Source organism: Gossypium hirsutum, chromosome D12, assembly GCF_007990345.1.
Source record: "Gossypium hirsutum isolate 1008001.06 chromosome D12, Gossypium_hirsutum_v2.1, whole genome shotgun sequence".
In the NCBI taxonomy this organism is placed as follows: Eukaryota; Viridiplantae; Streptophyta; class Magnoliopsida; order Malvales; family Malvaceae; genus Gossypium; species Gossypium hirsutum.
In genome coordinates this window covers 57215437-57287525 of record NC_053448.1, presented here as the reverse complement: position 1 = coordinate 57287525, position 72089 = coordinate 57215437, and the positions used below count along the sequence as shown (strand labels likewise).

Below are 72089 nucleotides of genomic sequence, written 5' to 3'. Positions count from 1 at the left end.
AAATATTTTTTCATATTAAATAAAAGTATTATGTGTAAAATTTTATATGAAAAATAAATTAACTATTATAAATAATTAAAACAAATTTTCCTTTTATTTTTTTTTGGTTAATGGAAATATAATAATTTATATATAAATTGACTTTTTATTTATAACGACTGATAAATTTTCATTTGACCAATTATTTTAGTAAAATTAAATATTTTATCTATAAATGTGAAAAATGTTATAAATTTATAATAATTAAAAGGATATTTAAGAGGACAGAGTAATTTGCAAAGTCTCCTCCTTAAGCTATTCTTTCAAACCTATACAACGCAAGTGGATCCAGGGTAGCTTAATTAAACCAAATATTATTCTCAAGTCCTTGCTTATGTGCCCAATATTAATACTAATAACAATGAATGTACGATATAGTCTTGTTTAAGATAATCATATTTTTCATAAATCCTTCAACTTTACAACGTTTTATCAATTATAATAATAAACTATTTCTTTTAATTATTATTTATGAATTTATATTTGATAATTTTATACATCGTTAATGAATATAATAATGATATATCATCCGCTTAACTTTATCTTTGATGATGTGGCAATATCTCATTTAACGGTGGTACTGTAAAATAGTAAATTTGCCCACCTTTTTCATGACATCTAATTTGATGGAATGCTTGTCTTTCACTTGTTTGACGAAGTTTCTTTCATTATTATTGCTCTATTAAGACTTTTAATAGAATTAAGTAAATCCTACTTTTTAATAGGTCATTTAGTAGTATTGTTTTGACATTTAGGTTCCTACATCTTAAACTAATTTTTTTAGTTTTTGTTGAGGGGTTAAAACTTTTTTGAGAGAAATCTTCGATGTGTCGTCTGTCAAGTAGTTGATATTACTCTCAATAATCGAAGGTATTGTCTTGGTGTCAGGATCTTGTCACCTAATTTGACGAAAAGCGCTGTGAATTCACAGAGTGGAGCAACTTGATTGGTGGAGCTTAAACATTATATATCAATCTTTGAGAGGTCACTATTTTTTCCAATTTTATTTCTTAAATTTGTGAGTTTTACTTCAAATTTTGGGTAGAAAATCTTAAGTAGCAAATCCAGGGGGCTGACACTGGGTAGGGGCTCTGACCCCCTAAAATGAAAAAACATTCTATTTAGGTTCCTTTATAGTTTATAAAATTTTAAATTAATAATGATAAAAGTGCACTTTGACCCCCAAAAATGATAAAATTTTGATTTAATTCTTTAAAATTTATGAAGTTATAGACTATTAAAATGATAAAATTACATTTTTACTATTAAAAAAATATAATTTAATTATACCCAAAAAAATTTATTAGCTTCACCCCGATCGTAAAGCTACCACTAATTGATACCTATTGAAACATAATTTAATGGGGCAATATTTTTCAATTCATTTAGTAGCAACTAAATAGAATTTAATGAATCATAAAATGTTTTTGTAGAGCTTATATAAAATTTTGTATTTATATATAAGAAAAATATTTGGTATGTTGTCGTGCACTGAGATGAAAATGGAGGGAATTCTCTTCCATCAATTCAGACATTTGGATAAATTCCAATGAGTAAGTTCATATATCGAGAAAGGATTATATGAACATAGCGTCATGTCATTTTATATATTTTTAATTATTTAATAATATTTTATGTTATTAATACATAATTTTAGTAATTTTTTACTTAGAATCTAAACTCAAAATCTAAACTTCAAATTTGAAACTTGAAACTCTAAACCAAAAGATCAAGTTATTTGGATTTCGAGTTCTAAGTTTTGAATTCAAGTTAAAAAAAATTATCAAAATTATTTATCAATAATATGAAAAAATTATTAAAATATCATTAAATAATTGAAAAAAAAGTTGTCAATATATTTTTTTTCAACTATAAAACATAAATTTAAAAAAGAAAAGTGCGTACTGGTCACCCTGGTTGAAATTTAGGTAGTTAATAGTGATGATTATTATTATTTTTCAATAAATTTGTGCTAACATTTTTTCATATAGTCTCTACAATTATATTTCACCCTGAGAAATATGTATTTCAGTAAAAAAAAAATCTTTTTGAAAAATATTTTATAAAATTAATTTGTGTATTTTATAAATTTATAACATAAATATATTATTTAAATCTTAAAAAAATTTAAAGTTAACAAAAAATATTATAAAAATAATTAACATGTTATAATATATTTGTTTATAAAAAGTTATGGCCAAGTATGGACATATTTTATTTATATGTACATGTTATATATTATAAAATAATACATTTATTCATAAAAGAAATATTATAATTTTTTTATTATAGTTTATTTATAAAAAATATTTTTCTAAAGTTATGAAAGAATATATTATTTATAAGAAGTGTTATGAAAATAACTTCTTTGTAAATATTATATTATAAAGTCAATGCTAATTACGCGAATAAAAAGATTTAGTTTAATCTTTATAAGATAGGGGATTAGAACTTAAACACCATGGACTTCATCATTTTAATCAAACCACCGTTTAATAATTTATTTTTATATATTTTTTGGTGAGTGTGGCATGATTTAGTTTAATAATTTATTTTATTAATTCTTTTTATAGCTCTCATGCTGAAAAATATATTAATTAAGAAAAATTATCATTTTAAGTCTTATAAAGAAAATATTACTTGAAAATTTTGAAAAGGAATCTTCAAACTTTGATTTAAAATTTCTTTAAAGAAATTGTATTTGAAAAAGAACATGCAACTTTGATTTTTTAGAAATCGAAATGATTTGCAACTTAGTATATTAATTTAAGTCAAAAGATATGATTGGAATTCCATTCAGCTACAAATTCTTGATAAAAAAAAATTTAATTTCAGGTTGGAAAATAAAAGCATTAGATGGAATCAATTACGCATGTGCACAAAAACTATGTTGTTGCTTCAAGATGTTAGGAGTTCTCATTTCAAAGATTATCTAATACAAATTTGTACATTTCTTACAAAAATATTTTTTAACGCACTCCGCCATTCAATTAGATGTTTATGTATGATCTGACTCTCTTCACTTTGCATCTTTATCTTTTTGGGATTGTCTAACTCATGACGCTTTTCTTAGCTCACCACCCAGCTCAATTCGTCACGCCCTTCTCGACTCGCTATCTCCCTACTCCCCTGTATTCAGCTTATCAACCTAATTTTTTGGGAAGTATCACTCATGACATGTGTTACTCTTAAAGAGGGTAATATGTCATCGTGTATGACACTTAATTGTCTCTAATAGTCATATTAGAGAACCGAATATTATAAATATGAAAGATGGACTACAAAATAAAGAAGATTGAACAAGATCCTGAACACAAGTAATTGATTAATAATATTTATTAAATTAGTAGAAGTAGTAACTTTGAAACGTAAAACAAAACATTGAAAAGAATGTAGGAGACTGAAACATTGCGGTGAATAAACCGCACGTGCTGCCGACGTTGTGACCAGGTACGATGCAGTAAAGGTTATTTTATTTTTTGCCCGAATTTTTATTCAGTCAATGTCATGTATTGACCAACCAACCTTCGGTCAATTTCAAAGGTTCTACTTCTTTCTTTAATGACGTAGTTGGTTGTTGCTTAAAACGACCAAGGATCCTTATTTTTAAAAAGTTTTTTCTTAAACATAAAAAATTAATGCAAAGGCAAAAAAAAAAAAAAAGTATATGTTTGATTTTTTGGTATAACTTGATGTTAAATATGACTCCTATTTTTAGTCAAATTTGAGAAATAATCTTTTAGTTAAACTCTGTTTATTTGTTTCAGTTAAACACTGATTAGTTTAGATTATTTTATTATTATTTGACATATGAATTTAGCCTATAAATAGGCTCTTTTACGACCTTAGTAAACACATCCATTAGATATTAGAACTCATAATACATTTACATAATTTTGTGTTTACGTTTTGAGAGTTCTTTATTTTCGGGTTTTTGGGGTTTTGTTTTATCGCAATTTTTTGTACTCTTCGTTTTTTTGCCATTATAGTAAAATTATCTTTACCCGTGATTTTTTATCCTCTTTGGAGGGGTTTTTCCACGTTAAATTTGTGTGTTCAATTTCTTAATTTATTCCGCTATTTTTGTTACTTGTTGCTTAATCGGGTCGATCCCTAACACTTGAAATTTTTGGTATGCTTTTTTTTTTCTTCCAGCACAACAAAATTTTCGATAAAAAAAATTCAGGTACAAGGTATAAGTGAGCTGTGAGTGTTCATTAGAATATAATCGTTAGCCGTGAGTATAGTAGTGATAATATGGAAGTGACAAGGCTGTTAGGGGACCTCGATGATATGCATTGATCTAATATGTTGCACCACATTCGGTTGATGTTATGGTGGCAATAGAATGGGTAGATACAATACAGTCCTAAGGAGAATACTCAAATGGTGAATTATATCGTAAAATTCTCTTAAAATAAAAAAAAAATCAATACTAATTAAATTAACACCCAATCAATAATTCTAAGCTAATCTATTATTATTTCTATATCAGTCCGTCAATATAAAATTTTTAACTTGATCTATCCATTAAAATTTCAAGTGAAGAAAGAGTGGTTATGATTGTAGGTAGACAACGTCACAAGCCTTAAAAGAAGCCAAGTGAGTTTGTCACTGTACTAAAATTTCAATGCTTGAGAAATACTTTAATGAAAATTCAATGAATTGAATAAATTTAATACTTATTTTAGTAGACCATCATTCCATACAAAGGAATTTTTAGTGGTTTAGGTATAAACTATGATATATTTTATTATTTTAACAAAAATAAACAATAATAAAATCTTACAATCTATTTTTACTCTATTCAATGAATTGCTTAAGGAGTGAATGATTCTTTTTTCATTTATGCGTGAAGAACGTGTATAGTGGAGTTTATTATGTTGTTCCTTTAGATAGTACAAAATTTTTGCGTTCAAGTGGATCCTAATGGTCACTAAAAGAAGTGTTTACATTGAAAAGCGAGTGAATAGATGACGATTGGTCAACTGAATATAGCTCGATGGATGGAGAGTAAAGATCCGCTCTCAAATGTTTAGCTGGCACTTCTAAAAATGCCGCGTGTTGAATTCAGATAGTGATATAATATTCATAAAATTTCAAACTTCAAACTAATTAAATTAAAAAAAATCTTATTTACTTAAGCAAATTTCAACACATAACCATAGATTAGTTTCAATTCAACTAAAATCCATGGTCAAAACAAAGAATGTAGGTGGATTTATACAGCAATAATACAAATAAATTATTATTTAATTAATCCTTTGGGAAATCATTAAGCAGCCAATGTCCAAATTAAAGTATCCAAATTGGAAAGGCAAAGTTAAAATAAAACGAAAACTGAAATTTCAAAGTGCAATCCAGGTAGATTTTTCAAAAAGGCATCTTCATTAGAGGTATGTTAATTCATTTAATTAAGTAGGAACAAATATTAAAGAGATTGTTTTTTATTATTATTATTTTAATAATTTTATTATAGGTTTTGATCATATCTGTTTTTTTAATATAATGATTAGAACTATCCATATAAATATGTAAATTTGTCATAATAATTAGAATTATATTAATATAAATTTTGATACTTTAATGATTTTTATTATACGCCTTCGGTAATATTATTTTATAGTAAAATATATAACATATTTGAAAAAGCTCAACTTCCTTCCTGGAAGGAACCTGGAAGAAAAAATATAGAAAGAAAAGCAGAGGGACAATTGATTTTATGCGACACTTATCCAAACGTCACTATCACCATGTTATTTTATAAAAAAAATTATTTATTATTTTAGTACATTGTCTAGGGGCGATGTATCCGTTTTCCACAAGGAATAAAAAGTCTTACATTTTGTCTTTTCCCATTACTTATTCTTACTTTTCTTTTTGCTCCTCGTGTTGTATTATATTAACTAATTTTTTTAATCACAGGTTGATTGTGTATAAATTTTTGAAATGTAATCTATTTTTATGATGAATAAAATTTAAAAGGTGAAGCTGTTATACTCTATAGATATAAAATATATATTCAAAAAAAACCTGAAAAAAAAAACCTGACCGATGTGACGGCACTTTGGTCACGCCAATGGCACTGCGATTAGCCGTATCAGATATGTGTCTAATATCGCTTCGAATCAATCGAGCCATTGCGATGCCTGCAAGTTGAAAAAAAAGTTAGTAAAAAAATATTACTTCGGCCGTTTATTTGTATTTTTTTCTCCGCATTTTATCCCTTTAAAAAATATCATAATTTCTAATTTTATAATTTTACATTATTTCAGTGCATAATGTTTGAAATTTATTAATCTAGTGTGTTATTTAAATTAATTTGGTGCAAAAAAATAACCCTTACCCCTGCCCTTTGCTCGTATTATTTTCTCGATTTTTATTACTTTAAATAAAAATATATTATTATCGTATTTTATTATTTTAAATTATTTCAGTACATTTTCTTTGAAATATTTTGTATTAATTATTTCTGAATTTTAAAAAAGTTAGTAATGCACTCTTACTTCTGCCATTTGTTCGTATTTTTTTCTCCGCATTTTATTACTTTAAAAAATATCATAAACTTAGTCTTTTATAATTTTACATTAATTTATTAATTTATCGAAAATAATAAGATGCAAAAATAAATACTTGAATATAATATAAAAATATACAATTATTTTATTCTATAAAAAAAATACGTGATATAATATTATTTAATAATTCTGCACTACTCTAAGTATATATATATTTTTTTGTAAAAAGGCTAACTACTCAACAAATCTTCAATTTTTTAATGTAACAAGTTGCAAATAGTGATAAGTTAGGAAAAATATAAAAAAATTATTTAATTAGTAAATATAATTATTTCAAGCATTATTATAATTTTTAAAATATAGTATTGCTAATTGTAGCAATTAGTTACTGTAATTGTGAGATTAAAATTAATTGTGGGATATGTGTTTAAATTCAAAGACATGAGAATAAAAAAAATGTCCATTTAGGACATTAGGCTAAAATTTGAATATATTTAATATTTATGTCAAATAGTAATTTTACTAATCAAATGATACTTATTATTTAAAATTATTTATCAATGCTAAATTTTAAATATAACTTAAATTAATGAATGGATTGTGAAAAAGGAATTATTAGAATGTGAAAAATGTTGAACAACAAAAATGATTTTCACTAAAAATCCATTGTAAAAGTGAAAACGATAAAAATAATAATTTTTAACTTTAAACGAATTGATCTTGATAGCTTTTCAAATATTAAATATGGTACACTAGTTTAAATTTTTATAAATGTAACCTTTTTATCTTATTTATCATGTTTTTGGTATAGAAAAATAATTACCAAACATGTTTTCATTGTTGAAATAAATTTGGATTTGGATTTGTAAATGTGTTTTTTGATTTTTAATTTTTAATATAAAAAAGAAATTTTGTTTTTTGAAATTTTATATTAAAAAAAATAAAAAAACAAGAATGAAAATTAATATGGTAAGTACATGATTCATTATCCCCGGCAGTGAAATGTTAAAGGTCTTTTCTGAGTCAAGCTTAAAGCAAAGACCAAAGAAGAAAGTCATCCCATTAAAACAAAGATATTTTGGAAAAAAGGAAAGAAAAAATTAATTTGAAAATTAAATGAAAAGGAAAGGTAGAAAAAAGATACTGAATTTCTATTAAGTCCATTTCATTGTTATAATTCCAAAGAAACGAGGGACTGATTTATGTAACAGTTGTTAATTCCAAAGAAATTAGGGGCTAATGTGAGAAAAATTATTAAATTTGAGGGTCAATCTATATATTAAGTCAAATAAATACGATAAACATGACTATTTAACACAAAGATTTTGAATTTAATTATATCTAAACGATACTAATTATAAAATTTAAATTAAAAATAATATAAATTTGAGGGAACCCGACAAATCTGCTTGTGTCAACTGGTGACGTCATCCGCCTCAATTCGTAAGTTAACCACGTGCATTAAATGAACTTTCTGAGAAACTCATTCCCTAAAGCATGAAGGGCATGAAAAAGAAAAGAGAACCCCCCATCCCCACTATTATTATTATTTACTTGTCACCTAATAATTATTTTTTTTTTGAAAAATCCGCCACCCAAATTCATGTATCTAAATTCCCTATATAAACCCAAATTCCATTTGCCAAGCAAAGATTCAGATTTCTTAATTTTCTTTTTATTCTCTCTTAGAACAAAAAGCATCGCAATTTTCAGTTTTACCTGAAATTTCAGCTTACGAACTTGTTTTACCTGAAAATTTGAATTTTTAGCATCGGAAAAGCTTTCAATTTTCGTTATGGAAATGCACCCAAGTACGATTGATTCCGATTTAATGATGCTGGACTCAATTCGGAGACACTTACTCGGCGAATCATCCGACTTGCGATTCACTTCTTCAAATGACTGTGCCAACGTGGGCGCGGCTCCCCCTATGTTTTGCAGGAGCTCCAGCTTTAGCCGCTTGTACCCTTGTTTGACTGACACCTGGGGTGACCTCCCACTCAAAGAGAACGATTCTGAAGACATGCTTGTTTTCGGGTACCTTAGAGATGCTTTAACCGTCGGTTGGGCCCCGACTTTCCCGCCAATTAAACCGGAACCTCAAGAGATTCCGATGGATACAGCGGTGAAAGAGGTTCCTACGGTGGCGAATGCGGCGGTTCCCACGGTGGTTCCGGCTAAAGGGAAGCATTACAGAGGAGTAAGGCAAAGGCCGTGGGGAAAGTTCGCGGCTGAGATTAGGGATCCGGCTAAAAACGGGGCTCGAGTTTGGCTAGGCACTTTCGAGACAGCTGAGGATGCGGCTTTGGCTTATGATAAGGCAGCTTATAGGATGCGTGGCTCAAGGGCTTTGTTGAATTTCCCATTGAGGGTGAATTCCGGGGAACCCGACCCGGTTAGGATCACGTCAAAGAGGGCAACACCGGAGCCATCTACTTCTTCGTCCTCGGGTTCAGAGAACGGGTCACCAAAAAGGAGGAGAAAAGTAGGTAGCTCGGCTCCGGTTGTAGCTCAAGCCGGTTTAAATATGGATTTTGGAGCGTAAAGTATAGAAGTGGGAACTTGTACATGTGGCGAACAGCTATTAGTCAGTGAAATGCTGCTGAGGTGTTAATAGTGTAATGTAAGCAGAAGTAAGCTTATAGTTATGGACAACCTCCATCCCATAGGAATTTTGTAGAATCGGAAAAAAAAAAAGTTCTTTTTGTTCTTAAAAATACTATTAACAGCGTGGTTAAAGTAAGCCCATTCTAAAGAAAAATTATACTTCTCCAATGGAACTTGATTAACATATAAACCAATATATGATAAAGAAAATTATACCATCCATGCTAATTGGTCAGCATAGTTTCTACGATTAATAGAGCAGTGTATAGATTTGAGCAAATACTAAAGATTAAAAAAATTATAAAATAAAAGAGACTGTTAAAGGCCTTTTCGATCAAGGGGAGCAGTCCCTGATCCATCCAATTCCATGTTTAGAATATTCCTTGCCATACTAAGGTATGATAATTAAATATAAGGATAAATTACAAAAATAATTACTTTTATTTGTCTCAGATTACATTTTAGTTATTTATATTTTTAGTTATTTATGTTTGAAAGATTACGTTCTAGCCACTACAAAAAATCGTTTTGTTGCAAAATAATCACTCTACAATTAAACTCCTTAATGACAGTCCAAATGAATTTTAAAATCTAACTTGGATGTCCAGTTGCTGAGATGAAAATAAGTTTTTAATTAAATAAATTTAATTTATACTGCCACGTAGGACATTCAATTTGGCATTTAAAACCCATTTGAACTGCCACGTAGGACCGCCATTAGAGAGGTAACGGAACTTAACAGTAGAATGACCATTTTGTAACAAAACGATAACGTAAGCAACTAAAACGTAACATTTCAAACATAAGTGACTAAAATGTAATATGAGGCAAACAAAAGTGACTATTTTTATAATTTACTCTAAATATAAATATGACATTGGTAACGCTATCGGCTTGTTGAATCCGGAGTAATTAATTTGACAAACTATAACGTAGACTTGTATGAACTCGGTAATGATTAATGATGCTAAAAGGATCATTAGTTTAAAACAAACCAAGAGTCCAATTTCATTCAAAATTTGTACCATATGCCAAATAAATGCTTATAAATTGGATTTAAATATTTAATACCATTTTGATTTTTGACTCTTGTTGATATTTCAAACCATTCAATTCAAAAACATTAAACTACAAAATAGAACATGTTTGGTTTGGTTTTTGAAACATAAATTTTAGTAAGAACTCAAAAATGGCTGCTGCAAAGGAATATTTTGAACTTACATTAATTTATTGGATTAAAATAGACTCTCAATATATGATTCGGATTTCAGCTTTAGATTTTGAAATGAACTGAACCAACTCTGATTATGGAGTGAATCAATCTTATTAGATAGCTGGAGCAATTCAAGAGCCTTGAATAAAAAGAATGCAGTCACACTGATACAAAATATGATACTAGTACCCTTTCATTTTATCTTAAAACAGAGAAAGCCATTACTTTTCCTCTATATCTTGAAAAGCAAGGGTTTTGTTTGTTTGCTGATATATATATAAAGATGAAGGGCATATAGTGAGAGAGTCATATGATATGTTTAACTACGTCACAGTACATGAAGATTTTGGAATCTAATCAGTAATTGTTGATAGGAAATTGATGTTAATATGTACCTGCTGCCATTCCCATCTTATGAAGTGCAATGACATTGAAGTTGAGGGACTCTGGATTTTTCTGGATCATGCCCTTTATCACTTTTGCTGCATCCTGTTGTTGTACAAGGAAACAATGGCAGTTAGTCGTAATTGTTATGTTATTAGAGCATAATACGAATGTTTATCACTGAGAAATTAAGGGAAACATGTAGAAGAATGCTGAAAATTAACATTCACACTAAACTTAGAGAGGTGGCAAACTCTTCTGAAACACGAAAGGGACACGGAGTTGGGAGATGGATTGTGAACGATGAAGTTGATGCTTCAAACTATTAACTTATTCTACCAGTTGCAATTCCCTAACCCCAAAGTTGAAAGATATAGATGAGCTATGCACCTAGCTAAAATATTTAGCGTCATCATCTTTTTGACAGCTAAATATATGGTAAAAGGAAAATCACAAGAAAAATAAAGTTTTAACTGGCCAGTACAAACCTGCAATAAGCTACTTGGTGAGGAAGCCCCATGTGAAATTGGTGCCGACTTTCTTCCATCAAGCTCATATAGTTTCCCTACATCAACAAGGGAAAAAACATTTAAGACCAAGGCAGTGAAAACAACTACATTTAAGATATTTCAAAAGCACCCCTAATGACCAGAGCAATAGATTATAGAGATCATCTTTCCCTTTCATTTTTTGTTTTGTTATATTCCAAAAGGATGCAGAGAGAGAGAGAGAGAGAGAGAGAGAGAGAATGTACCATCAACACATGAGAAGCAGATAAAATGAGTATTCACATTGTCTGAAGCCTGACAAGAGAAATTGATAAGACAGAACAAGAGAAATGGGATTAGACCGGAAAAAAAAATTAACCCTCAGTTGTAAGTATTGCAAAGATTCATCAATAGAGTAGCTCAGCTTCGCTATGACATATTGCAGAATGAAACCTTGATGAGCCATATTGTACATAATTATATCCTACCCTAACTTCAAGATGTCCTGGTTTTCAATTAATGGACCATGTAGAAAAAAAGTTACTTATAATGGATTTACCTCTGTTTCTCCAGCTGTAGCTGCTACGGAGTGAGCAACTTCCATTTCTCTTTCTTTCTCAAGAAATGCCGCGCGCTTTAAACCATACAACAATTTGAAGTCAGCTATGAAAAATCTCAAAATATGCAGGCAAAAACACGTGCACACGTGTGCATGCAGACACAGAGACAGAGAGAAGAAGAAGAAGAAGAAGAAGAAGAAGAAGAAGAAGAAGAAGAACCTCCAATGGATCCATGCTGGCAGTAGACTTAAAAAACCTATCTAAATACGATCCCTCTTCTGAAAAAGACAAGAAAAAGAAAACAGTTAATGGATGCTTTTCACAAAACATGCTTAATAGCTACCTAATACCCTTTAGTTCAATGCTAAAAACTGCTTGGTTTGTCAAAGATCACAATGAAATTCAGTTCCTCACTTGAAACAGGAAAAGGGAAAGAACTAAGAAAAAGCCTACTCATCAATACAGTATATTTCTTAATTGTGACTCTCCCAATAACTGTTATTCCATCTCATGACAACAAGCAAGCTGAAATATGATAATTAAACCGAAACATTACATGTTAAAGATATCACACGTTACAGCATATGAGAGGTCTAACATGAATATAAAAAAAAAAGCATTACTCCTCAATAAATGATGAATATTAAGACCAAACTTACGAAGCTTGATTTCAGAAGTGACATTTCCAACGCCGTGAAGAAGCCCAATCGTTCCACAAGCATTTCCCACGGTTTGTTTCATGAAATAAACTTTGCAGCTAGCATCCTACACTCAAAACAAAAAAAAGAGAGAAAAAGTTTCGAACTGAATCAAAGTTAAAATTTTCATTTTCTAGTTACCATCAGAAACTACATCTATTAGTTACCATTGTCAATTCTAAACCTTGTACTTTGGTAATTTGATGAACTCCATCATAAATAGAGTAGTTAGTCTCATAAACCTAATAAATTCAAAAATATGAACACTATGCAGTATCCATCACAAATATACAAATATGCGGTTGACAAGGAGGATATATATAGAATGTACAAGTTCTTTGAACAAGTCGAGATCATAATCATATAGCAATCACATGGCGTAACTACACAAGTCTGCACAATTTAAATTGCAACCATTTTATGGATTAAACATTTCCGGTTAATCTGGCAACAGTGTAATGCAAAATGCAAAGGAAAAAAGATCTGAATTGCACTTACTCTTTTCTCATTATCCTGCCGCAGTCTCTCTTCTTCAGTCTGAAAACATTCAAACCATTGAAACATTACAACTTGTGTTGATTTGAGTTGTATCAATGAAGTTAATTTTCAAGATATGAGCCGACTAGGCGAGTGCCAATGCTGGAAAAGAATTAAAGTTTATAAGTTGCAAATACCTGAGAAGTTATTGGGAAAAGAAAAAGGACAGCAAGAACAGGCTGAGGAACCATTGCTAACAGTTCATCCTCCAAGCCGTATACATCGCAACACTCTGCTTCATTCTCTGGAAGACCCAGACCCCAAAGAAACTGCAGAATAATACCCATATTAACATTTCCAAGGAATTAAAAATATATATATTAATATCAGCAATAGACTGATTACAGTTTAATTTGCTTCAGGGGGGAAAATAGCAACTCTCTATTAGGATGGAACGAAATTTTCCATGAAAAAAGTTTGATGTTTTCTCTGTAACCAAACATTAAGAAAGTGGATTACAAAAAAAAAAAAAGTTGGAAAATGAAAAGCACCTGGTTCATGACATCGGGATTAGCCTCGAGAGGAAGCCACCTCTTAGCAGAAGAACTTCCTGCTGGAGTTGCCATTTTGCTTGCTTTTTTGTTTTGATATAAATGGGGAATTCAATATTTTCAATAAATAGGGTTTCGGATTGGAGTGTAAGGGAAAACTGAACAATGAATCGATTAAAAGTTTCAAGCTTGTGTTTTTCTTTTTAATTTTAAATCTGATGAAAACAGATTAATAATAAAAACATAAACTTTGTTTCATGGGCTCTTGATGGGCCCGTACAGTTAACTTTGAAAAAAATAAAACAAGAACAGCAAGATGTTTTTATGGTGCTTTTTTAGCCTATTCTGACACCAAACAGCTTAACCCCATTAATACCATCAACATATCGTTCACCAACAATGTACTTTTCTGGGACATTTCGATGTATATCTATCATGTAAAACATTCATTTTTGTCCTTCCTCATCTACATGGTAACATCCATAGAAGATGACAGTGTCTCCAGGGTTCAAGCTGTTCATTATAACGAAGTCTCTCCATCCTTTAGCGAATAAAAAAACCTTGATTCTACCCCAATATGAGTATCGGAAATTCCAGGGTCTGTAATATTTGTCATAGAAAGTTATATCAATGGAGTCTCTTCCCATTTGAACTCCAATCCCTGAACTGTTGTTACCAACTGGGGGCAAGAATTGCAATGCGTATTCGTTGGGGATTTGAAACAGGTCGGCGTTACTCACATCTATTTGTGTCAGCTCCTTATGGAATAACATTTCATATGAGAGACCCTTTGCGTTTGTTAAGCTGCCGGGTAGAGTTTTCTTTGCCAGAGATTGATGTACAAGGAAGGCGGTGAAATGAGATGAGTATGTTTTATCCTTGATCATGTTCAGGATCTCATCATCTGAGTACCAGCTCTGGAATGATTTCTCTTGAGGTGTGTAAATGTTGTAAGGTAAGTTGAGGGGAGCGTCGGTTTTCAGCAACTTGAGAGCTGCTCTATCATAAGCAATGGCTGCCTCCTCTTCTGTGTAATATGTTCCAAGCCAGTATGCTCTGTAATTGAAAGAAACCCTTGCACCCCATTTGTGACTTTCGAGTGGAAGCACTCCTTTGAATCTCGTGGACAACCTCCTGCTGCCGGTGTCGGTGCCGCTGCATCTGCCACTGATCTTCTGATATGGGGTAGTCTTGTTGTTTGGATTTGGACTTCCTTCCATTGCTACTCCACCTATAAAGACCTGTTTGAAATGAAAACACACCCAGAGACCATGGGGATTCTGCCTTTTATAAGGAGAAACCATTACTTCTCAAGAACAGCAACTTGTACAAAGCCCAACATGGAAAGGGCTGGTTATGGTAACTAGAGACTGGAAAATTCATCAAACATGACTATTGTTATGGTAGCTATCACTGACTTTCCTAACGTGAACTTCAGACATTAACAAGAATGGAAAGTAAAAAACTTGTTTGAGGCCATACTCTATTTATGGAATGAGACATTGTAATTGTTAATAAAAATGACACATTCCAGGGCTGTTGCTGAGCTGTCGTTGGCTTGTTTTCCTTTTCAGTATTGTCATTGATTCGGTTCATTCATGTATAATTATCACATTTCTCAACCAGATAATGAAGGACAAACATCACACATATATTATATAAGGTATATATATTGTTAATTGACGATGAACTGATTAGAAATTAAAATTTATGTACAAAAGTTGTATATCAATACTATGATTTTCAAATTATTTCGACGGTTCTAATAAAAGTAACCATTTATTGATTCTTTGCTTTTAATTATTGAAGCCCTAGTTGGTGATGAATGGTAATACTACAAGCATGATAGTTTTGTATTTAGCATTTACTATGAAAGCTAAAAACCTCAACGTTGGACCTATTGATCAAATGTCTTCACCCGATACCCACATTGTGCAATCGAAGTGGGTATGTTACAATCACTTTTTTTCCCTTTTTTATTTACAAGGAAATTACAATACTAGAATTGGAGAAAGATTTTAGATGCAGAGATTCTAACCCTAAACTTGCTATGCTCTCAGGAGTGACCACATGAACCTATTTTCAAATGAATAAAGCTTGGGTTTCGGAAAGTGGGGATTTAGATCTTCGAAACAAATACCATTAAGAACAAAGCCGCTTATGAAATTCAAACTACCATAGAAATGATTTTGGCATTCAAGGTTGATATAAATTATTATTTCTGTCATAAAGACTTCTCAAAGGTCCAAATTTAGAACAAAGTGAGAACTGTTATCAGTAAACAAACTTATGAAGAAGCCATTTTTTTAGTAACAGTCTGGGTCTTTCTTATTCCCCGGTATATATTGGCTTTCGCTTTTCAGCAAATGCTGCTAAGCCTTCCAAGCGATCCTTTGTATTCAAAGTCTGTTCGTAGCATTCTTCTTCTAAATCCAAAGCTGAAATCATCTCTCTGTCAATCCCCTCGTTTATAGCCCTTTTTGCCATCCTTATTGCTATCGGACCCTGCTAAGAATATGTTGCTTTGAACATTCAATAATTTGTATAGGGTAACATAGAGCTGAAGCCTTTGCATTTCTGATTAAACTTAAATTAAAATTTCATGGATGTTAAATGAACGAACTTAGAGAAAGAAAATACCACATGGACTTCCAAGCAAAGACAATTCTGAAGATGCATAAACATTACCTTCTGATTAATTTCCCGAGCAATTTCTAAAGCTTTGGAATGAGCTTCACCAGCAGGAACACAGTAATTAACAAGACCTGAAATATCACAGACCTTGTTTACTACTGGAGTTGGATAGCTATAAAACACAGGAAGGGAAAAAATAAGCTTATTGGTTTGCATACCCATGGACATTGCATCCCTGCCACCCATTCTTCGACCAGTAAAAATAATGTCCTTTGCTATTGATTTTCCAACCAACCTAGGAAGTCTTTGAGTCCCACCTGCACTGTTAAATATAGGGGCCAATGAGCTACCACCTTCAGATTTCAATTGAAAACCTGATCAAATACTGAAACGAGATTTAGTTCAAACCCGGGTATTATGGCAAGTCCTGTTTCTGGCAAACCCAATAATGCATTTTCCCCTAAGAAAATTTGTGAAGGAAAATTCATTAAAAAGATAATCTCGAGGGAAAAAAAACAGACAATGTAACCAGACACTCTAGAAGCAAATAAAGGTGATTACGAAATGATTTAAAATATAAGACTAACCACAGATCCTAAGATCACATGACAAAGCCATTTCAAGTCCTCCACCCAATGCAGCACCTTCGATAACAGCAATAGTAGGAATTTGAAGTTCCTGAACTAAATAAACAGTAGTCCATGTAAGCACTCAATCTAAAATAAGACCATTGCAACAGCATTAGTAAAGGAATCATGAAGTTGATAGTGAAGTGTATCTTTATGCAACAATGTTAAAAGACTGAAAACCGGACCCAGCTTTAGGATGAAAAATATTGGAACTGAGACATACACTTCCTCGCATCTCACTGTTTGAATATATATATATACACACACAAAAACATAATAATCATACCATTTGAATATCAATGTGTTAACAAGTCAATCAACCATCACAAAACATGTTAGAAACTAAGGAATAACCTCTATTAACGAGAAAGTGGATCGTAAGTAGTTGACAAAAGAGTGAACCTCAGCAGCAGTCATCTTCTTCCGTTCCTGCCAATCAAAGGCCGAGCAAACAACAAGAACAAATTATCTCACTTAACTCAAGCTTGACCGTTAATGATCAAATTATCGCATCCCCCAGCAGGAAATTCACTCTCATTACTGCTAATAACCACATTATCAATTAAGATGAAATCAAATTTTCACTTTACAAAAAAACCCTTTTTCTTTTTTTACTTTCAGAAGGCAAAGGAACAAAGAGTAATAAAAGAAACAAGTAAAAGAAAGCAAATTTCACCTTTAAATCAGCGCCAGCGCAGAAAACCTTGGGAACAGAGCTAGAGATCATAACTACACGAGCTGAGGAATCTCGATCGACAGCTTCGAAGGCATGGCGTAAGCCACTCAACATATCTTTCCCAATTGCATTTTTTGCTTCAGGCCGGTCCAAATTGACCTCAACGATTCCTGTCAATTACGTACTTAAAAAAATTAAGCTTTTGAGCTTAAACACGACACGGGATAAAGCTAAAATAAGAAAATAAAAAAAAGTCGTGAGATTTCTTTAAAGGAAAATTAAGTACCGGAATCATAGTCGGAGAGACGGTTGAGCTTGACAGATTCGGATAAAGAGGGTTCTAAAATCAGAGTCCTTAATGTTTGAAACCGAGAGTTATGCGAAGGGAAGTTTTGAGACAAGGTAGAAATTTTAGATCTTTTGGCGCAGTGATAGCCGAGCGATTTTGTCAGAGCGGTTAATGCAGCCATTTTTGGCCCCTTTTTCTGCTTTAATTCTTTATCGGAAGCAAAAAATAAATTTTGCGGCGTGGAGCGAGGAAGAGTGGGTGAGCTTGGAGTCTCGGCCGTTGCTTAGGGTCAAAATGGTCAATGAGAAGGTCGTGACGTCATGTCCTCATCGGACTTGAAACGCAACGCTTCACTAATGAATGCACAGCCTGGCAGTGTTGAAAAAGGCTGAGAAGGATGATGTGTGGTGCCCTAGCCCGTTAGAGCGCAATTTTGTTGGGCTAAGATTTGGGTTTAAGTTATAAAACTGGTAAAATGGCCCATCTTAAATGATGATAAAATTGGGTTCAATCCATCGTTCAGTTCACAGTTTCTGGTTTAGTACGGGTTGAAACTATTCTCATAAAATTTGGTTAAATTATCTGATTTAACCATTGGATCAATCAACTTCTGATTAAACTGATACCAGTTTGCTTCCTCTTAAAATATTTTCTCAATTATCGAAGCTGAACTCTGGGTGCACACGATGGTCTGGAACAAGCCTGGAAGCTAGGTACAAAGAAGGTTATTGTCGAAATTGATAGTGTTGCTGCTATTCATGTAGTGGAAGCTAGGTATGAATCAGAAAATGGTTTTTTAAGTAGTTAGCTGAAAATTTTTAATTTATTTTATAAAATGTTCGAATGATATAATTATTTCTATATTTAACAAAATAATAACTTCAACTTTTTCGTGTTTTTACCAATTGAGTTTATGTCACTTGATTTAAGACATCAAATTTAATCAGACATTTTATTAAAATATAAATAATTATATAAAGTAGTGATTAAATATATGAATTACCTTAACTTTTAAATTTGTCACCCATCCTTATATTTTTCTCTATTATAATTATCTTTTTGTGTCATATTTTTATTGGAACATTTTTATATTAATTAATTATGAAAAAAAATGTTTATATTAAATATATAATGAGAAAACCGTGTTTATATTAATATATGGAAAAATATTTAGTATATTGCCAATGGAGTTTTTAGACTCCACAATCAGAGTTAAGAAGTTGACAATTGTTTTATAAGAATATAATAAAATATTTTAAAAAATGATACAATAATTTTTTAAAATTATCCGTGGAATAAAAAAATATATTATCAGTATACCAAATATTAACCATTCATATATATATATTTATATTAATTACAAAATGAGAAAGAAAACGAAAAGACTAAAGATATCCATATAATTTTATAAATTCTAGACAAAACATTTGAAGGAACTTTTTAATAATAAAATTTGTCCTAGCTAGATTTTTATTAAAAGTTTTTTTTAGGAAATTTTCTTTATAATTATTTAAAAATATAAATATGTTTATCAAAAAAATTAAAGAAAATTTAAACTTATATGATTTCCTCTACCGTACTTAATTTTATTTTTGTAATATCATTAATTAATACCTTAAGTTAAAATGATGAAATAGACACCTCTTCATCTAACTTTTTAAATTATAATTGTACAAGACAAATTAACGAGGAAAGTTTAATTTGTACTTGGTAAATTTCCTGAATTTTTGAGTTATCTAGAATTTAGGAATTGCTTAATGTCTGCACTCGTCTCTGTGTTGAACATCTTAACATGTGTTAATCAAGTCTTCATTGACAAAAATGTTCCAATATATAAAATGGTTTTTAAAATATTCCGCAAGCGGCTAAGTCTAACTATTAATTCGCAGAAAAATATAAGTATACATGGTTTTGGAGTTATTCTCTATTTCGTTTCTTTGTCATCCGTTTTTATTTTTAAAGTGTTACAAGTACAACAAATATTAAGTTATTACAACATAACGAATAGTCTGAGTAATCACAGAGTAGAATCAAACTATTATAATACTAATCAATAAAGAACGGGAGCAATCTAGACTAAACTAACTGAACTAAATCTCGCAAATAACAATCGCACATAATGAGATTTAGTGACACGCATATATAATTACGCATGATGAACCTCAAACTTAGATACTCAAGACCCAAAGGCTTCTCTTCACCAAGGTGAATTTAATTTCTAGTTACAACCCTTTTGAAAAGAAATCGTGGATAAATTTATTAATGGCATCAAGTATAGGGAAAAGAAAGGAATTAATTGGGTTAGGGGTAAGGAAATAATAAGATGGTTGCATGTGAATGGAGAGCTGTCATTCAACTACATGAAACTTTCTTCTTCTTTATATTTTTTCTGTAATTTGGAGAAAGTTTGGTTCAAAAGTTCTCTATTTCTTAAATCTTTGGAAACTTAACTATATTTGTTGGTGAGCTTCAAGGAAAAAACAGGTCTAAAGGGCTTGAGAAGCCATCGTATGTATGTTACACTGGCATTAAATTAATTTTTCCAACATTATTAATTATAATGGATAAGAAGAAACTTTTGGATGTTTTAATGATAAGGGTTGTTTAATTATATAGTTGGGGTTTTAATTTCTACTAAAAATGAAATATATTTTATAGTTAGTCGTTTGCTTTTTTAAAGAGCACCTACAACGAACAGATTAACTACGGCTATTAACAATAAATACCCTGATTTTAATTAAAAAAATTAAATATTTATTTTACATTAATATTAAATATATATTTTTTAAGTTGTTTAAATTTAATTTGAGCCATTTGAATATATCAAATGTCAAAAAAAATGGATGTACTCTATCCTCTCGCAAATCTTTTAAATTAAATTAGGTCTGACGTGATCTTATCATTAAATATCATATGGGCACACAAATTCTCGTCACCCTTTTAATTTAACGGTAAATTATACAATAGATACCCTATTATTAGTAAATTTTATTTTTATCATTTAATTATAAAAAATTATAAAATAGTCAATAAATTATTCAATTCTATCTTGTTCTGTCAGGCTAACGATAGGAGCTTTTAAAATTAGCATAATAACAATTTTAACTCTCAACAATTTTAAATTATGTGAAATTAATTTTGATCCTAAAAAAAATAACCCTCAACATTTACACATTGTGTAATTTGTTTTTTTTCTCTTTTTGTAACATTGAGGGTTAATTTTAAAAGAATGAGAATATAAAAATTATTATTTTGAATTTTGGGTGTTTCCATTTTTGTATATTTTCAATCAAATTTAGCTAATAGTTTTTTTAGCTTTTAAAGTGAAAGGGTCACAAAGAAAAAAAAACTGCAAAAAAAAATAATTTACACAATATGTAAATGTTGAGGGTTAAATTTTATAGAGTAAAGACAAATTGATACAATGTATAAATGTTGAGGTTAAAGTTGCTATTATTCTAATTTTAAAAACTACAACAGTTAATAAGCATGTCACCAAAAAAGATAAAACTGAATAGTTTAATGGTCATTTTGTAACTTTTCATAGTTAAGTGATCAAATAGTTAGGTGACTATTTTGTAAATTTTAATAGTTGCATAACCAAAAAGAAATTTATTAGTAGTTAAGTGATTGTTTAGCAGAATGACACCTTACCACATTAACTAAACTTGTTAACGAGTAAGTGACTCGCTTAACCCACTTGGGGCAAGGATTGGGTAAGAAATTTTAAACCTTAAGCTTTTAGGGTTGGATAGTAATTCAAGTTAAATGGCTTAAAAATATTTTTATATAAAATTAATTATAAATTATAAATATAAAATTATATTTTTATTATTTTATTATTTATTGAACAATAAAGTTGGTCGTTTTGATTGGACCAAATCAAATGAGATTCAAGTTTAGGTGCGCTTTAGAAATAAGTTGTAACTTGACCTAACTTGACATATGAACAATAGAAAGTGTTGTAATCAGGTCAACGTTGTTAAATCGAAAAAGTATAAAGCTCAAAGTTTTGAAATTAAAATATTGAAACTAAATTTCAAAATTTTAAAGAATACATAAACTAATGGGGTTAGACATACCCAATGATTTTAGAAATGAATCAATAGTCGAATCGGCCAAGCCATTAGTTTGTCGGTCCAAACGATTTGATTAAAAATTATTAAAAAAATAAATCGCTAGTTCAATCCATTCATATAAGTTCCTGATATAACTATTTCAAAGCCATTATTTAGACCGATACTTTGACTGATTCCTAATCCAACGGGTTCAACCGGTCGTTCCGATTCGAACATAATTAGAGTGTTGGACTCAGCCCTAAAATATATCATATATATTTAAAAAAGGAATCTGAAAAAGAAAAGGAATATAAATGCTATTTAATATAATCTTTTCAACAATTCTATTAATTATGTTCAAATTTTATTATTATTTAATTTATAAAATTAGACAGTTTCTCTTTCTCATATGATATAACTTCTTTCATTTTTATTTTCTCGCCCTCGTTTAGGACCTTTATCTTTTTTTTATATATAAAATAAAACATTTTTCTTAAAAAATTAAAACAATCTTTTTAAAAGACTACCTCTATTTTTTAACCACTAATTTTTAGTCGCCAAATAACTCATTTTTATCTCTTTTTAAATATTTACATCTATATATTAAAGTAAGGTCACATGGAACACGCCCACCATGTTTCTGTCCCTTTTTTGTTTACATTTTATAAAAGTGGTTAAATTTTAGCTTTGGTCCTTTTAATATGTTTAAATTTGAGATTTAATCCTTATATTTTAATTCTAACATAATTTTATCTCTATATTTTTATTATGTTATTAATTAATTTAATATTTTTATAATGTAATTAACTAGTTTAAATAGTTGATATCGTTAACTTTTCAATTAAAATGTTATGTGATTATATATAATTTTAAAGTAGATTTATAAATCCAAAAAGTATAAGGATTGAAGTCTTGAAAATAAAAGTAAGAAGACTAAATTCTAAATGTGCAATGTATAGAGACTTAAAGTCATGGTTGTTTGAATCGATTGGGGACCAGTTGAATCAAGCTAAAAAATTGATTGAGCTAGTTTTTTTGTTTTAAAAATGTTTTTTTTTTCTTTTTTATTGATTTATTCAATTGAACCCATACAAACCAGTGGTCTAACCAGTTCGACCACCGGTCCAGTTATGAAAATCTTGCTTAGTGTATATTTTGATCTTTAAAATTTTACTCTATAATTTGATATAAACAAATAATCAACCTAACACGAAATGTGGTTAGACTTTTTTTTAATCGTTCACTTTCTCATATTTTTTCTTTATTTTCTCTATTAATTGTCTTATTTTATTATTCATAATATATGAGTAGTTGTAACAGCCTGATTTTCAATGATGTCGGAAACAATGGTTCAAGGCCACCAAGTCCGGCGAGTAAGCTCGTAAATTTTATTATTTAATATGTACGAGTCAAATATGGTTTTAAAAAATTTTGAATTAGTAATTTATGTCTTATAATGAATTATTAGATTCGAGTGATAAAACCCTAGTTCAAGTGGTTTTAGAAAATGAGGTATCGGGACCTCGTTTCTATAAACCGAGCCGTAAATATTTTTATAAATATTTACGAAGTGTCATTAATGTAGTATTAAAGTTTCGTTGAAAAATTTTAACGTTTCAATAGTTAATTAATTAAAAAGGACTAAACTGAAAAAGGTGCAAAACTTACTAATTATAATAAAGTGTCTAAATGGCTTGATTAATAAATAAAGAAGGACCTAAATAGAAATTATGCCTAAATGAATAGATGAGGCGGCATAACATGGAAAAATAATAAAATAAAGCCATTGTGGCAAAATTATAATTAAATTGAAATTAAAATAAAATAAAAGTGAAATTAGAAAGTTTTTAGGCAATTCTTTATTCTTCTCCCAATTTTCGGTTCAAAAACATACATGGGAGAGCTACTTGAGCTGGTTGTTCAATTTTGCTTCATGTGAGTTCAATTCTTACTCGTTTCTTGTAATTTTGATGTTTTTGAGATTGTTACAATTAGGTCCAACTAAATCTTACTCTAGTTTTTGATTTTGCTAAAGATTTTGAATGTTTCCATTGATGAATATATATTATTTTAGTTATTAAATGATGAATTTGAGCTACTGGTTGATATTTAAAAGTATTTTATTAAGTAATTTTGATGAATTTTTCGATTAGGGACTAATTTGCTAAAATAGTAAAAATACAAGGATTTTTTGTGAAATTATTGCAAAATTGGGCTTTATTGAATGCCATGAATATTCTTCTAGCATGGGTTTGCATTAAAAAAGGTTAATTTTCATGCTTTGGGCTCAGTGACTAAATTGAATAAAAGCAAAACTTTAGGGGTAATTTTGTAAAAATGTCAAAAAGACCAAATTGCATGAAATGAATTGTTTTATTATTTAAATTAATAAATTGAATGAAATATTAATTTAGTCAAGATCAGGTGGAAAATCGAGGGAAATGGAAAATTACCAAAATGCCCCTATATCTTGGTATTTCTGTAATTTAGACTGGTAAGTTCGTATGAACTATATTCTGTATAATTTTGATTAAAATGAATGTTATTTGGTGATGGATATTATATATGTGTGTTATATTGTTGGAATTTAATTATTATTGGAAATATATTATCGAATTTAATACTCAGTTTGGATTGAACGCGGGATTGAGTACAATCGTTCTGTGGCAAAGGATGAATTGACAGATAAGACCATAACTAGGTTATGGCTCTATGAATGTAACACCATGGTTGGACCATAACAGTGTTTATATGTAAAACCATAGCTGAGCTATGACATTCTGATGATAAGACCGTAACTGGGTTATGACACTATGAACGTAAGACCATGGTTGGACCATGACAGTGTTTATATGTAAGACCATAGTTGGGCTATGGCATTCTGATGATAAGATCATAATTGGGTTGTGGCACTAGAATGTAAAGGATGAATTGACGGCAAATTACCCAAGTAAACCGAGGTTCAGCATTTGTTGCGAACTTTCGTGTTTACTTTTTGTTTAGCACTAGAATATTGATACATGGAAATTATGTAAGTTGTGATGAGTAATAAACTCAAGTGTGATATGTTGATAAAATAAGTTTATCAATGTTGAATTTATAAGAAATATGTTCAAGTACGCTAACAAGTGTTGTTGTTGACGCTTAGACAAGTGCCAAGTTACTGGTTAAATGGTAATATGTTTATTATATGATGCGTTGAAAGGGTAAGTGCTCAAATGAAAATATACTTGTGCTCAAATGAAAGAGTGGTAAGTTTTTAGTTATGCAATTTCTTATAAAATGAGTTATCGTGTGATTAATTCGAAAAAGGTCTATGTTTAAATGCACTAGCTTGTATCTATGGTTGAATGATATGCTTATGGCTGGTGTGTTATGCATGTGGAATGAGTGTGGAAAGTAAAGAAACGCAAATGAAAATAAAGAACTTTTGGAAGAGTTAAAGTTGTTTAAAATCCTACTATGCTAGGAATATTATGTATAAGTCATATTGTAGATTTATTTACTTATTGAGTTGTTAAATATAACTTCATGAGTATTGTGGTAGCAACATTGGATTATTCTTGATAAGTATAAACTTTATATTTGAAAAGGAAGTATTATGATTAAAGTTTATACGAGCTTACTAAGCATTCATTGCTTATGTATTTGTTTTCTTCTACTTTTCAGATTATCAGAAGCTCGATTGGGTTGGAAGCTTGTCGGAGATATATCACATTATCCATTGGTTCTATCGGTATTTTCGAATGTTTTGGTTTTGGTTATAATGGCATGTATAGGTATTTTGTTTAATGATGGCTTATATGTAGTGTGTTGAGTTTAGCCACTTATTTTGACTTGTTTTGAATGTCTAATTAGGGTTTGTTGATATATGTAATGTTGATTGTAGATAGACACAAAATTAGGTGAGAAATATGGCTTGTAAAATGATCTATTTTCGTTCACACGGACAGAGACACAGGCATGTGTCCCCTACTTCTAAGAAGAATTTTTAAATTTTGGGAAAAATTCCCTGAATACCCGGTTTAGTCCCGATTCACTTCTAAGGTGAATATTGGGCCTCAAAGGTCCATTTAAGGGACAATATGAGTGTTATATAATTGATTCTTAATATGTGTAACGAAAGTTGGGAAATGTCCGCATTTAATTTGTAAAGTTCGGTAATGCTCCGTAACTCTATTTCGGTAACGGATGAGGGTTAGGGTGTTACAGTAATTAATTATTGCTATACCCTCACCCTATCACTCCTTATCAAATCTTATGAATAAAAAACACTTGGTAAAGCTCGACCTTGCGAAAATACCACATCACACAATGCATGTCCGCATGATCCCTAAAATATATACAAGGAAGAGTTCTTGTCGTGAACTCTCAATCTAGTCTCTTCAAGTTGATTTCAAATTAAAATGCCTCAAAGTTGACACTCACCACTCTACCTTTATACCTAGAAAATATATAGAGTGATTGATGATTATGACCCATGTCAAGCCAACCTTCTTTTGTAAATGCCTCTTTCAGCACTGTCGAAACCATTTTTTTGAAAAACAAAAATTTTAGGTTGTTGACTTTAAAAAATGAAAATTGGGAGTCGCCACCAATCTTTTATTGAAGTGTGATTGGATCACCTAAAAAAACGGCTTTGGTCTACGAGTTTTAGAAAAACAAATCCGGGAGTCGGTTACGTACGAGGAAGAATTAGCACCCTCGTAACGCCCAAAATTGGTACCTAGTTAATTAATTAGTGTCTTAATGTCAAAAATTTGAAAAATATAATCCTTAGCAAAAACTTAAAAACGTTACTTATTAAGATCCTTATCATTTCGGAGAAAGAAAATGTCACACACAATGCGTTAGGGCACAACATTCTAATTTCCTCAGAAATGAATTAGTCTAAAACTCGTGTAATAAAAATTTAAAAGAATATTCATTTGTTTAAGATTTAAGAAATCGCGGCCCAATACGTTACAATTCCTCAAAATCTCAAACTTGAAATATTTCCTTTATTATTATTTTTTCAAAAAATCTTTGTCTCGAGAAATCAATATGTCACATCCAATACGTTAGGATACAACATATTTAACTCCCCAACAACAAGCTTTTTATTTTATATATTTTTTATTAATGAGCAACCCGCGATCGTTGGATTTAACGAAGAAAATCGGAACCCAACACGTGAGGGCTCAATTTCCTTGAAAAATCCTAAATACGAGTGTTATCTCAATTTTGAAAATTTTAAAATCGAGTAAAAAAATGATGTGATGCTACATTAAATATAAAATGTAATAATAAATACAACAATGGCATAGAAATAAACGAAATTAATGTACATAAACAACGACATGTAAAATATCAAATGAATATAAATGAAAACATAAATCAATAAGCAAATGATGGAAATAAACAAAAAAAATATAAAGAGAAAAAGGTACAAAATATATATACATTTGAAATTATGAAGAATCAAAGACATAAAGATAATTTACTCATAAAATTTTGGGTTATAAAACTTATATATATATAAAATACATAATGCATTTATGAAAACAAGGAAAATATAAATATATACATATAAAATATATTCATGCATTTACAAAAAAATGAAATATACAAGTATAATATAAAAACGTGGAAAATATTTATGATAAGCTTTGAATGGAGTATAAATATATGTGTATATATTACAAAAATGTATAAACATATAAAAATCATAGAATATGGGCAAACGTATAAATATTATGAAATATAAATGTGTATATATATATGTATAAAAAACTATGAAAATAAAATAATAATAAAGTATATATGTATATAATATGTATATATATTAAAACGTTTAAAATATATATGTATATATATTAACATGCATATGCGCACATATATGTAGGTATAATAATATATAATATAATAATAATAATAATAATAACAAAATTAATGAAATAGACTAAAAACCTAAAATGAAAGATTAAGGATAAATTCAAAATCAACAGAATTATAAAAAAATGAAGGGCCCAATTAAAAGGCGCGAATAACTCATAGGACTCGAATGTGAAAACATCTCCATCCTTTGAAACACGTCACTTTATTAGGGCAAAATAAATAAATAAATAAAATTCGCAGTGGTATCACCTTCTCCCTTTTTTAAAATTGTAAATAAGTAAAAAATAATCGAAAAAAAAACAATAAGCCACGTCCTTTAAAAAACTGTCAATCGTTCTCCCTTTTTTTTCATTCTTTTTTTTACAATGAAGGGAGAGGCCTCTATTTATAGCCGAGCCCCCCAAATCCAACGGTACAGATCAATTACATCAACTGCGAAGATTAAAGGGTATCTACAAATTAAATCTCTATGATTACAAAATCATATCTTCTATGATTATATATCATATCTAAGATTGTATATCCTCAAAGATTATGTTTCCATATGTGAGTCTGGCTAAAATTAGGTATTACAAACACCAGGTCACATGAAAAGACTGAGGGAAAAAAAGACCACATATATAATCTATACATTACCAAGGCACCATCCCAACTCAAATAATTTGCCATTTCAAGTGATTCTCCACATCACTCACAGTGTGAACCATCATCATAATCACCTCAAATACCTTATATAATTTACTTGTTATAACAATTATTTTTATTTCTAAAATATTCATTATAAATATTTATAATTCCACTCACTTTCTGAGTGTCTATATATATAATATTTTCTTTAGTGCATGTTTTTCAGCCTCATCAATGGAGAACGTACGAGAATAGAAAAAGATACTGAAAAGCACTAAATACTTCTCGGTGATTTGCACCAACCATAGGAAATGATGGCGATGAAAAGATAAGCTCCTCAGTGCCTAGTGCCTACCATCTTTTCTTCTTCTTTCGAAATTAATTGGTTAATAATAATAATAATAATAATAAAAGAAGATTGAATTCACATCATAAATTAATTTATATAAATTTTAATTACTTAAAACTTTAAAGTAAAATTACAAAAACAAAATTAATGGAGGGGATTCTAATTTTAATAAATAAAAAGTTACTTTAATATTTTTAAATTATTTTTTAAAAAATAATTATTCCCTAGTGTTTTTCATGTATTTTATTTTTATCAATAATCGTGTACCCAACTTTTAAATAGGAAGATAATACACTTTAGCATACTCGAACTTACAACTTCTTATATTATCGATTTCAATTAAATTAAAATTCGATCCACATAAAAAAAACTCGTTTAAAATGTGTTCCAACGTGCATGTTGTAGGGTCAAAGCATATTCTTCACAATCGATTACTATACATTAAAACCTACGCTTTAACCTTTTTCAAAACATTCATCATTTCATAGATTATGTGCCAAAGACCTTTGCTATTTTTATCAATGATCCATCATGTCATCCATTTATGGTCCCCTCCCACCAATCAACCTAGTTATTTTCCATGTTTCCACTCGAAAAGTAAAATATGTTACCACCAAAACATTTCAAAATTGATCACTCGTCGTTTTCTATTTATATTTTTGGTACTGTGAAGGAACCTTCATAAATTGAAACGTTTTACAACATTGGTAATGAAAGTCACCAAGCCAGACCAACCAAAAGCCGACATGATTTGCCAAACTATAATATAATATTCGTCTACTATTGCCCAATCAGACGAACAAGAAAAGAATTTATTTAAGTTCATTAAGTCGTTGTACCATTTTCTGAAATTAACCTCTAATTAATTATTTTATATTACTGGTTCCATCTTTAAATATATGCCTCTAATTAAAGAGGATATGTAATTATTCCCAAAAGTAATCATAGCATGGACTGTTAATTTTCTTCAAGAATAGAGAAAATTTGAGATTGGTTTCGTGCAGAGGGCTTGAAGTTATGTAAGAAAAATTCTAACGTAAAAACAAGAGACCGGAATAGTTCAATTTCAAATAAATATCATAGACTCCTGCAATCATATTGGAATTTTAGGTCAATAGTAAAGCCTCCATAGGCTTAAAATATCACAATCGAGCTAATGTATTCAATTAGACCTCCTTAATTGTTTGAGTGAAAGGTTAAAGCATGGCATGCAGGTAGGTAGGTATGGGATTATTCCCATAATTCCATGGATTAAGTGAATTTAGAATATGTTCCATCATCCCAACCTACAGTACATCCACAAAAAAAAGGTTTTTTTATATATTAATAAAAAAAAAAGAGGGGGGGGGGGACGCTACTTCAAAAATAAACACGGTGTTCTAACTTAGTACTTCACACTTGTACACTATGATTTGTCAAGAAAGTCAACCCAACAACCAAATAAATAAAAATAAAAAAAATCATTCACCCAATTAAAAAAATCCAATTGTCCCCCAAAAAAAATTGAAAAGAATCCCAAACCTAACAACATCATCCATCAAAACAGAGGCACATAACAAATACATAAAAAGTTCATGCTGAAACTATAAATCCAAAGAAGCAAAAATAAAATAAAATTGAAAATCGAAAAGTTGAAATTCATAAATTTAGAGTCTAAAGTTTTAGCATCCAGAATCTATGATCTAAGGTCCGGAGTTCAGAGTCTCCAAAATTAAAAGTTTAGAATTTAAAATTTTATGATTTAAAGTTTAAGCTAAAAAATTAGTAAAATAATATATAAATGACATAAAAATATTAAAATAACATTAAATAATTAATAAAAGATATAAAATAATGGAACGTTTCCCCCTACCTTAAATATGATTTAAACAAGGACATATTACTTTGAAGGAACACGGTGTCGTAGCTACTACTGAGTACACTATGATTTGTGATTTGGAAATAAAGTCAAGTCAACTACCAATGTAATAAATAAATAAAATAAAATTCATTCACCCAATTAACAAGTTATAATCCAGGCCGTTTCAGTCAATTCATCCCCAAAAAGATAAAGCTAAGTTCCTGTCTTATTCATCGCAGAGTTTCCTTGAACCACGTTAGAGCTCAAGGGGCTAATCAGAAAGATGTCAAATCTTTCTAGTGCATATTAACCCTTAAAACCTTCTCATATTTTCAGTACTGCCATTGTCTCGCAATAAGGTACTTCATTTGAAACGTTGTTCTATAAATATTAGAATTCATCTCTTCTTTTCGATCCCACTCGGTCTTCGCTTTGCTGTTTCAACTTTTAAGCTCTCTCCCTCTTTGCTCTTTTAAGTTTTATCTTTCTTTGCTGCTCTTTTTTTCATGCAGATCGGCGTCGGCCACACTCTTCCCGCTCAAAACTTGCACGCCTTCCAAGCCAGACGGGCAAGTTTCAAGTGCCGGCAAACATCTCCTCTAAACCCTTTAACCAAACCCAATCCATGTTCTCAAAAGCCCCTTTCTTCAGCATGTTTTTCCACTGAGTCGACTCGGCAACACCTTTCCAACCTCGAAAAACTCCTCCAGAAGACAAACGAAGCCGAACCCGAACAAGTAATTACCAAACCGCCCATCAATGGTTCGATCGGAAACAAAGGTAAGGGTTTACTGGAAGGGCTGAATCTTTCGAGGATTTGGCCCGAAACGAAAGCCGCCGAAGAGATGTCGCCGCGTCATTTAAATAGGCTTCAACGACTTTTATCCAAGTCCAATATGGAGTATTCGCCGAGGAACAGCCTGGGTTCTCGTTGGAGAGAGTACCATGGCTGCAATGATTGGTCGGGGTTGCTTGACCCGCTCGATGAGAATCTAAGGCGGGAAGTGGTTAGATATGGGGAATTCGTTCAAGCTGCTTACCATGGCTTTCATTCGAACCCTGCTATGTCCACCAACCAGGCTCCCTTGCCGAGGCACGTTGCGTTACCCGATAGGTCTTACAAGTTGACCAAGAGCCTTTACGCCACCTCGTCTATCGGCTTGCCGGATTGGGTCGACGACGTGGCTCCGGATCTTGGGTGGATGACCCAACGGTCTAGTTGGATCGGGTACGTAGCGGTTTGTGACGACCGGAGGGAGATTCAACGGATGGGAAGGAGGGATATTGTGATTGCCTTACGCGGGACTGCAACGTGCATGGAATGGGCTGAAAATTTAAGAGCCCAATTGGTTCGGATCCCAGAATCGGATAACCCGACCCAAAAGGTTGAATGTGGATTCTTGAGCTTGCACAAAACACCCGGTACTCACGTCCCAAGCTTGGCTGAATCCGTGGTTGAAGAAGTGAAAAGGTTGATGGAGACTTACAAAGGTGAAAGCCTTAGCATTACAATCACGGGGCATAGCCTTGGTGCCGCACTCTCCCTTTTAGTCGCCGATGAAATAAGTTCATGCGCACCTCATGTGCCTCCCATCGCGGTTTTTTCTTTCGGTGGTCCTCGAGTCGGTAATAAAGGCTTTGTCAATCGGCTTAATGAAAAGAATGTTAAAGTATTACGAATTGTCAACAACCAAGACTTAATCACTAGAGTTCCTGGAATATTCATTGGTGAAGGATCAAATCAACAACAACAGGAGGATCTACAAAAAAAACAAAGAAATGATAGTTTTGGAAAAGTGTTCAATATGATTGACAATAACAATCCTTGGGCATACTCTCATATTGGAACAGAACTCAGGGTCGACACTAAAATGTCCCCTTATCTAAAACCAGATGCAGACATAGCATGTTGTCACGATTTAGAGGCATACCTACACTTGGTGGATGGATTCTTATCATCAAATTGTCCATTTAGATCAAACGCAAAGAGAAGCTTGGTGAAGTTGGTTAATGATCAAAGATCTAATATGAAACAGTTGTATACTCATAAGTCATTGAGTTTAAACCTTGAGAGAGATAGGCTTAGGGTCCCGATTCCTACTTGTTTGCCTAGCCCATCTAGATAGTCTAAGTATATATTAATAACAAAAAAAATGCACAAACAAATAATGTGTTACGAGATTCAATTTAAATGATAGTTTGTAATTCATTTTTAAAATTACAGACATCACTAATTATCACAGTAAATTATTAATAACTCTTTGTATGAAATACAAATTATTTTTTCGTATGTTGTATTTCATTGGTTATTATTATTTTTTAGATACCAAAGTTTAAGAGTGAAAAAAATATACAAATTTGCCATTTCTTAACTCCAACTAAGGCAAAATAAACTTAGAAATGGAGATAATTTGATTTAATTATTTTTTTATTAATGAATAACTTAGATTAGATTTTGCTATTAGTTCATGTACTTTAAGAAAGTTGTGGATTTAGTCGATATAGTTTAACTTGGTTATTTTAATCTCCATTCTTTTCGAATTATAAAATTTCAGCCTTCTCAAAATGATAATTGTTAAATTCATTAAGTTAATTTATGCTATTTCCAAAAATTTGATGCAACAAACACATTGTTATATGTGTAATGCCATGTCAGCTTGTTATTTTCACATACTACTCATGGAAAATCCAATTAATGGATTAACGAGTGACATTTCTGTCAAGATTGAAATTCTAAAATTCGAAAAGTATAGGGACTTAGAATGATCTAATCGGAGAATATGGACTAAATCTACAACTGTATGCATAGTAGCTTAGTACATGACTAGTAACTGGATTTTAACAAAACGTATTTAACTACTGCTATTTGGGTCCGAACTAAAATTTCAAATTTTGGAAAAGTACAATGACTAAAATTGATCAAATTAAAGTATAAAAACTAAATTCACAATTTTTATAAAATACAGGGACTAACAATAGAAATTAACCAATAATTTAAATCAATTCGGTGTTGAAATAGCGTGTTGTCTGAATCCGATGGTTGTTAGAATGTCAAATTAATTAAGAAGTCAATGCTCCTCATTAGAAATAAATTAATAAATTCTGAAAAGAAAGAAACTAATAAAGTCTTTGTTTTATTTATATTATAAAGTTTTAATTTATTGTGCCAAAGCATGCAAGTCAAATATTTTGACAATGCTGGATTAGGCTTAATATTTGTTTCTTTGAGTTTTATTTTTCAAAAATCTAAAATAATATAAATTAATTATGCTTTTTTTTTCAAGTTAGTATCTAAATTTTGATTCAGTAGAAAAAAAAGGAAAATATGTATATTCTTATTATATTGGTGTTATTTTTCGTGGAATAATAATTATATTCAAAATATTATATATTTATATGAAATTTGAGGGTGAAATACCCATATATGCTGATTTTTAACCAAAATTACTAGATTAAGTTTTTTTTTCGAAATTTACTAGAATAGGCCGATTTGGGAGAGAGTGTGCTAGACGCATTTTCAGTGGATTTTGTAGGAAAACGCTTCAAGTTGGACCTTGACGCGCTTTCCTGTCAAGTTAGCAAAGCACGTCCAGCTGAACAAAATTCTGGGTCCCAAACTCTCCCATTGTCAACTCCCCTCAAAATTGCCCCTCATCCCGAATTTGGTCAGATACCCCAGAATAATATTTTCAGAAATATGCACATTTTTTAGCATATTTACTCGTTCCTCTAGGGGTGAACAAAACTCGATTTTGATTTGAAAAAATCGAAAAAAAATTGAATTTCGAGTTAACTTGAATAAATAATTCGAGTTTCAAGTTTGAATCAAATTAAAATTTACAATTTGAATAATTTAAATAACAGATTAGTGTAAATACCCTTTTGGTCCCTGTCAATTTTGAAAATGAACAAATTGGTCCCTCTCAACAATTTTTTTAACACAAGGGTAATTTTAAAATTTTATATTTTTAAAAAATATAGAAAATATAAAAAAATTAAAATCTAAAAAAAATCTACAAAACCCCTAAAAAACCCTAAATCGGTCAATGAGAGAAAATAGAGAAAATGCGTTCAGCTGGACGCGCTTTGTTGATTGAGCAAGAAAGCATGTCCAGCTGGAAGCGTTTTCTTGCAAAATCCGCTGAAAACACATTCAACTGGACGCATTTTCACACACTCTCCAAAATCGGCCTATTTTAACAAATTTCAAAAAATCCGGTTTAATTCAGTAATTTTAATTTAAATCAGCATATACGAGTATTTCACCTGAATTTTGATATGTTTATAATTTTTTTTTGTATATAAATGTAACTTGTCATTAGTCATTATTCAGAAAAAAACAAACGAGGAAGCCGTTGTTTTCAACGATTCAGCTCAACTGCTAAAAAGATGTGTGTTAATGTAAACTATAATTTTTAATGCATTTAATCAAACTTAGTTTAACCACTAACGCTAATTAAACCATTACTAGTAGGTCAATCAAATTTTCTTGCATTCACTATTGTTCACATTTCATCTAATAATCGGTTCAATAATATATTTTTTAATAAATTACCTACTAAAACTTGTAACAACGAGATTTGAAATAAATTTGTCCATAAATTCAACTTCCACCTTGCAAAAGGTTCATCTTTTAAATTTGAAACTACCAACCCCACCTTGAATTATATTTAATAATAAAAATAAATTATCTTCATAAATATTAATATAAAATATTTTTATTTTTAACATTTAAGATCTGTTTTGACAGCACAAAGTAATTGTCAGTACAAATCTCCGATGAAGAAAATCTCGAACACACGAATGGAACTCGAACTGTAATATCCCGAAAATTACTATAGTAAGAAAGATATTATCCTTAATATAGTAAAGTAAGGAAATAAAGTGACAAAAAGGGAAATTTTGAGTTATGTCAACATTGGAAAGTATATTATGATATATTAATTCAATAAAGGACTAAATCGCAAAAGTAAGAAAAGTTTTGTGGCCCAAGAGTAGATACTCAAAATTTGAGGGGTTAAAGTATAAATATGAAAAAGTTGAAGAACCAATAGTGAAAATATTTTAACGGTGAAATGATATAGAAACTAAGGAAAATGAATGAATTAGGACCAAATTGAATAGGTGAAGAATTATGAGGGACTAAATCACAATTTTACCAAATTAAGTGATAACTCAAGAATGGAATTTTAAAAGATCATAAAGGGAAAAATGGTTAATTAGAAAGAGAAAGAACTCTAGAAGGTAATGATGATATTAGAGATATTTTAATTATATTATATAATTATTTAATTAGATAAATATTATTTTATTAATATTTTAATGATATATTTTATTATTATTTTATTTAGTATATAAGGAAGGAAAGATGAAGAATTATCTTCATCTTTCCATGCACCCACGTGAGAAGAGAAGAGAAGAAAGAAATTTTCTTTTTTTTACAAATTGGTTCTTTTACCAAAAATTTACCATTTTCACTTAGAAATCGAAAGAATTTCCATAGCTACCAAGAGAGTAAAATAATAAGGAGACTATGAGGAGCTAGAATATCAAGTTAGATTCAAGAAATAGAAGCTGAAAATAATGTTAAAATAGAACAAGGTAAGAACATCAAGATTTTAATATATTTTTAAGTTTAATATTATTGAAAAAGCATGAAAATAATGTTAAAATAGAGTTTTATTATATAAGGTTCTATGTTCTTGATATTTTAGTGAAGGGAAATAAGAGGAAGTGATAGGAAATATTGTAGAGAAAGGAAATGAGGGTGTTATAAACTTAGTTATCAACATTTTACACTAAAACAATTTTGGACAGCAGCAGTAATCTGACTTTGAAAATTTACCAAAAATTGTAGAAATTCAATTAGAGGTTAATTAAAGTATTAAGTTAAATCCTATTGAGTCTAGTTTTAAATAGAAGAAATGGTGTAAGCAAAATAATTTCATACTATGAGATATATGAATTTTTGTGAGACAAGATCAAATTGATTTTGGGTTCCCCTAATATGACTTTAGAAAATCATCAAAAAATGTCAAACAATAATTAGGGGTTTAAATTTATATGTTTAAATTCTCAATGAGTATATTTTCAAGAGAAACAAATGGAAACATCATCCAAACTCCGTACTAAGAGATAATTAATTTTTAGTAAAGAAATGTCGAAACTGTCAAATAGCACAACATGGATTAATTTGAAGATTTTACTGTACTTATTGGCTAAATATTAAATTCTAAAATTTTTATGGTAAAAATATATTTGAGTCTAGTTTTAAAAACATTAAGCAGATTTTAATTTATAATTTTGTAGCTCAAGATATAAATAATTTGCCGACTATGACTCAAGTGGACAACTTTGATATGAACATAAGTAAATAGTGGAATTATAGATAATATTACATATAAGCATGTTATATACATTAAGGATGTGAAATGGAGAGGAGGAGGAAAATATATAAATACTCAGCTAGTATGGGTTTACATTAAAAATGACTAATTTGCATGTTTTAGGCTCAGGGACTAAATTGAATAAAAGTAAAATTTTAGAGGCAATTTTATAAAATGTCAAAAATTATCAAATTGCGTGAAATGAATTATTTTATTGTCTAAACTAATATATATTGAAATAAATTATTAATACCAAGTGGGTTTAGTGCTTTAATTTTGTTGTATGATGATATTATAAAGTGACTTTGTTAAATATTAATATTAGTATCAAATTGTGAAAATAGTTAAAATATTAGGGTTTGGTATTAAATTTATATTTTATTAAGGACTGTATGATAGCCTAGAATATTTGTATAAATTATTAATTGAGAAAAATTAGTTAATTTGATAGATTAACTAGTTAAGGGACTAAATTGTAAAAGTTGAAAAAGCTAGGGTAATTGTGTAAATTCAAAAAATTGAAGGGTATAAATTGTGAAATAAATTGAAACTGAAATATACGCTAATGAATGAGTAATTTTATATTTTAGATTAAGATTTCGTAGATACTTGTGAAAAAGAAAAAATAGTGGAATAATCCCTGAACTCCTGCAATTATTACAATTCAATTCAGGTAAGTTCGTATGGTTAAAGTTTAATAATTATATTGAATTGACGAATGATGTTACATATTTAATATATTGTTGAAAAATGGAATGTTGTTAAATTATTATGTATTTAGCATATTGTTAAAAAAATGAAATATTGTTAATTTATGAATTGAAAAGAATACCCGGTTAAAGTGGAACACGGATTGAGTACAATCGTTCTGTGGCAATGGATGAATTGACGGCAAATGCAAAGGATGAATTGATGGCAAATTACCCAAGTAAACCGAGGTTCAACATTTGTTGCGAACTTTCGTGTTTACTTTCCGTTTAGCTCTCACGAGCTTCTGTTGACTCATATGAATTTCATTTTAACCCTTATGAGTTTCCGTTAAGCTCTTTTGAGCTTTAGTTTCACCCTTATGGGTTTTTTTTCAACTCTTACGAGCTTCCGTTCAACCCTTATGGGTTTTCGTTCAGCTCTTACGAGCTTCCGTTCAACCCTTATGGGTTTTCGTTCAGCTCTTATGAGCTTCCGTTCAGCCCTTATGGGTTTCTGTTTAGCACTTATGTGCTTTTGTGCAACCTTCGGGATTCTGAATACAATATACTCATATTCGTAAGTCGTTCCCCAATTCAATAAGATCTGATAAGTGACATATGAAATTAATGTTTGAAGACATAAGATTATTATTGGTGTTGATATGAAATAAGTGTATTCATCGATTGAAGTTGTGATGAATTATAAACTCAAGTGTGATATGTTGATAAAATAAGTTTATCAATGTTGAGTTTATATGAAATATGTTCAAGTATGCTAACAAATGATGCTGTTGATGCTTAAACAAGTACCAAGCTTGTGGTTAAATGGTAATATGTTTATTTATATGATGCGTTGAAAGGGTAAGTGCTCAAATGAAAATATGCTTGTGCTCATGAAAGAGTGGTAAGTTTTAAGTTATGCAATTTCTTATGAAATGATTTATCATGTGATTAATTTTAAAAAGGGCTATGTACAAATGCATTAGCTTGTGGTTAAAAAAGGCTATGTTCAAATGCAAAAATTCATCCCTTAGATAAAATAAACTTATCTACTTTAAAAACAAGTTTAAAACCAAACTTATTCAACAAACTTCCAAACACTAAATTCTTCCTAACTTCTGGTACATAATATATATCATTTAAGGTTAAAACCTTTCTAAAAGTGAATTGTAGTTCAACAGACCCTTTGCCTTTGATTACTGTGGTGGAAGAATTTCCCATGTACAAGACATTGTCATTTTTCACATTGTGTGAACTTTGTGAACATGCTTTTGTCTTTGCACACATGTTTGGTTGCTCTAATATCACTCCACCATGTATTATCATCTTGTGCCATATTAATTTCAGATATTATTGCAACGAACTTTTCGTTATAATAGTCTTAGAAGATGATTTCTTCTTTAAAAATCAACATTCATTCTTGAAATATCCCGACTTACCACAATGATAGCATGAGTCCTTTTGTTCCTTCTTGAACTTAGGTGCTCTATTAGGCTGTTTGAACTTTCTCTTAAATGGTTTAGTAGTCTCTACTTCCTTCATAACATGTACTTTGTGTAACACCCCTAACCTGTATCCGTCGCTGAATTAGGGTTACGAGGTATTACCGAACATAGCACAATTCAGAACAGATATTTATTACAATCCCATTGTAATAATTTAAATCTCGTCAAAACACAAAACCTATTCACTTTTGAACTTAAATTTACTATATTATTTCCATTGGCATATTTTTAAAAAAATTCGAATATAAATGTATTTATATCTATATACATATCATTACACATCATATACCAAACATATAATAACTATTAGTCATAAGCTAATTATTAAACATCTCATTTTATAATCTAAGCATGTTCACATATTAAAATCAATTAACAACCACAGAAAAATTAAATTTTGGTTAACTTACAATATGGCCGAATATTTTAATGGTTATTAATAAACATGATACTCATTTATTTCAAAACAACATAACCCATAACGCAATTTGGGTATCACACCCATTTATACGGCATGGATTTCATTTAACTACATGATTTGAAACCAAACTTACTTACTTCCTTCCTAATCACCAAAACCATGCGCATATAACCTTGATATCTTAAGTTATTTAAGCACAAATAATTTTTATATACCAAATCAAGCTGAATTGCTTCTTATTTGGTCATTCTATATAACATTCAATACATAATATATATACTTAGATTATCAAAGCAACCGAATCTCAAACATTAATAAACCACACCAAACCTCAAACATTAATAAACCACATCAACTTCATTTCATCTTTATGCCATTATAAACCAATTACCAAACTAAACACATATACAATATAAATCTTATACCAACATATCTATTACATTTTCATTTTATAACAATCAAAACAAATACATTCACGCCTTTACAAACTGACCTTAATTAATCGGACAGTATATCCAAAAATACAACACAACAAATCCATAAATTTAACTATTTTAATTCATCTTATATCCAAATACATAAGTATATTGAAACAGATTTTGCAGCAACTTATAAGACCAAACATATACAAATTATTACATATCATATAACTAAATTAATGATTTAGGATCTCACTTATACTTTCAAATCCGCACATCAAGATTAATATCCATTGATCATATAACATTAACTTAATTCAACTAATATCTAATATTAACCTTATTGCCGAAACTCATAGCTAAATATTACCTTTTAAATCAATCCATATCTTAATATTTTAATACCTAGCATAAACCAAACTTATCACATACATGGAACCTGAATATTTCACTAAAAAACAAGCTCAAATCATTATCAATCCCATAGCAAAACATACTAAGCTTATCTGACACATATATATCAAGCAATTTACACACTTAAACTATGAAATATAATACCTAACATGTAACAACCCAATTTTCAGTGGTATCGGAAACAATGATTTTGGATCACTAAATCCGACAAGTAAGCTTGAAAATTTAATAAATTAATAATTATGGGTCAAGTGTGAATTTATAAGAATTTTTGAATTAGTGAATTTTGTGATTTCAAAAGAATTTAATAGGTAAATCGGGTCAAAAATGAGGTATGGAGACCTCGAATCCATAAGTCAACCCATAAATATTTTTATATATATTTATGAAGTGCCATTTAGTTAGTATTAAAGTTTCATCAGAAAATTTTAACGTTTTAGCCGTCAATTAATTAAAAAGAACTAAATTGAAAAGATGCAAAACTTGCTAAAGTGATTAAATAGCCTAACAATTAAATAAGGAAGGACTAAAAGATAAAATGGACCAATTTAAGTGGCTGAGGCGGCATACTGTTAAAAAAATCAAAGATTTTTATGTATTTAAGGACAAAATTGGAATTACAATAAAGTTTATGTGGCCAAAATTTATTTTAAGGATTTCAAGACCATTTCTTCTTAAAATTTCGGTGGAAAACAGCCATGGAAAAGGGTTGAGAGCTGTTATTTCATATTTTAGCTTCAAGTAAGTTCAATTCTTGTTTTTCCCTTGAAATTTTTATATTTTTATACTTTTACAATTAGGTCCAACTTAGTATTCTATTAGTTTTTGATTTTGTTGAAAGTTTTGGAAGATACCATTGATAATTTCATATGATTTTTGTTATTTTTTGATGAAATTAAGATGTTAATGGATGTTTAAAGGTGTTTTATTAAAGAATTTTGGATGAAAATATGTTTTAGGGATTAAATTAAAAAGTATTGAATTTATGGAGAATTTATGAAATTTTAAGAAATCCGTGGGCTATTATTGATATGTATGAGAATTATTAGGCTTGGATCAAGGGTTAAATTGAAAGAATTTCATTTTCCGAGCCTAGGGATGAAATTGTCATGTGTTAAAAGTTTAGGGTCAAAATGGTAATCAACATATTGCACTGAAACAGTTTTGGGCAGCAGCAGTGTGCCAAATTTGAAAATTCACCAAAAATTGTGGGAATCGAATTAGATGATGAGTAAAATATGAAATTAAAGCTTATTGAGTCTAGTTTCTCATAGAAGAAACGGTGTAAGCAATAGAATTGTAAATCATGAGATATAATAAAATTTGTGAGATAGAGTCAGAATAATTTCAGAATCCCCTGTTCTAACTTTGGAAAATCATTAAAAATTGTACAAAATTAATCATGGGTTAAAATTTATGTTTTTAGAATCCTGAATGAGTCTATTTTCATGAAAAATAAACAAGTACCATCTGAATTCTGTACAATGAGATAATCAATTTTTAGTGAAGAGAGGTCTGAACTGTCGAGCAATGCAACAGGGGAAACTTTAAAGAATAAACTGTACTTATTGGCTAATTAAAAAATTGTGAAATTTTTATAGTAAAAATATATATGAATCTAGTTTCAGGGAAAATTAACGGATTTTAATTTGGAGCTCCATAGCTCCGGAATAAAATAATTTAGTGACTCTAACTCAGATGGGCAGCTTTAAATTTACATATAAGTGAGTAATGAAATTAGGTATAATGTTATTAAGCGTGCTATATACATTAAGGATGTGGAATGGAGAGGAGGAGGAGGACAATAAAATATATGAATGAATTGTGTATAAATGGTTATATGCTCGATTATAATCGCTCAATGGTAAATTGAATGGTAAATACGTATTGGTATTGAAAGAATTATTGCGGTACTGAAAAGCAATTGATCAAATGTTTAAGAACTTTAGTCATGGTATATATATATGTGTGTAGTAATTTTGATATATGGATGTATTTTGGTTGTGGATTGATCATGATGATAAATGTTAGGTATATTTGGTCTATTAAGTGACATAATTGAGAAGTATGATAGGTGGGTCATTCTATGTGTGAGATGATGGTATAATTTAGCTTGGTTAAGTAAGTTAAAAGGATGATTACATCATTGAGGTTGCACTGATTAATTCGGTTTATGTGATGGAAATGTCAAGTACGTTTGTCTTTGATGCGTGATGATTATTTAATGCCATGAGAATTTGTTTATTGGTGAGGTTTAAAATGTATCTATATTTTGTTATATAACTTGTTTTGTAATTTATTTGACAAATGATAAAAATTAACTTGGTTACTATGTGAGGTGAATTATGATTTGGGTAGCACATCTATATTATGCAATAATAGATAAAATATATTTATGTCATGGGTGAATGGTTAAACACCTGGGCTAGTATAAGGTGTATATTTAGTAAGGTTAGTTGGTAATGAAGTAACATGTTTTGGTTAACATCGAATAGAGAAAATTTGTACTATCTTTAAGGCTAATATTGATAGTTGTATGGGAGATGAATGGATAATGTATATGTGACACTTAGCTTATGAAATATTGAGTAATTGATATATTACAATAGTTAAATAGGAAAATATGACGACATGAGAATATGTAATGATACGGATCAATTTAGGTACTCGTGATGAATTCAACAAGTAAGTGGAAATTTATAAATTCATACGATGAGGAAGTGAAAGATTGTGAGTATATTGGGCCACGTAAACCTTAATTTGCGAATCAAGAATAACAATTTGAAAGTTTTAGTTTAGATGAAATTTTACAACTCGGTTTAATATAGTTAAAAGTGTATGTGCTCTGGTAATACCTCATGCCCTATTCCAGCATCGAATACGGGTAAGGGGTGTTACATAACATGAACTCATATCATAACCAAAAATGCATAATCAAAAACATCATTTTAATCCAATTCATCAAAAGCATAAAGACCAAACTTAACCTTTTACCTATATGCCATAACTGAATCCTTATAATACCAAAACCAAACATATCACACATATATATAACATAATCATAAACTCCATTCTTGACCATTAAAACCCTATGCATCGATACCAAACTCAAACAAAGGAAATAAGCCATTTTCGCATGGCTATTAATTATATATACATACTTGTTCCAAAATCAACATTTTAAATATGCTATACATGCCATAAACTCAAAATCAACTTAGTAAAGTACCGAAAGAAACTGTCGATAGTGTGATAGGCTTTGCTGACGATCCCCGAGCTCGTAATGACTTCAAAATCTATAAAACAGAGATAAACAAGTGCAAACACACAGAGTAAGCTATTTGAAGCTTAGAAAGTCATAAGCAAATATATATATCATCAATTGTATATTATTACAAGTTAACAAGGCCGAATATACATGTTCTCAATACAAGGTTATCATTTAAATCTCTCATACACATACCATATGACTAATTGTACAAATACAAATGGACTTGTCCAAATCTCACTATTAAAATCACACATACCACATTTAACCGAATATGCACAATCACATATGTATACACATAGTTCACATTTTTATTTTAACATTTATATAATCAATACAACAACTGACTTACCTTATTTTTACAACTTGGTATAAGTACATACCTGAGCCCTTTTAATTCGATTTCACATTTAATATTCATTTAAAATTGCCTGTTGAACCGTTCAGAATTAAAAAGAATACGCGGACGGTCAGAAGCTCGTACAATGCCAACGCCCTAGACGTGGTCTTACATGTAATCACATATCGATGCCACTGTCTCAGACAGGGTCTTACATGTAAACATAAGTCGATGCCAACATCGCTGATGTGGTCTTACACGATAACACATATCGGAAATCCCATGTCATTACAAATGTATCCTAACTATTCTTAGGGTTCGTACGGGCTTTCGGACATTGAATCTCGATCGAATCGAACATTATAATCAAGCTCCCAAATCACATTTGCATTCGACAATACACATTAAGATTCATAAATTTTCATTCATCATGTAACATAAATATTTTATCAAATTTAACAACATTTATATGCCTATAGACTTACCTCGGATATTGACGGACACAATCGACTACTCGACTACTCGACTACTTTTGACTTCCTCTGATCTAATGTTGTTTTCTTCGGTTCTTGATCTAAACATATTCAAATTTAACCCTTTCATTCATCAAATCATTCAATTTAATCCAAAAACACATAAATGGGAAAATTACCATTTTGCCCCTAACATTTTACACTTTTTGCAATTTAGTCTCTATTGTATAAAACACAAAATACACAAAATTTCCTTACACTATGCTAGGGCTGAATATTCAATAGCTTTATACAAGTCCACACTTTTTATTTATTTCGCATTTTAGTCTCTCAAAAATTAATTTTTACAATTTAACCCTAATTACTCAATTTCGTCAAAAATTAAAAAATAAACTATGTTAATCTAACACATATATTTCATATTTCACCTTCAAACATCACAAAAATCATAAATTCATCAATGGAATATTTCAAAATCATCACCAATTCACAAAACTGAAGCATGGGCTTTAAAGAACACAAAACAACAATCTCAAAAACGTAAAAATTAACAAAAACCAAAACCGAAACATACCTTAATTAAGACATGTAAGTGCCAAATACTCAAAGCTTTTTCTTCTTTTTATTTCTTTGGTAGTTTCGGTTATAGATGATGAACATTTGCATGATAATTTTATTTTATGTTTTACTATATTAACATATATTAACATTAATATCATTTTACTAAATTAACCTTTACTAATATATTTATATAAAACATATAATAAGGTTACATTAGTCCTTTGCCATCCACTAACTTACATAATGGACTAATTGCATTATAAAACTTCAAAGACAACAACAATTAGGCACTTTCATATTAACCATTAAACTTTCATTTTTCACGATTTAATCCTTTTATTTAATCGGACACTCAAATGATGAAATTAAAGCACGTAATTATCACACAAGTAAATTCATACATAATAAACACAGTAAATAATATTAAAATATTTTTCAGACTTAGATTTATGGTCCCAAAACCACTGTTCCGATTAGGGTCAAAATCAGGCTGTTACACTTTGGCATTTTCAGAATTTATGTTCTGATCTTGCTTTCGGTATTCTTCTTCAATACGAAGATGATTTACCAAAGCCTCAAGATATATTTCCTCTTTCTTATGTTTTTTAGACTTCTTTTAAAGTCTTTCCAATATGGAGGAAGTTTGTCTATTATGGAGGATACAACAATCATTTCATCCATTTTCATATCATATTGCTTGAATTGATTCAACATCTTTTCAATATCACGGAATTGTTCCATAACAGAACGACCATCAACCATTTGATAATTATTGAAACAACTAACAAGAAATTTCTTACTTGTAACATCTTCGGTCATGTATCTTGTCTCCAATTTGTCCCATAATTCTTTAGCGGTGACCTCATTTTGGTAGGTGTCGAACAAACCATCAGATAAACCGTTCAATATGTGGCCCAGACACATGTAATCAGCATTGTCCCATTTTTGTCTTTCTCGAGTTGCAGCAACAGATTCGTTATCATTCTCTTCAGGTCTTGGAATATCCAAAACATAAGTAATCTTTAAAGTTGATAATAAGAAGTGCATCTTTTTCTACCATTGTCGAGAATTGCCACCATCAAACCGATCAAGTTTGACAAAGTTGGAAGCCAACTCCCTCAGTGTTTCACTTTCATGTGTTGTGGTATTCATCATGAATTATAACCTTAAAATTGTTAGTACAAATCTCCGGTGAAGAAAATCTCGAATACACGGATGGAACTCGAACAGAAAAAGAAATAAGATAAGGCTTCAAGGCGTGTATCAAGTCACTATCTTTAAGGTTATATTCGCCCCCACCTATCTTCGGTGTGCAAATGAGTTTCAAGCAAATTAACCTCGAGGATACAATGAAGCCAATGACTATTTATGTTTTGCACTGACGAGAATAATCCACGACACATTGAACAATGTATAACAAGAAACTCAATTTCTACAAAGGATTTCTGCAGTAATACTTTATAGAATAATCTAATAATATTAGAAAATGAAGGAAGGAAAGAAAGAATATTAGAATTTGTTGGTGTGATTTTCAAATGAAATCCCATTCCTATTTATAGGAATTTTCATGTCTCTTCATAGAGACATATTTCCCTAGGTGTCTTTCTAAATAATAATGTTTTTAAAATAAACACATAATTATTCATTTAATATTATAACTATTCAAATAATATTATTTAAATAGTTATAATTCTTTTTCAAAAAATTAAATAATATAACTTTTAATTAATTACACCCATTCATTTATAATTATTGGAACACTATAAATATTCGAAAATGTTCCAACAATAATTGAATGGAAGTTTTTCTTATATTATAAAAAATTACATTGTAAATCATTATATCATTTTTGGTAGTTATAATTACACATTTACATAATTTATATTTTTTAACATAATTTATACTTTAAAAATATAATTACTATAAAAATAATTAGCACGATAAAAACTTTTCAAATAAATAACGAAAATTAAAATTAAATTATCATATATATTATATTAACCCAAAAAAGTAGTTGATAATATGATTACTGATAAAAATAATAAGAAAAATAAACATCACATGCAATTTTATCTAATTGTTCTAATTATTCATATTTGTTGGATTATTCCATCTTAAATATTTAAGATATTTCATCAAATATTGATCGTTAACCAAATTCATTATCATTTAAATCTGCATTATTAAAATTATCAAAATTTACTTCTTCAATGTGTCTTTGAAATATAGATCATCTGAAATCCACCTATAAATAAAACTATGAAGCCTATAATATTTTAGTACAAGCTTAAGGTAATATTGTTAATATATGAAATACTTTTTTAGAACAATAAATATTCTTTCGACCACATATCAAAGCATTAAATATCTTAAATTAAAGAGCTCACAAACCGTCTCTAATATTTCTGTATAGTTTTATTTTATCAAATAATATCATACCTCTGATATAATTTTTTTTATATATGTATAAATAAAATCTACTATATAGTATTTAGGAATTCTAATCATAGAAACTAATATATACCTATTTGGAGAAATAATTTCGTTAAATAATAACCCATTTTACAATATAAAAATTAAATCATAAATAGTTGAGAATTTATAATATATAAATTTTATAAAAAAAACATCCAATAAATTTCATAATAATTTTTATAAAAAAATATTATAAAGAATCCAATAACTTTCATAATACTTTTTATGAATAATATAATATTTTACCATAACTTTAGAAATTATGCTAAAAACTCATAACACATATATTATTTGTATAATATGTATATATAAATAAATTAAATACATACTTGGAAACTTTCATAAATGAATAATTTGATAAACCACATCTAAATTATTCTTATAATATAACTTCTTCTCAGATATCGACATAACAATATATGATTTAAATTTATATAAAAATAATTTTTTAAAATTCTTCCAGCAATACCCATTAATTACAATAATGAACCAAACTTACCACTCTTACGTAATTACGGTAACTCAAATGTCACCAAACAATGGTGCAAATCTAACTTTCTTAAACATGTATCTATTTGCAGCATAGTTCATTAAAATTAAAAAAGTTTGTTTCTACCAAATTGTTAATGTGTATAGATAATCACATCATATTCAAACTGATGCCCAAGCTATCAGAATATTAAAATATTTTTAATTAAAATAATGTTACATATTTGGCTAATTACCGTGAATATATATATTTTTATATAAATTTGGACTGGTGTCGCCATCAAAATTTAGCAAATACATATATTTCATGTCTGACTGAACTCAAACTATTACTTTTTTTGGCACTTCTATCTCTACTATGTACTCTAAAAGCTCCCTTAATTTTCGTACTTTCTTCACACCATACCTGATTTATCACCTTTGATTTCTTAGAAGGGGTTGCAATCCGGTAGCTGCAATAAAAAAAAAACGGCACAGGATTAGATCGACACTACCATGTGCAATTAAATTCACTACTATATCACCTTCATCAGTTTGCTGTCCATGAGAAGATGGAACCGATTTGTGACTTCTCTCGGTGAATTCGGCTATGACCAAATGTGATGAAAGAAGTGATGCAATAAGCGCGCCGACCATTAGCATTATGAATACCACATCCCACCCCTTTGACGAAAGGAATCCGGTGATAAGAGGGCCTAGAGCTGCACCAACTGAGCCAGTGCCATCAATTATAGCTGTCACCGTTGCTAATGCCCGAGAATCCCCCCTGAGAGAACTGTGCGTTCCGAGGTCTGCAGAAACTGCAGTCGTGATGAGCGCATATGGCCCATTTACAAACAAGCCAGCAACGACCATAAGTAAAATGTTTATGGTACGTGAAATACTTCCATATGTACGGTATAAGAGCATGGAAGGTATTGCTGCAAGCATGAAGGTGGCTGCTGTAGTAGCCCGGGCATTAAGTTTATCGGATATGTAACCAGCAAGGATCCCCCCAGCAATACCCCCTACATCGAACAAGGTGGACAGGTTTCCAGCCGACTTCACAGACATATACTCCCCACCAATTTCTGGAAAACAATGGAATCAAACATACGACAACCGTAAACATTTGCAGATGCATAAGAAAGAACCACAAACCTAGTTAAAAGTTCTCACAAGTTATACTGAACGATGAATGCTAACTAGCCTCCTAGAATGTGTTTATCCCACGAAATCGATAAGATATACTTAAATACTCAACGTTAAGGAAAATCTACACAAGCTAATCATGGACATCCAAATACCTTATACAAACATGTGATTTCTAACATATGATGTAAATTAAGCAATAAGGCAAGTGCGGTGACGAGAAAATTACCTGTTTGGCTCAAATAAAATGGTAACCAGTATAAAAACGTATAGGCGACGAGCTTTGAGAAGAAGAGGCATAATGCAAACGGAATCACCCCTGGTATGAAACAAGCTTCAAAGAGTCCAATACCTGTCCTGCTCCCTGACCCTTCTTTGATACCAGAACTTTTTTCTACTTTCACTACGTATCCCTTCTGAGTCCGATCCTCCTCTGCCTGAGACAATGATTCCAGATTCGGAGAGGAATCAGTTACACCACAGAAACCTATATCCTCAGGATAAGCAGGCAGGAACAAATAAACTAATACCCCTGCTGAAGCAATCAATGCTCCTGGGACAATAAAAGACCAACCCCAACCATAATCCAAAACAGCAGCAGCAAGAAGGGATCCACTGATATTCCCAACCGAAGTATGAGCATTCCAAATACCCATTATCAAACCCCTCTTCCTTTTTCCAAACCAATTCCCGACGACGGCCACGACCGAAGGCCAACCGGTTGCTTGAAATAACCCAGCAACCATTTGCATCGAAAGGTAAAACCAAAAGACATGAATGTTCCAAAAGTAACCCATCCCAAACAACCCCACAAAAATGCCACTTCCAATCATCCCTGTTGTCAGGAACAACCTAAGATCCAAGGTATCCCCTAAATGCCCAGCAACATACATTCCAGAAGAGTAACAAGCTAGAAAAGCGACATCGATTTCGCCCAATTTCGATGTACCATCGGATTGGTTAAAAGGATACCAACCCTGGCTTTCAACCCTGTTTCTATCAAAACTGACAAATTCTTCTTCCTTGATAAAGACATTCCCAACAGGCCAAGGGTTTACCTTTGAGTTTTTCAGTGATTCAGGATAAAAAACGCTTTTAACTATGCTGCTAGGTTTCCTAGAGGCGTGATAGCTCGCATATGCTATGAAGGTAAGCAATAATATTATGTATCTATATGATTTTAGGGTCCAATCTTTACCCCTAACACTTTTGATCAGAAAAATCCCAGGTGGGGTTCGCCTTCTCGTATTTGAATCCCTTGACATCTTTCACACAAACTTTAACCACTGGAAAAAAAAAGAACAGATTTTTTTTCTTACAAACCTTTCATAATCATTAAAAAAAGCCCAATGTTCAAACACAAAAATCGACGTTAAAAAAAGAACAATAACTTTACCTCACAAAAACAAACCTTGTGATAATGTCATCCGATGGCTAACCTTTGATTCATACAAATGTACGTTTTTTAAGTGGTATTGCAGAGAAAGAGATGAACCTTTGGTTTGTTTTTTTTGAGGGGGGGAAGATAGAAAGAGGGGTGAGAGGGAGTGCGAGGTTGTCGGAAGAGATACAGAAGAGACAAGGGGTTGTTTGTTTTATCAAAACAGAAGACACGTGCTACTTTTATGGCGCTTCAGCTGGTAAAACTCATGCATATAAGCCACCACGTATGCCATCCAGAATTGAGATTGTGGTAGGGTAACCGGCGGTTCAAAGCAATCCCAGTTTTTGTGATTGACACGTTGCTTAACTTAAAAGAACAATTTTTCTCCATCTACGTTCTTTTTTTCTTCTTTTCTTTTCTTTTTTATAATATTTTCAATTATTATCGACAAAAACTTTTAATGTCATAACATTTATTAAGAAGATAGAAAGACATACATGACAGCATCATAACAAATTATGGTATTCGATTAATTTATGTTTTATGTGTTTAAATTTTATTTATTTATAATTTAATTTGATTTTTTATTTTAATACCATACACAGAATATTATTACAAATTAATTTTAAATTATACAATTTATTATTTATTATATATTAATATTAAACATAAATATAGTTTTTAAATACGTAATTTCTATATGCATACATATAATATATTATAGACTTCTAATTTTTATTAAAAAGATAGAAATTGTTTATGGATTTGATTAAAAAATATTATAAGATAAAAGTTTGAAGACATAATTTTTTACTTGCAAATTTAGAATTCATTTGTTTAAATGTATGAAATAATGTATTAACTTGTCTAATTTAAACCATCTAAAATATGTAGTAACACAATTTGAATTGTTAAAATTGTAAAATAATATCTGATATAACACTTAACAAACGAGGATCTGTCATATCAGATAATAATAATAAACTAAGAACAAAATTAAATGCAGAAGCATGCTTGAATCAATTAATATTTTGAGATATTGAAATATTGTGGTTTTGATTTTTCAAATTAACACTGTGACTTTTTCTTTTCTAAAAATAAGATGTAAAAAAGGCTAAGATTATATAATTTGGAGACTATAACCTTGATATATAACTTTTGCACGTTAATTTTAATTTCTAATCAACCTATCATCAATTAGAAATTAGTTACAGAAGTATCTACAGGTATTTAATCACTTTTAATTTGAGCTAACATTTTATAATAATAAATAATAACATGTAATTAATCATCTCTAAATTATTTAACATGAACTTATTGTAAATAATGTGTAACAAAAACAGACAAACAGTCGAATATATTAAGCTTTATTTCCTACATCAACATTTTCATCAATAGAAGAAAACCGTAAATTATGTACAAACGAAACCTTAGATACAAGAATCATTCAACCACGAATAAGCTCGACCCAAAATGAAGGAAACGGTTATCATTTATCTTTCTCCTGCAGGGAATATAACATCTGAATTTTGATACCCAAATAATTCTCTTAGTAAAATAGTACAAAAGATGAAATTTAAATTTCAGTTGTAGGTTTCTTTTATGATATAATAATAATACAAAAAAACATAAGAATAATAAATGAGAATGAGGAGAATTTTTATTGCATTTTTCTTTTTTATTATTATTATTACAAGTAGTATATTCTTTTATATATATATAGGGAGAGATTATAATGAACATCTAATCGATAGCATTCATAATAATATTTATATTATTTATAATTATTGGATTGAGTTAATGATACAAATTAATTATATTAAAAAGGTAAATAAATTTTGAAAATTTTTAACTTAAAATTTATCCCAATGACATCTCACTTGTAGAATTAAAAATTTTCACGTAAATAATTATTCATTAATTTTATTTTAAATAATATATTTGTTATGAACTAAAACTAATTTAGCAAGAAATATATATAATAAGGAAAAACAAAACAAAAGCAGAATTGAAAAGAATAAAGAAAATATAGAATGAAACTCTTGTTGTTGTTGTGGTATTTTGCCATTCGCATTAATTATATTAAAAGTATAAGTGTAGAGGTAAAAGATAGTAATGAAATTTTATAAAATAGGGGGTAAATTAATACATATTGATAGAAAAAAAAAAGATAAAGAAATTATTTATTTTAGATAAAATAATAATTTATCTCTTTATTCACAATGCTTTATATTATTTATAATACTCTCTTTGCATGTCCATAACTAAATTATATGTTTCGTTAAAATTTTTATTAAGAAAAATTCGGTGGGATAAAAATAAAGAGAAGAGCACAAAATATTAACATTGTCACTTCACTCAAAGCTTTTACAAGGAAAAATCAATTAGATGAAACATCGGCTAAGGGAAAGAGAATGCAACAAATATTTACACTCCTTCATGACAACATCATTAATCATTGTCAAATTATTACTTGAATAGATTTGCCGAACATATTAACATTCTTCTGAAGATTATACGTGAAGAAAAAATTTGGAAAAAATTCTCTCATTTGATCTTTGCAATATATTATTCTTTCCATTTCGTTATGCATGTAGCATTATCCTCATTCACTATTTTGGACTACTTACCTAAAGAAAATATTCATATATATAGTATTAGGATATGATATTTCTAAACCCATCAAGGTAGTTTATGAAGAGTGTCAAGGAGCAATATCTACTAATGTCTGGTACTATTCAACTCATAAACTTACAATATATGGTGTTGCCAAATTTCAATAATAAAATCTTTTAGTTTTGATCTTTGTTGATAATTTGAACGCGTGCAAGCCTATTTATGATACATTTTATACCAACATATCTTGAAAATTGATTTGGACTGAATCAAGAAAAGTTACTTCCTTGCTTTAAAGAGATTGGGTTGAATCAAGGATACGAAACAACATATCCTGAAGATTCAAGACTTATTCTGGACTTAATTGAAGATGTTCTTAGCTTATTATCATGTTGTTTCATTAAGAAAATTGTATGTAATTATGTAACCCCCAATTTATGATATCCTTAGAGCTAATTAACATGTTGTTTTATTAGGATGATTGATTGTAATTGTGTAACACACTCAAATTTATGATAAGACATATGGTATTGTTCTAAGGTAAAAATAATAAAATTTCGTGAAATAGGAAAATAAGTTCTATAAAGAGAATTTATGAAAAGAAATTAGATATTTGAGATGGAAATTGATGAATAGTGTTAGGATTGTGAGAAGTGGCAAAAAAAAAGAGACTAATATATAAATTTTAAAAAGTTTGAGGATTGAAATGTAAACTTGACCAAAATAGAAATGTGAATTATTATTCCTTATTTGGCAACCGCAATTTATCACTTCTAAGATCAAGTTTAAGTCACCGTCGAATTGAACAAAGAAAAAAATAAAGAAGTATTTTTAATTAAAATCCAAATATTATAAAATTTTCAAACTTGATAAATAAAAATTAAAACTTGAATTTAATGAAGTCGGGGATAACTTATATGTAATTGACGTGGCGAAACTGTATTGGTTCATGTGACGCAGCAGCAGCTGAAGATTTCTTCCTTGGACGTTCGCTAAGAGCAACTTTCAACCGTCTTTTCCTTTTTCATTTCCTTAATTACCCTTCACGTTTAGAAAATGAATGGCATGATTCCATCTTCTACTATAATTATTAAAATAAAAAAAGTATGATTTCTCTTATTTTTCTTTTCTTTTACCATACGAGAATCTACGCTATTAATTAAACACTCAATTAAATTGTTATCACGAGTTAATTAAATATCAATTTAAATAAAAAATTATTAAAATATTTATATTTGAAATAAATTATATTATTTGAAAATACATTAATATTTTTTATTTAAAAATAATAATAACTATACATAAAATAATATTTGAAACCATATCAATTGGTAAAACCTTAAATTTATGATATAATCAAAGGTTTATTTTTATATATTTTATTTTTATTATGCATGTCTTATTTTCTCCATAAATTATATATATATTAATAATGCTATTGATAAAGTTAGCGTCACAAGTTAATTCGACATCAATGACGATAACACCATAATAAACAATTGTAATCATTTAGTTTCTTAATCTAGTATATTTAATTCAATATATTTTTAATATTAGTATCGTAAATATTTTATTTGTTATTATTAATTAGTTTTAAACATTTATTGTATATTATTTTTAAACATATTTCTTATATTCTAAATATGTAATTCCACGCACATAAGGGCGTAATAAAAATTTTAATCTTTATAATATTAATTAATTTAAATTTAAATAAAAGGAACCAAAATTAGGTTATCCAATTTTTACTAGCGGGGAGGAAAAGTCAGTATATTATGTAGAGAAATGAAGGGCTTTTTGGTAACTTAAGACTATCTTGAAATTTCAAGACATTATCCAAAGCAGGGCCCTATGAATATCGCGAGCTCCTGTTCGTAAGCACGATCCAATAACATTCATTCAATTTCTTTGCGAATTTTATTGCAATTTCTGTTTCTTTTTCCTCCTTCAACGAACGATGGGCACGTTCTCGTCTTTCTTCGATTCTCAATCGAGAAGCCAGTGGAATTACAACACTCTCAAGAATTTCCGTCAGATCTCTCCGATTGTTCAAACGCATCTCAAAAAGGTAACCTTCCCTGCAAATTAGGGTTTGTGAAGGTAAAATTAGGAATTTATGTAACACTCTTGCGAATTGTTAATTTTTTTGGTAATGTTTGCTCAATGATTTTATTGGTTGATCCCGTGTATTGGATCTTTCTTGCGTTCTGAGAAGGTTAAAGTTCGTATCTCTATGTGGTTACAATGCTTATTAAGATTTTATATTCTACCTTAGGAAACAATTATCTATATATTAATCACTTGTTTCAATTTTTTTTCTTTAATTTGCAGGTTTATATGACCCTATGTTGTATGCTTGTTGCCTCTGCGTTTGGGGCTTATCTTCATATAATTTGGAACATTGGGGGTTACCTCACGACATTTGCATGCTTTGGAGCCATAATTTGGCTCCATTCTACCCCTCCTTGTCAAGAGGTAATGATCTTTCATGATGTTTGAAATAATAACAATGTTCTTTTCTCTTTTTTTTTTCATGTTTAGAACTCGTTTTTTGTTTTGGTATTGTATATTATGCAGCAAAAGAGGGTTTCTCTTCTAATGGCATCAGCAGTTTTTGAAGGAGCTTCAATTGGTCCTCTAATTGACTTGGCCATTCAAATTGACCCAAGGTATTTATTATTATAATTATTAAGTGGGTAACCTGTATTTGAAAATGCATAGATTTCAAATCAAGTTAAAGAATTTTATTTATTTATTATTTCCATTGAGGCTAATATTATACTTTCCTGAATGGATTTTGACCATTTATATTCAAATGGCTTGAATAATTTAAAGTTTATGGGCTTTTCTCTAGTGTGGGCGATTATGCTTTATGTATATTTTACTTTTACCCTTATCTAGAGCTATAAATCTCTTTTATCTTCTAGCTATCCACTTGATATGTAAAAAATGAAAGCGCGTTATTTGTACTTACGGTGTTCTTCTCTGTCGTGACAGTGTTCTGGTAGCTGCATTCGTGGGAACAGCATTGGCCTTTGCATGCTTTTCAGGAGCTGCCATGTTAGCAAGGCGGAGAGAGTACCTCTACCTTGGTGGCTTGCTTTCATCTGGTGTGTCCATGCTTCTCTGGTTGCATTTTGCTTCTTCTATCTTTGGTGGTTCTACAGCCCTCTTTAAGATGGAGGTGAGTGCATGTTAGAACTTTCTCTGTTAAAAAAAATGTTGGCTGTGATTGACATCCCTCTTTGGTTTTGATTGTTCTCAAAGATCTACTTAGGGCTCTTGGTGTTTGTTGGCTACATGGTAGTGGACACACAAGACATAATTGAGAAGGCACACTTGGGTGATCTGGATTATGTAAAGCATGCTTTGACACTTTTTACTGATTTCGTTGCCGTATTTGTTCGCATTCTGATAATCATGGTGAGCGAAGCTAGAATACATGATAAAGCTTTCTTTTTGATTGCTATAGCTATTACTTGGTTAATATTATATTATGTACTAATATCAAACATACTTTTTGTTCCAGTTGAAAAATTCAGCTGAGAAGGGTGAGAGAAAGAAGAAGAAGAGGAGTGACTAAATCATAAAGCACCCTATGGAATAGGCTTCTCATCTAATCCTCCGTGTTGAACTCTATTTTTAATACAAGTTTTATTTCTTGATTCCATTGTTAATACATGTGTTGATATACGGGAAGGTTAGGTCTTTACTGTTTCTGTTTCTTCGGTGGTTTTTCTGATATGGAACCTTTAAACTAATGACATGTTAATATTTGCCTTTCTCAAAGGTTGCAATTTATTAATCTCCCTCGCATCATCATATGCTAGAAAATAAACTGCGATATGCTATCTAATCTAATATATATACTATGGCTATGGCAATCTGAGGTTATAATTTTTATGTGGCACATCTAAAATTTTGTCACTTGATACATTAATTATGATTAAAGTTTAAAATGAATATTATTTTAATTTATTTATTTTATAAAATATATTAGTATTAAATGCCCATTCATTTAACAATGTGATTTAGTTATAGATTACGAAAAAAATTTAAAAATATGCACGTTTAATCCAATTTTAATTTGTTCTTAATATTAAGTCAGTTTTAATTTTCATTATAAGAAAGTGTAAATATGTGTTTTAAGTCTCTAAAATTTAAACTTTTCTCATTTATTCATGTGCTCGTTTTTTTTTTTTATTGGAAATTGAATTTCATATAATATATATAATATTTCTTTTTTTTAATAGATAAATGAGAAATATATTAAAAGTATTATTGAAATCATATAGATTAATTTATTAAAATTTAGTTACCAATTGTGTGTTCTTCTTTTTGAACTAGAGTATTTTTTTTCTATACATCTTTTTATTATGTAATTTTTGTTTAATAACTTAATTTACATAATAATTTTTAAAATTATATTCTAAAAAAAAGTAAATTTAAAGGAGTAATATCAAATCATTCTAGTTTTTTTTTTAATTTTAATTTGTATTGATTATAATTTTAAATTTTAAATTATCATAATTATAAAAAAGTTAAATATTTATATTAATTTAAATTTTTTAAGACTTCCAGAATTGTATTTGTTATAACGGAGGACTTGTAAAACAATTTATACATACTTCTAATATTTATACCACCATGTATAATATGTTTAATTGAGTTAGTGTTATGAGCTAATCAACATCAATTTAGTTAGAAAATGACTAAAAAATATTTCTTGTAGAAAACCATAAATATTTTTATGAGGGTATTCTTATTTTTTATATTTTATATAAAATTTATAGAAATAATAATTTTAAATACACACAAGGTGAGATTTTAACCTAAAATATCATTATATCTAAAACTTTATCAATCCAACCAAAATCTTTCCATCCACGTCAACATTGTTTGATAAGATACTGATAATTTGCTTATAAGTCAAGTTGTTAGAATCAGATTGGATTGGTCGATATATTGATTTACAAAATGAAGTTGAATTGATTGACTCGTAAATTAGCATAGATTAATCAATCGGATTAATCTAATGAACCAATTTTTTAATTTTTAAATTGTAATAATTTAATTAATTAAATATGATGTACCGGTTATTTTACAAGAACCATCGGTCATTGATCATAGCTTTTAACTTCAAACTCTTCTGTAAACAAACTTTTGAAATGGCAACAATTAAAGCCCAACCCACCACTTCCTTTGTTTATGAGATCATCATAAAAGTTGTGCAAATAACGATGATACCGCAAGCTTGCGGTCTGAGTGAAGTGATTGCGAAAGCCCAAATTTAGCCCATTCTTAACCCCTCCAAAAAAGGAAAAAGAGAGTGGAGTTGAAAATTGAAATGAGAGTGAACTGAAAGAAACTCCAGTACTACACCCTGTTCGTTATTTGGTCCGCAGCACCCCGATCCGGATCGTAACAAACCATTTTCCGCCATTGGATTCAATCTCTCTTCCCTCCTAATCCTGCGCCGCCGTCTGTCTTCGGCCGACCGCTTTTAAGTTTTCGCCCTCCAGGCCAGGTTAGTTTCCTCCGCCCTTTTCTACTTCTGTTGCCTCAGCAAAAGTTTGGAGTGGGTTATTTAGAGTCAATTTTGGGGATTCAGTTTGAGAGTTGTTGTTAAATTATATGTTAATTTGTACTGCTGGAATTTGATGATTAAAATTTGTTTTAAAATTTTCGTGATTGAGTTTAGGAAAGAGTGGATGCTAAAGGTGGAATAGAGAATGGACAAATTAAGGGAATTTGGGAGAAAAGCTTTGTTCTATGTTAGGGTTCTCTCCGGATATGAAGAACGTAGAATTCGAAACTACAGATTGCAGCTCGAGCAACGCCTGCAGCAGGTCTTTCTCTCTTTCTTAACTTATCATCCTTTTATCTCTTAGGGTCTGGGAAAATTTATTTTCCCTTTAATTTCTATAGATTTGTGGAAATACACGTTCTTTGCAGCTGCTCTTTACCTCATGTAACATATAAATTTTTTTATTATGTTATTAAATGAGTTTTCTTCAGAAGTTTAGGGTTGTGTGTCAATGCTGAATAAGCTTTTGTTTGTGCAATTAGGTGACTGCATTGAGTTTGTAATTGAAAAGGGTATGTTTTAATATGCTTAAAAACTCCAAAATCTGAATGTTAGCTATCCTTCTTGCAGGCACAAGCAAGGAAAGCAGCCTTAAGAAAGATTCCTGAGCAGACTGTGTTACAAGAGGTTCGCCGAATGGTTGAGGATATGCAAGCGCTGAATAAAAGGCTTGAAGAAACTGTAAGTTTCACTTGTACTTGAACTGATAAATAACGAGTCATGCAAAATTATAGCTTTTGCATTTTTAAAATTCAATATTGCCATTTATAATCTCCATCGATCAGCGAGGTAGTGATTTGTCATTGCTCAAGCTGTGAAGGAAAACATCCATTTATAAGGCTCGTGCTGTTTTTGAAAGGTTTATCCATGGCGGTTGATTTTGATTCAAATTTTGAAATGCATGAAAGTATCAACTTATTAGGTTACCATATGTAGTTATTGACAAATTCCTTTCTCATTCATGTGCATCGTGAGGTTCAGCCTTTCAGAGTTGGGTTGATCGTAACTATTGAAAACATCCCATAACAAGCTTAATTGTCACTTTGTCTAAATACACTAACTGTGTTTGGAATCTTCTTTCATTTTGAAGGCACTTATCATGATCAGAGTCCTTCTACCATTAGTTTCTGGATTCTAAGGCATCTTTCCCCTTCCTGTTTGAGAATGATTTTCGTTGTTCATAGCAAAAATTGTTGTTTACTTCAGGAAGCTGCCATTGAAGAGTACTTCAAACCAATAGACAAGGAAGTGGAGACAATAATGAAAATCCAGCTTGATGGAGAAGAGAAGACAATGAAAGAGATGATGGCAACAATGCAGAGACAAGCCTTGCTTGAGAAAATGGAAGCTGAGAAAATCGCAAACACGCATCAACCAGACACAAACCAAGGTAACCAGGATGCTACTACTTCTAGCCGCAGTCAAGATGCTCAAATGAGATAATAATCAAAATTGACCCTTATGAACACTTATATTTTATGTTGGTATTGAGAGAGAGGAGTTTTGAATAAACGAAGGCTGTTAGTGCGAAATTTCGAAACCTGTCTAAAGGCTGAGTTTTGTCATAGTCATACAACAGAGGGTTGTTATTATTTGCTTAATTGTACCAATGATTTAATTGCATGGATACTAGATAGTTTCCATTGTCCGTATTATATCTACATATTGTGTTTGGGAATTAGTATGATTATGAGATGTTGTAGTGAGATTTGGGCACAATTACACGACACACTGATCTTAAATTGCTTCCAGTTTATTTCACGATCTGGTGCAGACTTGTAATCCAAGTTAGCTGATAAGTACAGGGGATAATTATATTGCTTTTTTTATACAAAATTCTAACTCAATATTTTACTTAAAACACTCGCCATGCTTCAATAACATTATTGTTTCGCAGAAGATACTTTAGTAGTTAACAAAAAAGAAGATAAAATTGCTTTCTTTTCGAGAATAATATGAAAGAAAAAATTATTTACTTAAACATTTTTTTTTATTTACATGAATAATAAGGATTTATATCAGGGAGTTATAAAATATTCTATTCAATTAAATTGTTTTTAAAAATGATGAAAAGATAAAGTGGGATCCTTCACTTTTTTTTTCCTATTTATCTCAACTTTAAATTTTCACTTTTTTAAAATTATGGTAAATAAAATTTTGAGGTTGAGATGAAGGGCTCCTTTGGATGCCCAGTTACTTCCATGCCCAGTTACTTCCAGTGAAGCATGTTTACTCTTGATTTTGGTGCAATCGCACCACATATACCTGTTTGGATAACAATAAATTTGGCCAGCAAAAGATCTTTCAACGCACTAGAGAGAAAGTTTTGAGCTAAAGTGTCAAACACCAATTAACAAAAAGAAACTATAGTGGGTAATATTTTTGCCACTTTTTCATATGGGTGTGAAAATAAGACTTTTGGGTGTGAAAATAAGTTAATTAAGCTGTTTTAATGTTATAACTATCATTTAAATAAATACAAATATGATAATTTATAGGATAATAAATAGAATATCAAAAGATACATTTTAATATTTTATTAAATGAATTTATAAATTCACATATTCTAATAATTTTATAAAAGTAAAATAATTTAAAAAATTTTGATATATATTAATTCTAATCTGATGTCTTTAAAAGTCATTTTTTATTCTCGCCTCATCGCTACAGTTGCGTTTGAATCCAAACACACATTCCACCGCTGTTTCTAATCTCACCGTTACAGTATCTAATCTCACTACTACAGTAACTAATCTCACAGCCACCGTTGTTTTTAACATCACCGGAGCTAAACACACCGTCCATCCAAACTAAGCCGAAGTAGTGAAAAAAGTGGCAGTTCCACTTTATCTTTTCATCATTTTTAAAATTAATTTAATTGAATAAAATATTTTATAATTTCTCAATTCGCAATTACAGCTCGAGATTCAGGGTGGGTTTGGATGGGCGATTGGGTGCGGTGCGTTTAGTTTACTTTTTGTCTCATGCTACAGTATCGCTACAGTATATAATCTCACCGCCACTGCTGTTTTTACACTAACTGTAAGTAAACGCACCGCTCATCCAAACTCACCCTTAAGTTTTCAAAATGATTTCATTTCAAATCGGCAGTTGTCACCCTTGATACAAATTCATGTAATTAAGATCAATAATATTTCTTCATACTATTCCTAAAATAAAAGCCGGATAAAATCCGGTAAAAGAAAAATATTTTTTAGAACTGAAAAATATTTAAAATGTAAAAAGTTAACAATAAAAGAATTTATCATAAGGATATTTATATTTTTTAAATAAAAGTTTATCTTTTAAAAAATTAAATAATTTAAACTACGATTTAACAAAAAAAATTCAAAATGAATAAATAGTTAAAAGTTGAAGAATTTAAGATCATTTTATATGAATTCAATATTTGATATTAATTTTGTATATTTAATTGTTTAAAATATATTTTTAATAATTTAATTGATTGAATTGCTGTCGCATTAAAAGATTGGGGATTTTATTACAGTAGTGCAAACTCGGTCCATTTTATTTAGGAGAATCAACCGATTATAAGTTATTTTGTGTGTAGGACCAATAGAGATATTGTTATATAAATAGATTTATTGGTATATATTATAGATTTGTTATTCATGTAAGATGTTGTTATATAAATAGATATGGTGAACAATAATAAAAAATTATTAAAAATTATAAAATTGTTTTTTTTTCTTTTTGCATTTATAAATTTTACGGTGAGTTGAATAAGAATTTTTACAAAGTTGGATTTCCAATAGAATTTTGAGTATTTGATTAGAAAATTGTATTTTCATTATGAATTTGTGTAAATAGTTGATCATTTTGGTAGTGGTTATAGAATATGGTTATTTAGCGAGATTTATTGTCATTTAAGAACATATTTTGTCATGTATTATATATAGAGATTTTGAATTGACGACGTGGTACATTGACCCCGTTGACGGATGTGGCAGTACAACTGAATCAATATGCCACGTCATTAATTCAAAATCTCTTTATATAATGCATAACAAAATATTTCCTTAAATATAATATTTTATAACGACTACTAAAACCATCAGTTATTTACTTGAATTCTTGATCGAAACACAGGTTTTAAAACAAAATTGTTAATTAATACATCGTCTATGTATTGTTTCTACTTCGATTATGACTTAACTATTGGAATAGCTGAGACGTAGTGGCCTACTTCCAAGATTGCACATTAAATGGGATTGTACGACTTCTGGTTGGATCAAGGCTATCTTATTGCCAAATGGAACAAGGTTTTGTCTCTGCTCCCTTGCTTCAACTCTTGTCCATTCCCACTTTTGACTGCATACTCCATACTGTATGTATGAAGAAGATTAGAGTGTTGTTGGTGCTGCCACATCCACACTTTTCCCTTCGGCATGAAGCCAATTGCCTGGGTTTAGATATACCATTTTTGATGAAAAAGAAGCCCATTCTTTAAATGGGAATTTTAGCATAGCCCATAGATTTTTACTTGCATCATCAGCCTGTAGATATTAAAGTGCAAATACAAAGGGAATCTAGTTTTATTTTCGATATCCAATTAAGCCAAAGGTGAAAGTATATTTTAATGCGAATTTCAGAAGTAGAAATAAAACTAAAACTATGGTCGGGTAGACGGTGGGCAATTCAACCATACTCCGTAGACCTTAATCTTTTTTGTTAAAAGTAAATCACCTAAAGCCTAAACAAAAAATTTCTATATTTTAATTACAATTCAATTAAGAATATGAAAAAGATTGCACATAATTAAGAATATTTTCTAAATATTCATTTCAATTTTAATAACCATTATACTATCAATATTTAATTAATTAAATTAAAATCTCTAACAAAGTGCATTTTTAAGCCACATTAACTATTATATACATTACCAATGTTATTCGCCAAAATCAATTAATATAATGTATTCATCAACCTTTTTAATTTACACTATCAATTCTTTATATTTCACATATCTCACAATTTAATCTTATTAATTATTATTGTTTCTAAATTTCATCTAATTTTCACAATTGTTTTAAAACTAATACAAAATTTTATAATATTTGAATTAAAAGTGTATGAATTTTAAATATATTAAAAAAGTTTTATTAAAACTTAATATTCTAAAATATAATTATTTAAAAAATATTTTTTTTTTACATTCAATGCATTAAACTATTATAAAATGAATATTTTCCCTAAAAATATGTATACACATTTGTCTAATTTATTTCCGAATAATATTGTCCATAAATTTTAAAATTTCTATAGAGTGTAATACTTAATTATTTTAGCAAATGTGCATACTTTTCACAATTAACTTTAATGTAAAAACATTTTTATTTTTTATATAAAAATATTCTTAAAATGTTACTAAATTATTACTTATTGTTTGTTTTATTTTTATATGAAAATAATAAATTATAATAATATTATATGCTAAATACTTTCACATTATAATTAATTTAAAATTTAAATTATATACACTATAAATTTATGCACCGTACGAGAATACAAATTAGTTTAAATCTAAAACATAATTTTTACTCTACAATCCCCATGTTTCCATTACCAAAATTCTAGTCCATTCGTCCATTTATGATGCCAAAAAACTAAGATATCATATTCGATATGTATGGGTAAACTGTAGTTTTCATCCCTTTATTATATTTAAATTTAAAACATAGTTTATATATTTTAATTTAATAATTTCTTTTATAATATCATTGGTTAGTCCAAACAATTAACAATTTTTTCTCTTAAAAATTATGTTACCATGATGGGTAGAAATAGAGAATCAAATAATGTCACACTAAAGTATGAGGATTAAATCCTGAATTTGATCATGGTAGAGGATTAAATTCAGAATTAGACCTATATAGAAACAAAAGGAGGAAAATAAGACCGAAAGCCACGTAGTCTATAATGGACTACTCATTAAAGATCCCACCAACTGGTCTGCCCTCTACCAATGTCTTGTTTTTTGGTCTTACATATTATTATGCAAATATTATTCTTAATTTGTATCTATAAATGCCAATTTGAGGTTCAAAAACAAAACAAAATAATTTTAAAAAAATCTCTAGAAACCAAAGAGGTTGTATTTTTATGATGTTTAACAACTTTTTATTTAGAATCTGAATACATACATAAAAACAAATATATATGTATGATGGGGATGGGGATTAACCTCACATTTCTAGTGCTAATGACAACACGTTGGAAGACTTATTTGATGTTGTACCACCATATTATTATTATTATTATTAGCACTTTAAACAGTGGAGTTGTTGGTGAAAGGGATTATATGGTGATTTCAGTAAAAATAAAATAAAATAAAGAAACCCGATTAATGGCAATTCACCATTGCTTTGGCTTTGTAAAAAGGCTTGGTTACACCGCAGATTAGGTCTCTCTGCCATTTTAAAGACGGCTTCTGTTTTGTCCTTTTACATCAAAAATTAAATTAATACCTCATGGCCTCTTGTGTGTCACATGGCTCCAATCATGCGCCTTTGTTGATTTTATGACCTCTTTTAGTGTCTATGTACCACTTTTTATTTTTATAGTCCACAAACAAATGGGATTATTTGGGATTAAATTTAAGTTTTTATGTCACTAATATATAAAATATAATGTTGTTATCATTGAGTGGCATTTATGTAAGACTTTATAAATCGGTATTTTATATGAAATATTAACTACTTTTCTTCACACGGGTTTATTGTTTATATAGGAATTATTTGAAATATAACATCTTTGTAATACTTTAAATATATTACATGTATATATTTTGTGAGAAAAATATTAAAATTTAAATCGTATTATTGACTATTTTATATTTTAAATATATATTTTTTATAATATTGTTATTATATATGGTTATTGCGTGCAATTATATTATTTTGTGATTGTGTTGAAATTTTAGTAATGTTGTTTGAATCGAATCAAACTTGTTAGGTGGACTGGGAATTAGTTGAGGGACCGGTCCAAAAAGGGGTCTTGAACCGGTTAGATCAGAAACTAGTTGAACCAGTATTTTTAATTTTTTTAAATTTAATTATTTTTAATTGGACCGATGGTCTAATTGGTTCAACCACCAACCTAATTTTAAAAAAAAATTATAATTTAGTGAATTATAATTTAATACATGATGTTTAAAGTTATTTGTTATTTGTTATTTTATTATTAATGGCAAGAAAACAATATTTACAACTTTATTTAAAAAATGAGACTCCCTTAAAATATTATTTAGAAAAAAACTAGTTTTTAATTTTAAATTTATATTTCATCATATTTATTTAAAAAAAGTGTGAAAGTAAAAAAGTAAGGTTATATATGTTTGACCTTCAAAGAAGATTATATGTGCTTGACACTTTCTCAAGAAAAAAATTAGTTTGGATTTATTGTTATTTTAAATTTATCAAATTATAATTGTTTTATTTTTATATTAATATATATTTAATATTTTTCTATTTAAAAATTAATTAATTAACAATGTAATAATAAAATATGACTACTACTGCTATTTGTCTGTTAGTTGATAGAAATTAATTATTATTTTGTAGTAAAATTAATTAATATAAATTATGTGACTTCCCTTAACAATAATATATATATGGTTTTGTTAAAATATATCTTATATTTAAAGAAGTATTAGTTTTTGACTGTGGTGCATGTGAATATACGTGTTTATGTTTTTTATTATTTAATAAAATATTTTTATTTCATATAATTAGTATAAGTAATCATTATTAAAAATATATAATATTCAAAAAAAATCAAATCATAATACAAATAATTGAGGTTAGAGTTTGATTTAATTTTTATGTGTATATTAATAATAAATAAACTAAATGCGGTTTTAATTTATTAAATTTATATTAATTTTAAAATTCAATGTTAAAATATTAATTTCATTTTTTTTCGTTTTAAAATTAAAACTATCATTTAAAATTTTTTATTTTAAATATATTTATAGTTTGGAATCAAATAGCAATGTTATTAATTAAAAAGTAAATTCAAATTATATTAAATTTTATCAATCTTGTTTAAAAGATAAAATTATCATAATATATATTTAATTTTATAATAATTTATTTTCATATGTCAGACATCTATTGAAATTAAATCATATAATTGTATTATTAAAAATATAATATGCAATAAATTAAAAACAAAATCCATCCCCATCCTACCATCCATTATAAAAATGGTTTTGATCCCAATTTTGAAATGTTCCACTTTCATCCTTTAGACATTATTTTATACGCATGGAATTGCAGGATGATGTTATTTAAATGCTATTATTTGGAAATGCTTAAATATTATTTATAATTATAATGTTAAATATTAATTTTAATTAGTATACAGTACAACACTAATTTAACAATAATTAATTTAAAATAACATATTTTAGTAATAATTAATCTATTATACAGAGAAATAAAAAATATTATTGATATGACGAGGTTCTTAAGTTTTTAATATGTTCACGCTATAAAAATTTGACACGTGGCAAGAAAATAAAAACATTTGTAAAGCGGGAAATTGCAATATAAACTCTTCCGCATTTTTATATGATTTTTAATGACATCTTGTAATTCCAAAATTTTTATATTTGATAGTTGAATTTACAATTTTTCATCATTGTAAACTTTAAAATAGTTTTAAAAATTCTTTTTAAGTTTATCACTATTTTTACAAATTAAATACACAATTAAAATTGAAATAGATATTTACAAATATAAATAATGTTACAAAAAATTATTTAATGGTCACAATATTTAAATTTAACTAACAATCTACATTAATTAATTAATAATTAAAATTAAGTTAGAAACTATATAAAAAATAGAGTTTCACACAATATACTATTATAATATTTTTTAAGATTAAACTTACATATTATTATGCTTTAATTGTGGAACTATATTACAAATTATACGAAGATTTAAAGAAATAATTAAATATAATTTAATTAATACCAACATTTAACCCATGCACCACATTGGTAAAGAAAACTAGTTAATTGATATTATTTATTCTTAATATATTAAATTCAACTTTAACTTTCAAACGAATAAAAACTCTATTATTAAACAATAAAGAGTATTATTTCTGATTCAAAAGTTTTTCCAAATTCGTGTTTACATATACACTAGCTTTTAATATCACCACTCACATGTATATGTGATTTTATGCGTTTAATACTTAATTATTTTTTAAAATATTGTGCTTTTAATTATAATAGTTAGCATAAAATAATATTTCTTTTTTTGAATTATTAAATATAATTACAATATATTAGCTTATCAATTCAAATATTATAATAAAAAAATTTTCAAATAATAATTAAAACATTTTAAACATATTCAACATACAATATAGTTTTACTTTATATAACCAATGCAAAGTAACACTATTCAAAAAAATAACTAATTAATTAACATAGGTTGTTATTTGATACACCGTCAGTGAAGTTTTCTAGACTCCACAAACGTGTTAAGAGTGTGACAAGTGTCACATTTATTTATATAATAATTTTTTTTTAGTTTTTACTACACCATATAATACACTTTACCAAATCCTCAATATGCTTGTGGAGTCAAAAAATCTCCACCGCAGTGTATCAAATAAATTTTCATTAACATAATTAACTCTAATATTATTTAAGTAATAATTAATATGCTTAGAATTTTATTTAAATACTAATTATTTTACATTAATAAAAATAGCACAACTTTTATTTATATCAAAACTTTTAATAATAATAGTAAACTATAATTATAATTATCACAACCTGTTTTCTTTATATTTTATGCTTGGAGTTCTATTTAAGTTATAATTCTATCTTAAAATTAACACAATTTTTAATTTTAATTATTTTAAAATATATATTATCATAATTCCTATTAAATTATAGTTATTTTTAAATACATAATCGTCACAGCCTCTATTTTATTTCAACTTTTAAACTAATAATTCTAAATTAAATATTATAATAATTTTTTAATATGAATTTAGTAATATGATGAAAAATAAAAGATCTAGTCAATTTAAAAGTTTTTTCAAACTCATACTTTTATATATATTGTATATATTATAGATCATATATAAATAAGTTATTATTGAAATATCTAATTATTTACCTTACCATTTTTATTCACCGTAATTTTTAAGGTAATTCGTGGTGTATATGTAAACTTCATTAAGGGCAATAAAAGGTTGCTGAATTTCGTTTTAAGAGAATTGAGATCGTATTAGAAAACAACGTATAGTATATATTAAATAATAAAATATTTATAAAAAGATGTCAAATTCTTTTTACTTAACTTTTATTTATTTAACACATCCATTTATGATATTCAGATTAAATCGTAAATTAATTATTTAATTATTTTAATTTGTAAATTACATCAACAATATAAATTTAATATTGTAAAGTAAAAAAATTATACAAATAAATACGACGTTTAACACACTTTCTACTTATTTATGGAGTCGACAATTAATTTCTTTTTATAGTACTGGATTTTATTAAAAAAAAATTTCTACAAGCCTACTAAACTTTTTCTTTGATTGAAATTTTTATGGATTGTTTTGACTGAATTTATTGTTACTGGATTTATGGTTGAAATGTTGAATTCAACTTCACCTCGTAATAAAACCAACTTTAAATACCTAAAATTTTATTTATTTATGTTTAATTTGATAAAATCAAATGCACACATTTAATAACAATTATACATTTAGAGGCGTAGTTAGGGGTTGGTGAGGCACCCGACCCCCTAAAATAGAAAAATATATTCATTGAAAATGAAAAATCATGTATATTTATTGCATAAATAACTTAAATTTAACGTGTTAAAAAAATTATTCTAAAATCTATCGTATCTTTTTTTTTTACATTTTAAATGCATGTTGTGTATGCAGTAGGAATAAACATGTTTACATTTGACCCATAAAATTTAAATATGTACCATATCATATCTAAAGTGAAATTCAACACCTAAATTAACTGTTAGGCTGATAAAAAAATATTATTAGTAGTTAAAAAACTCAATTAAGCTATTTTGAATTTAATAAATAATTCCAAATAATAATAATAATAATAATAATTTCAGAAGGTTTGTTGTAATTAACCTTAAATTTTAAAAATGATAAAGCACGGGTAGTTATGCTGCATATTAGCCTAAAAGGCATGAAAGGGGGAAAAGAAAAAAGAGAAGAGACTGGTGGATCAAGGCCGAGCCGTTATGAATTGTTGGACCCACCCATGACCCAAACTTTACTATATTTTTTATTGCATTAATTTTGATTTGATTTGATATAATTTTAAATTGAAATTCTAATTTTATTTTAATTATACATAATTAAAAAAAGCACATACATTTATTTCCAAATTTGATTAAAATAATTGTTTGTATATGCAATACATCAATTAATTGGTGCTAATTAGATAATATTGTATTGTTGTTAGTGATTTATGAAAGTAGAGTCAAATTAAAACATCATGTACGGTATTACATATTAAATGTATAATTTTAATATTTATCCATATTATTATTTTTGCAAGATGGATTAAAATTTATTAATAGTAGACGTTTACTAACTTTAGATATACTTTAACGTATTTATTACTCAATTTATTTTATTTTATTAAACCTAAATATTTTTTTTGACAGTAAAAAGTTTCTTAAAAATTGATGAAGTTGAGCCGTTAGATTTGGAATCATGATTTCATTATCAGTTGGTTTCGTGTCATAGTCTTTTTGACCGAAAACAAACACATCCTATCTAATGGCTTAGATTTGCCCCTCTAACTTGCTCACCTTGATTTTTTCAAACAATTGTCTCATTCTTTAAAACGAAAAAAAAAATAAAAAAAAAATCCTATATTTATAAATCAAAATGATTTCAGAAAATTTTCAAGTTTATTTATTTTTTATTTTTCACGGAGTTTGTATTTGGACTTTTGCTTTTTTCAAAGAGTCACAGCTCCTCCATGACTCATTAGATCTAACTAAAACATTAAGCTAAAGCAAATATGTATATACAATTTTCAGTAAGTGGGACCGAATTCCATCAATTCTTCTTTTTTAATTAAATCATACGGCTTAAAATGAATTTTTGACAGTGATTTCCACGCTGGGCGGTGGAGATTAGGTTCATTCTTTTTAAGAAAAGACCCAACAAAATAAATAATTTTGATATTGTGATATATATAAACAACTATTCTTGATGGTGTAATACCGAGAGGTATCTAGGCGATTATCCATGTATATGGATGTCCGAGGCCTCTTATGAGTATTAGGAAAGTAAATGTATTCCTTTAAATAATATAACGAGGCATGGATGGTCTAGGAGAGTTGGTCTAAGTAATAGGACATGGATGATGTGATTAGTTAATTTAAATAATTTACGTGGTTAAAATGTCGACATATATTTTTCTTAAGAATACTTGTTTGAATTTATTATATTGATGTGATTAAGTTAAAATATATGCTTTAAGAAAAAAAAAACGTCAATATTTTAGTAAGAATGATTAATAGTGTTAATTATTTGAAGTAACTAAATAAATCATAAACGTATTTGATCAGAATATGTCAATTTACAATGCGGAACTAAAATTTAAATTAAAACATATTAGAGGGACTGAAATCACAATTTGATCATAAAAACAAACAGTGTCTTTTTCTTTTTGAAATTTTTTTATGTTACTGTTTTCGTCTTATGGTGACTTTTCTTTTTCTTTAACCATAATTTATTTCTAAAATTCTAATTTTTTTTTCTTGGGGAACTTGTATATTTTATAGACATCAACAAGGCTGAAAAGTTGACAGTCCCATTACCTTACCCCCTTCTTTGAATAATTTTCATTTTTTTAACTATTTCTTTAATCTTTCAACATAATAATACATTTTTTAATAAATAAATGAAAAAAGAAAGCTAAACATTTTTACTTGTACATGTAGACTAGTATACATCCATACATACATACAAACATAAAAAAAGCTCACTCCTATTTCCCTTCCTTTCTCTTTCCTTTCTATCTTTCTTCCCATTTCAGCTTCTTCTTTTCACGGCCATTTATTAGATTCCTCTCAAGTAGTCATTTTAATTATTTCTTTCTTTCTTCATTGGATTGTACAGATTCCCAGCTCAAATACCCGTCTCTAAATATTTTCATTTCTTCTTGATTTTTTGGCTTGTTTTTATTGCTTTTATTGATTCATGTTCTATGGGCAGATAACATAGATATAAAAAAAACTCTTCTGGGTATTTTTTTCATTTTTAAGCTTTTTCTTTGTTCTGCAAACTAAACTTGTTTTCTGGGTTTTTGCACAAAAGTCTTTAATACCAGTTGAATTTGTCATATAAGGCTTGAAGAAACCAATCA

General features: G+C 29.0%; 9 protein-coding genes across 11 annotated transcripts in view; 5 read left to right on the top strand and 4 right to left on the bottom strand.

Moving 5' to 3' along the window:
• The first annotated feature begins 7843 nt into the window (after nt 1-7843).
• On the top strand, nt 7844-9318 carry LOC107939902 (ethylene-responsive transcription factor 2). The gene has a single exon (XM_016873291.2). It carries the CDS (start codon nt 8353-8355, stop codon nt 9100-9102), a length of 750 nt encoding a protein of 249 aa, XP_016728780.2. The 5' UTR covers nt 7844-8352; the 3' UTR covers nt 9103-9318.
• Nucleotides 9319-10472: 1154 nt separating this feature from the next.
• LOC121224310 (ubiquitin carboxyl-terminal hydrolase 3) lies at nt 10473-14794 on the bottom strand. The gene is made up of 9 exons (XM_041107360.1): nt 13536-14794; nt 13182-13313; nt 13006-13044; nt 12469-12574; nt 12029-12087; nt 11809-11883; nt 11516-11564; nt 11250-11326; nt 10473-10866 (listed from the first exon to the last, which is right to left on the bottom strand). Exons 1-9 carry the CDS (start codon nt 13608-13610, stop codon nt 10762-10764), a joined length of 717 nt encoding a protein of 238 aa, XP_040963294.1. The 5' UTR covers nt 13611-14794; the 3' UTR covers nt 10473-10761.
• Nucleotides 13982-14839, bottom strand: LOC121224575 (AP2/ERF and B3 domain-containing transcription factor At1g51120). Its single transcript, XM_041108038.1, has one exon. The coding sequence runs from the start codon at nt 14837-14839 to the stop codon at nt 13982-13984; it is 858 nt and encodes a 285-aa protein (XP_040963972.1).
• Nucleotides 14840-15696: 857 nt separating this feature from the next.
• On the bottom strand, nt 15697-18118 carry LOC121224309 (probable enoyl-CoA hydratase 2, mitochondrial). 2 transcript variants are annotated; one of them, XM_041107358.1, is made up of 8 exons: nt 17761-18118; nt 17475-17644; nt 17153-17227; nt 16757-16847; nt 16578-16629; nt 16388-16491; nt 16224-16300; nt 15697-16040 (listed from the first exon to the last, which is right to left on the bottom strand). In XM_041107358.1, exons 1-8 carry the CDS (start codon nt 17942-17944, stop codon nt 15864-15866), a joined length of 930 nt encoding a protein of 309 aa, XP_040963292.1. In that variant the 5' UTR covers nt 17945-18118; the 3' UTR covers nt 15697-15863. The 2 variants fall into 2 exon arrangements, with proteins under 2 accessions (XP_040963292.1, XP_040963293.1); XM_041107359.1 differs by having other exon boundaries at nt 17201-17227; nt 17761-18086.
• A 12802-nt stretch (nt 18119-30920) lies between these two features.
• Nucleotides 30921-32768, top strand: LOC107946685 (phospholipase A1-Ibeta2, chloroplastic). The gene has a single exon (XM_016881110.2). The coding sequence runs from the start codon at nt 31021-31023 to the stop codon at nt 32638-32640; it is 1620 nt and encodes a 539-aa protein (XP_016736599.1). The 5' UTR covers nt 30921-31020; the 3' UTR covers nt 32641-32768.
• A 15420-nt stretch (nt 32769-48188) lies between these two features.
• LOC107946686 (putative glycerol-3-phosphate transporter 4) lies at nt 48189-50662 on the bottom strand. Of its 2 annotated transcripts, none has more exons than XM_016881111.2 (4): nt 50482-50662; nt 49315-50371; nt 48479-49024; nt 48189-48406 (listed from the first exon to the last, which is right to left on the bottom strand). In XM_016881111.2, the coding sequence occupies exons 2-4, from the start codon at nt 50348-50350 to the stop codon at nt 48369-48371; spliced, it is 1620 nt and encodes a 539-aa protein (XP_016736600.1). In that variant the 5' UTR covers nt 50351-50371; nt 50482-50662; the 3' UTR covers nt 48189-48368. The 2 variants fall into 2 exon arrangements, with proteins under 2 accessions (XP_016736600.1, XP_016736601.1); XM_016881112.2 differs by having other exon boundaries at nt 50497-50661.
• Nucleotides 50663-54888: 4226 nt separating this feature from the next.
• Nucleotides 54889-56890, top strand: LOC107946687 (bax inhibitor 1). Its single transcript, XM_016881113.2, has 6 exons — nt 54889-55153; nt 55417-55560; nt 55663-55754; nt 56083-56269; nt 56353-56508; nt 56615-56890. The coding sequence occupies exons 1-6, from the start codon at nt 55043-55045 to the stop codon at nt 56666-56668; spliced, it is 744 nt and encodes a 247-aa protein (XP_016736602.2). The 5' UTR covers nt 54889-55042; the 3' UTR covers nt 56669-56890.
• A 1365-nt stretch (nt 56891-58255) lies between these two features.
• LOC107946688 (uncharacterized) lies at nt 58256-60315 on the top strand. Its single transcript, XM_016881114.2, has 4 exons — nt 58256-58612; nt 58787-58934; nt 59243-59353; nt 59879-60315. Exons 2-4 carry the CDS (start codon nt 58818-58820, stop codon nt 60113-60115), a joined length of 465 nt encoding a protein of 154 aa, XP_016736603.1. The 5' UTR covers nt 58256-58612; nt 58787-58817; the 3' UTR covers nt 60116-60315.
• Nucleotides 60316-71659: 11344 nt separating this feature from the next.
• Nucleotides 71660-72089, top strand: part of LOC107946689 (GATA transcription factor 26) — a 5508-nt gene continuing 5078 nt past the window's right edge. Inside the window, exon 1 of the mRNA XM_016881115.2 lies at nt 71660-72089. This exon is cut by the window's right edge and continues 164 nt beyond it. The gene's annotated coding sequence lies outside the window, so the exon portion shown is untranslated.

Bases quoted from the DNA above. Each gene is read 5' to 3' on its own strand.
- LOC107939902 (XM_016873291.2), top strand. From the start codon at position 8,353: ATGGAAATGCACCCAAGTACGATTGATTCCGATTTAATGATGCTGGAC.
- LOC121224310 (XM_041107360.1), bottom strand. From the start codon at position 13,610: ATGGCAACTCCAGCAGGAAGTTCTTCTGCTAAGAGGTGGCTTCCTCTC. The intron at 11,884-12,028 runs GTTCTTCTTCTT...TATGGTTTAAAG, and splicing joins CCAGCATGGATCCATTGGAG to CGCGCGGCATTTCTTGAGAA. The intron at 11,327-11,515 runs GTACATTCTCTC...TTGTTGATGTAG, and splicing joins CTGCTTCTCATGTGTTGATG to GGAAACTATATGAGCTTGAT.
- LOC121224575 (XM_041108038.1), bottom strand. From the start codon at position 14,839: ATGGTTTCTCCTTATAAAAGGCAGAATCCCCATGGTCTCTGGGTGTGT.
- LOC121224309 (XM_041107358.1), bottom strand. From the start codon at position 17,944: ATGGCTGCATTAACCGCTCTGACAAAATCGCTCGGCTATCACTGCGCC. The intron at 16,848-17,152 runs GTTATTCCTTAG...TATTTAGTTCAG, and splicing joins CCACTTTCTCGTTAATAGAG to GAACTTCAAATTCCTACTAT. The intron at 16,492-16,577 runs GTTTGAACTAAA...TATATTTAACAG, and splicing joins GGACTTGCCATAATACCCGG to TGCAGGTGGGACTCAAAGAC.
- LOC107946685 (XM_016881110.2), top strand. From the start codon at position 31,021: ATGCAGATCGGCGTCGGCCACACTCTTCCCGCTCAAAACTTGCACGCC.
- LOC107946686 (XM_016881111.2), bottom strand. From the start codon at position 50,350: ATGTCAAGGGATTCAAATACGAGAAGGCGAACCCCACCTGGGATTTTT. The intron at 49,025-49,314 runs GTAATTTTCTCG...ATTGTTTTCCAG, and splicing joins ATTTTATTTGAGCCAAACAG to AAATTGGTGGGGAGTATATG. The intron at 48,407-48,478 runs GTGATATAGTAG...TTTTTATTGCAG, and splicing joins TGGACAGCAAACTGATGAAG to CTACCGGATTGCAACCCCTT.
- LOC107946687 (XM_016881113.2), top strand. From the start codon at position 55,043: ATGGGCACGTTCTCGTCTTTCTTCGATTCTCAATCGAGAAGCCAGTGG. The intron at 56,270-56,352 runs GTGAGTGCATGT...TTGTTCTCAAAG, and splicing joins CAGCCCTCTTTAAGATGGAG to ATCTACTTAGGGCTCTTGGT. The intron at 56,509-56,614 runs GTGAGCGAAGCT...TTTTTGTTCCAG, and splicing joins TTCGCATTCTGATAATCATG to TTGAAAAATTCAGCTGAGAA.
- LOC107946688 (XM_016881114.2), top strand. From the start codon at position 58,818: ATGGACAAATTAAGGGAATTTGGGAGAAAAGCTTTGTTCTATGTTAGG. The intron at 58,935-59,242 runs GTCTTTCTCTCT...TCCTTCTTGCAG, and splicing joins TCGAGCAACGCCTGCAGCAG to GCACAAGCAAGGAAAGCAGC. The intron at 59,354-59,878 runs GTAAGTTTCACT...TGTTTACTTCAG, and splicing joins ATAAAAGGCTTGAAGAAACT to GAAGCTGCCATTGAAGAGTA.